Source organism: Nannobrachium achirus (genome assembly GCF_963921795.1).
Source record: "Nannobrachium achirus genome assembly, chromosome: 2".
Taxonomy (NCBI): Eukaryota; Metazoa; Chordata; class Actinopteri; order Myctophiformes; family Myctophidae; genus Nannobrachium; species Nannobrachium achirus.
The window spans coordinates 949110-1021198 of NC_137811.1; the positions used below are offsets into that span (position 1 = coordinate 949110).

Below are 72089 nucleotides of genomic sequence, written 5' to 3' on the forward strand. Positions count from 1 at the left end.
ATCTCATATAACATTGAATGAAAGACGGATAGAACACAGTACTATGCAGTAGATATGGTCAGGAGAAGAAAAAAATAAACAGACAAAAAAGAAGAAAAAGACAGACAGACAGACAGACAGACAGACAGACAGACAGACAGACAGACAGACAGACAGACAGACAGACAGACAGACAGACAGACAGACACACACACACACACACACACACACACACACACACACACACACACACACAGTGGTCCGCGGACCACCGGTTGAAAACCCAAGAATAGCAGCCTTTAACTAGCCTAGGTTTATATAGTATGACCTCAAACTAATTCTAGAACACACACCACAGTAGATAAGTAAGACTAGCGTTAGCACACTATGCTGCTAAGTGTGGGTGTCTTTTTGTGTAAATATCGTCACGACCCAGCAAAAAAGAAGGGAAAAAACGGCTCTCCTCGCACAAGTGAAAACAATTACAAGCCAGCGGAATACAAGAGGAGTTGTACTTTACCTGGAATTCAGGATAAAGTTCAACAATGAACTGGACAGCAGTGCAGCCCTGCTTTACACAGAAGCTCAAATGTGTTTACAGAATTTGCTGCAGCGCCAACGAAGATGAACGAAGGTGGAAAGCTTGTAGAGATGGGACGTTCGCGAACGAATCGAGTCTTTTGAACGGCTCTTTGAAATGAACGATGGGAACCGGTTCGCAGTAGGGAACCGTTCCTTTTTTGTAAATGAACAGTTGTGGAAGAGGTACAAACATTATTTTCTATTTTTCTTAATATGTAATCTCTCGAGACAGCCTCAGAGCGCTACGAGAGACAGACCGATAGGTGTCGCCCTTTCTTCTTTGACGATGGGTTCCCAGATTGCTTAATATGTAAAAGTATCAATAGGCCTACTGCAACGTGGAAATACTCTGCCACAAGTAGAAGTTTGGAATTAAAATGTAGCTATTTGTGTAAAAGTACAAAAGGTATCAAAATGCACTTAAAATACCAATAGTAGAAAATAGTCATTATGCAGAATGTCCCATTTCACAGTTTTTCCAATGTAGAAAATGTAGAAAAATGATTTGAAAATAGCCATAAATACGTCGCGTTGTGACGCATTGTGAGCTTGTAGATCGGCTATTTTCAAATGGCGGAAATTTAGCCTATATATATAGCTGAAATGTATAGGGTTGAAGTGAATTTGTAATTATAATCAAACTCTACAAAGGTAGCTACTAGTAGCCTAGTAACTAGAACTGAGCCAATCTGAACGGCTCTTTGAAAGGAACGGACCCCAGAGATCCGGCTCACTTCAAAGAGCCATAAATCCCAGCACTAAAGCTGAACCGGAAACGGACGTGCAATCTTCGGTTAAGGACTACAGTTGTGTAGTCTTTTAAGGCTACTATGTCTTTCAATGTTAATGAATAATGATAATGAATACCTACTCCTCCCGCGGGGGAAATTCAGATATCACAGCCCAACCCAGCTGCTTTTATTATCAGCTTTGACCCAGCTGAACTCAACCCAGTGATGCCCACAATAGTAGGGGGAATTAAGTGCAAAATCGTTACGCGGCGGATAAAAGCATGAAATTTGATACAGAGGTCCCTTGGGTCATCCAAAAACATCCTAGAAGGGGTGCCCAAAAAATCTCATACAGGAAGTGAGTTATGGACAAAATTCAAAATGGCCACTTAAACTGTTGACCGTTGACTCAAAAGACACCAAAAGAATCTCCAAAAAACATAAGATTTGGCACACATGTCCCTTGGGTCATCCTAAAACATCCTAGAAGGGGTGCCCAAAGAAATCTTAAACAGGAAGTGAGTTATGGACAAAAGTCAAAATGGCCACTTAAACTGTTGACCGTTGACTCAAAAGAGACCAAAAGAATCTCCAAAAAGCATAAAATTTGGCACACATGTCCCTTGGGTCATCCTAAAACATCCTGGAAGGGGTGCCCAAAAATGATTTAAACAGGAAGTGAGTTATGGACAAAATTCAAAATGGACACTTAAACTGTTGACCGTTGACTCAAAAGACACCAAAATAATCTCCAAAAAGCATAAGATTTGGCACACATGTCCCTTGGGTCATCCTAAAACATCCTAGAAGGGGTGCCCAAAGAAATCTTAAACAGGAAGTGAGTTATGGACAAAAGTCAAAATGTCCGCTTAAACTGTTGACCGCTAACTCAAAAGACACGCATACACTTTGGCACATGTATCCCTTGGGTGATCCTAAGACATCCTTGAAGGGGCGCCCAAAGAAATCTGAAACAGGATGTTAGTTATTGCCTAATTTACAGTATTGACAGATGATGTAAAAGACACCTAAATAGTTAAGAATATCATAAAGGCATGAAATGTGGTACAAATGTCCCTTGGGTGATCTTAACGCATCCTACAAGGGGTGCCCAAATATGTTTTAAACAGGAAGAGGGTTTTTGTCGAATTTCAAAGTGGCCACCTAAAGCAGTTGACACAAAAGAAAACATAAAGGGACACTATATAAACATATTATTTGGCATGTAGGCCTTCACCTTATTATATCCTAGAAGGGGTTATTTATTTGTTTGGGAAGGGACCATACTGAAGTAATTCTAAAAGACTGTTTAAACAGTTGACAGCTGCACAGTCTGCATAAACCTGGGGTATTTTTCAGTCTACCTTCTGTGTACATCCCCCTTCTCTGTGTACATCATCTCCCCCTTCTCCACTCCCTCCACTGGCTCCCGTTTGCCGCCCGCACAGAGTAAACAGAGAATGGCACTACCATACCATCAAAACCCGATAGAACCCTACCCTTAATGTACTTAGTCTTTGAACCTTCTTTATTTATCTAACCCTCTGCATGCATATTCATAATTATTTTACTCTGCATCTTATCTTCAGCATATTCTTATTTTACTCTCTGCATTTCTATTTTGCACTCTACATCGTCTTGCTTATTTTGGTCTATCTTCACTATCTTTTCTTCTAGATCATTACTGTTTTTTGTGATTAGTGTTTAGTAACTATTCATGTGTGCCATTTCATAATAACCAGCACATTGACATAATGCTGTGCAAGGTAACCCAGCATCTACACTTTCTCGAACAGAGGGGCTACTGCTCGATTTGAATGTTGTAGCAGTGCAGCCTGTGTGGGAGGAATGGTTTCCATTGAGAGACAATTATGAGCAAACAGGTCCTCCCAGTTTCATAATAGCGACTTTAAGCTTTTGACGGCTACGGCAGATGAAAACGGTAACCGGAAATGATCATCGCTCGATAGATAAACCTGTCGCCGTCGCGACCGTCTCTACAACGCCAGAAGCTCCCTTCCCACGTAGTGGCTGGAACGTCTGCTGCCTGTATGTATTACCATGGGAACCAAAGAGTTCAGTAAAAGAGGTGGGACCCCGTCGCCGATGGCTGTTTGCTTAAAGATTTTGACTGCTACGGCGATTACGTCATAGCAGCCGTTGTCCCGCCTCACGTTGCGGTTGTAGAAACGGGCTGCTTAAACTGCCTAATGTCCGTTGTCTTGTCATACAGAACACAGGTGTATATTTCAAGCACTGTAACACTGTTTGATTCTTGGCTAAGCACTTCAAAAGGATTAACCATACAATAAATAACCCCTTCTGGGATAATAAGCAGTACTCATTATGTACAGTACCAATTTATAGGCTTTTATGAAGTCCCTTTATAATAATGATGATAATGATAGCTCAAATGTATATAGCTATTTTCTAAGTACCCAAAGTCGCTTTACATAGGGAAAGGAAGGAACCAACTTTGTGTTCTTTTGGGTCAACTGCTTTAGGTGGTCATTTTCCATTTTGTTTAGCTGTTTCAGATTATTTTGGGCACCCATTCTAGAATGTCTTAGGATGCTTTTGTATGCTTTTATGAGATTCTTTAGTTGTCTTGAGTCAATCGCCAATACTGTAGGCGGCCATTTTCAATTTTGTCAGTAAGTTCCTGTTTCAGATTTATTTGGGCACCCCTTCTAGGAAGTCTTAGGATGACACAGGGGACACATGTGCCAAAGCGTATGCCTTTATGAGATTCTATAGGTGTTTGAGTCAATAGCCAACACTGTAGTGGCCATTTTCAATATTGTCATTAATTCACTTCCTGTTTAAGATTTCTTTGGGCACCTCTTCTAGGATGTCTTAGGATGACCTAAGGGACATGTGTGCCAACTATTATGCTTTTTGGAGATTATTTTTGTGTCTTTTGAGTCAACGGTCAACAGTTTAGGTGGCCATTTTGACTTTTGTCCATAACTCACTTCCTGTTTAGGATTTTTTGGGCACCCCTTCTAGGATGTTTTAGGATGACCCAAGGGACATGTGTGCCAAATTGTATGCTTTTAGGAGATTATTTTGGTGTATTTTGAGTCAGTCAACAGTTTAAGCGGCCATTTTGACTTTTGTCCATAACTCACTTCCTGTTTATGATTTTTTGGGGCACCCCTTCTAGGATGTTTTAGGATGACCCAAGGGACATGTGTGCAAAATCTTATGCTTTTTGGAGATTCTTTTGATGTCCTTTGAGTCAACAGTCAACAGTTTAGGTGGCCATTTTGAAATTTGTCCATAACTCACTTCCTGTTTAAGATTTTTTGGGCACCCCTTCTAGGATGTTTTAGGATGACCCAAGGGACATGTGTACCAAATTTGGTGCTTTTATCCGCCGCGTAACGATTTGGCCATTTTCTGAGGTTAATTCCCCCTACTACAAGGAGCGCAAGGGGGAAGGGGAGCAGTGGTAGCTGGAGACAAATGTTATATGAGATACATAAAGTGTTGTACCAGTGATTTGTGCTGTCATGAAACTGTACTTTTTTCTATTGCAAACTGCTAATAAACTCTTCAATCAATCAATCAATCAATCAATCAATCAAACCTACAACTAAGCCCCAACCACACCTGCTGATGATCTCAAGTGGCATGGCAGAGGTCACTGCTTGTTGACGTCACAGATATCCTGTCACTTGTAGTCAGGGATAATTAGCAGAATACCTGTCAAATCTGGGAATAAATTCCTTACCAAACAATTTCTTCACCAATGTGTTTGTGAAGGTGTCTAGTAACATATCTAACAAAGATTGAAATTCAACATCCTTAGCAAAATGTTTGACAGCTAGGGTAATTCTGGGTCTCATTCACACTGTACTATAAGGGGAAAAAAATCACTCCCTAAAATATGCTTTAAGTGGGATGTGAGGGGTCTAACTAGGTGTTTTTAATTATTCTGAATCCATTGCAAGCATTTGTTTTGCACGAAAAACATTCCTTGGGCTAAAAATGGACCCCATACACCTTGTGAAAAGTGATGCATCACTAAACCATAGTTATTTTTGTGTCTGATTTTTACCCAATGAATGTTTTTCATGCAAAACAAATGCTTGCAATGGATTCAGAATAATTAAAAACACCTAGTTAGACCCCTAACATGCTACTTATAAAGCATTTTGGGATTGATTTTTTTCCCCTTATAGTACAGTGTATAGTAAGTGAATGAGACCCAGAATTACCTGTCAAATATTTTGCTAGGGATGTTGAATTTCAATCTTTGTTAGATATGTTACGAGACACCTTTACCAACACATTGGTGAAGAAATTGTTTGGAAAGGAATTTATTCCCAGGGTTTTATTAAAATTCCCTAACTATTGCTCCTTAGATTCAGAGTAAATGTAAGCCATTTACCATGAGAGGGAGTGGGTTGTTGGCTAATTTACCACTGTTTCAGAAGCAGTGGTAAATCAGCCAACAACCCACGACCCTCGAATGGTAAATTGCTTTTCTACCACTTCTACCATATAAATGAAAGAAAACACAGTTGTAACTTGCAAGGTTATTTAGTTACAATCAACTGCAACGGGATGGTGTTTTCTGCTGGTGTTTCAGTCCGAGCGTATCAAAGGGTGCGGAAATGCGCACCGGGTGTGTGCTCAGTGTAGTGAGTGAGTTAAACCTAACCCTAATCCTAACCCTAACCTCAGTAAAACTATGCCTAACCCTAACCCTAACCTTAACCTCAGTAAAACTATGCCTAAACCTAACCATAACCCCTAACCCTAACCACACCCGGTGCGCATTTACGAACGCACCCTTTGATGAGCTCGGACTGAATCACCAGCCAGGTCCATGAGCCAGGTCCATGAGCCAACTCAAGGTTGTTGACTGATTTACCACTGTTTTAAGCCAATCAGAATCCAGTATCTGAACATGTGACCACAAAAAGTGGTAGAAACATTCATTATAGCACTGTTTCTCAACTTGGGGTCCGGGGACCACCAGAGGTCCAAATAGACCTTTACGTGTCTGAAACTCTGAGAGTGTACAAACACAACCAATTGAATACACTCAAGAGTTTAAGATAAAAACCCAAGGTTGAGGACCACTGGAATCTCTTATTTCGTCTGAAGTGTTGCTGCTTATTGTTCCTGTCTCCTTGCTGTCATTGTAGTGAAAAAAAGCATTATGAAAATAAAAAAGCATTTCAAACCCATCGGACCGTCTGTCTTGTTGTGAACAGAGCATTGTTGTGGAGTATAGGGCATTCACCAAATAATCGAATATTCGAATATCAAAGTCACTATTCGACGTTGTTGACCGAAGTAGAATATATATATTATATATTTTTTTTTTTATTGTTTTCTCTTTAAAAAATATATAGTTTATAAAGCGTGGCTAGATAGGAAGTCATAAGAATGAGTTGTCAATGCCCCTGGTGGATGAATTTGTTAATGCTCTATACCAGGGGTTCTCAAACCAGGCTGTGACCCCCCAAATAAACATATACAGTATGAACAGGGGACCCTCACCCTGACAAGCACTCGGTTCTGCAGATAAATATTGTGAAAATAGCAGATCTACATGCTCACAACGCCTCGCAACTATTCGTGAATACCCTATTAAATACACTCTCTGAGTTTTAGATAAAAACCCACAGTTGAGAACCACTGGAAATCTCTTATTTTGTCTGAAGTGTTGCTGCTTATTATTCCTGTCTCCTTGCTGTCATTGTAGTGACAATAAAAAAGCATTTCAAACCCATCAGACCGTCTGTCTTGTGGTGAACAGAGCATTGTTGTGGAGGACAAGCAACTGTTATCAAAGAACGAGATAAGGGAAAATTTCAATAGTCTGACGTCCCATTAGTCCGAATTAGGGTTAGGTTCAGGCCAGTGGCGCAGTTCAGCAAAAGCTAGGGTATGGCAAAGATGGGAGTCCTCATGGAAAATAGGCATTACATTTTGGATAACACGGTTCTATTGTGAAAATAGCAGATCTACATGCTCACAACGCCTCGCAGTGAGCATGTAGATCGGCTATTTTCACAATGTCTAAAAAAAAAGAGAAAAAAAAAAGACTTGTCAGTTTTTTACACAGGTTTCTATGGTTTCTTGGGCTGGATATGGCAGCCTGGAATGGTTGTTCAAGTGCAGCTAAAAGCATGTTAGTGAACGTGCCACAATTAACAATAATGAATTGCACCTGTGCAGCTGACCTGTGGAACCTGGGAATATACCATTTTGTCAAGATGGGGAGAATACAAGTGTGGAGAGTATAATTATAATACCTTGTTAAAGTGACCATTATGTTAAATTTTGCATTTGTAGTTATTTTACTGTAATTTAACAACATAATAACCAGCACAGATAGACAAAGAGACATTCATGGATTTATATTTAAAATTAACTTTTATTTCCCCCCCTGGACCCAGGGTATGGCAGCTGCATACCCCTGCCATACCCAATTGACGCCCCTGTTGTGGAGGACAAGCAACTGTTATCAATGAATGAGATAAGGGAAACTCTCGATAGTCTGATGTCCCATTAGTCCGAAATGTGTTAGGTTTAGGCACAGTTTCACTGAGGTCACAATTATTATTACAATATTATTATTATTATTACCTATGGTTTCATCAGTTAGACCAGTGGTTCCCAAACTTTCTTAGCTCAAGACGAGAAATTAGAAGTTTGGCAGATCTACTGCAGATCTAGCTGAGCCACACCATCCAAACACACAACACACAACTGTTACAGAACATGCATTGCTTATTATGTTTGTCTAACTTTATGTTGTTACAGACTATTGTTGGGCTGCTGAATCCATTCCAACCATTAGTATTCAGTTTAAATGACTCCTTGGCCATAAAAAAGGCCTACTTGGCTAAGGCTTAGCCAATCATGTCATTTGAGTTCACCTGTGTCCTGTTAGTCCCTGTTTTAAACCCTGTGTTTGAGTGTTCCTTGTCAGATTGCATCATGTTATTCTGTGTGTCATGATGTGTGCTTACCCACCTGATCTTGAATAGTTTTCATGTACTACTCCAACCTTTTCTTTTTTTATTGACAATATGATATGTCTCATGGACACACACAGGTAGGTGTGGCCTATTTTATGGCCAAAGAGTCATTTTTACTGATAACTAATGGTTGGAATGGATTCAGCAGCCCAAAAACACCCAAATTACACACCTCATACGTTCATATTGGCCAATCTTTTATTTTTCCCTCTTTAATCCCAGGCCCTCTGGTTTGATTGGCTCCCACAAAGTATGTCAAGGGAGTTGGGTTTGACAAAGTTCAGAGGTGATGGCAGACACCTTTATGAACACAATTTGTGAAGAAAGCTAGTGATTTAGATTTAGTTCCCAGATTGGTCTAGCAATAGGCTAACTTTCCCTAACTATTGGCGTTGCGGGTTGCTTCCTTGTCTGCTGAGTGGAGGGCTGGGGTTCGTCTCCCGTAGGAGGCAAACCGCCTCACTCAGTCTGCTAAACGTTACACTAGATGTGCAAATCAAAAAGATGTGCATTTTCTGCATATCACTAAAGCCTTTGCCACAAAGGGCATTGCCCTCCATATAAGTCACACTTTTAACCACAGCCACTGACATAAACTGGAAAGGTAATGAGCTTTTACCTATTATTAGTTGTGTTTTAGATTACCTTAAATACAAGCTCACAGCGCGGCACCGAGTGTCACGCTGTGAGTTTGTAGATCTGCTATTTTTGAAAAATCGTGAAAATGTGTGCACATTTTTCAATATATATTTTTCAAAGCAAACTTTTGTAACTCAAATATCTGCTTCTGGGAGGTCCCTGGAACCAGATATTTTGAGATGGGGGGGGTCTGCTGCCAAATACATGTAATTTTGGGGGTCCTTGACATGAAAACTTTTGAGAACCACTGATTTAGAGGCAGGATTTAGAAGTCGGGTCAAAGCTCACATTTTCACGATTTTTCAAAAAATAGCAGATCTACAAGCTTGCAGCGCGGCACCCTTTGTGGCAAAGGCTTGTATATCTGCTATTTTTCAATAGTTAAAGCATAAAATAATGACTTTGGCGCGTTCCAGGTCTTTGAGAGTTAGATTACTACTGTGACTTTGATAAGGACTTTTACCCTGCATGAGTCTCCACGTGTCTTTTAAAACGACACTTTTTAGAAAAGCCTTTCCCACAGACTGTACAACTAAAGCGTTTTTCCCCAGTATGAGTCATCATGTGATATTTTAGATGAGTTTTAGAAAAGCCTTTCCCACACACTGTACAACTAAAGCGTTTTTCCCCAGTATGAGTCATCATGTGATATTTTAGATGAGTTTTGTCCCTAAAGCCTTGGCCGCAAACTATACACTTTACAAGGGGGCGTTTTGCCCCTGTAATGCCTGTATGAATCATCAAGTGATCGTCTAGTCTACGCTTTTGACTATATCCTTTGCCACAAAATGCACAAGTGAAGGGTTTTTCCCCTGTATGAGTCCTCGCGTGAGCCTCTAGTGTGCGCTTTTGAATAAATCCTTTCCCACAAACTGTACACGTATAGGGTTTTTCCCCTGTATGAATCATCACGTGTCGCTCCAGAAGACCCTTGCTACTACAGCCTCTGCCACAGACTGTACACAAAAAGGGCATTCCCCCCGTATGTATATGCATGTGTGATTTTAGAGCCGACTTATGACCAAAGCCTTTGCCACAAACTGTACAAATAAAGGGCCTTTCCCCGGTATGGGTCCTCATATGGACTATTAGATTATGGCAGCCTTTTCCACAAATTGTACAAGTAAAGGGTTTTTCCCCTGTGTGGGTTCTCATATGTGTTTTTAGATTATGACAGCTTTTGCCACAAATTGTACAAGTAAAGGCCTTTTCCCCATGAGTCATCAGGTGTGATTTTAGATTATTCTTTGTGCTATGGCCTTTGCCACAAAATGTACAGTTAAAGGGTTTCTCCCCCGTATGAGTCCTCATGTGATCTTCTAGTATGGACTTTTGAATAAATCCTTTCCCACAAACTGTACACGTATAGGGTTTTTCCCCTGTATGAATCATCACGTGTCGCTCCAGAAGACCCTTGCTACTACAGCCTCTGCCACAGACTGTACACAAAAAGGGCATTCCCCCCGTATGTATATGCATGTGTGATTTTAGAGCCGACTTATGACCAAAGCCTTTGCCACAAACTGTACAAATAAAGGGCCTTTCCCCGGTATGGGTCCTCATATGGACTATTAGATTATGGCAGCCTTTTCCACAAATTGTACAAGTAAAGGGTTTTTCCCCTGTGTGGGTTCTCATATGTGTTTTTAGATTATGACAGCCTTTGCCACAAATTGTTTCCCCATGAGTCATCAGGTGTGATTTTAGATTATTCTTTGTGCTATGGCCTTTGCCACAAAATGCACAGTTAAATGGTTTTTCCCCCGTATGAGTCCTCATGTGATCTTCTAGTATGGACTTTTGAATAAATCCTTTGCTACAAACTGTACACGTGAAGGGTTTATCCACTTTATGAGACCACTTGTGTTTCTCCAGAACACAGCCTATGTGTGCTTTTAGAGACAACTTATGACTTAAGCCTTTGCCACAAACTTTACACGTAAAGGCCTTTTCCCCGTGATTGGTCATCATGCGTGATGCTGTGCGCGTCATCATGCGTGATGTACAAGTTAAGGGCGCGGGCTTGGCTTCCTGTGATTCCACTGTGTTTAAAGATGACTGAGCTTCCATGGTCTCCCCCCACTCATCACTGTCTTCAGTAACCTTAGATTCAGAACAGTGTGCAACAGAGAGGAGCTGGTCATCACTAGTTGGTTGCGTTGGAACCCAGTGCTCTGTAGAACCTTCCGTTTTCATGTGTGCTGCTGGTAATGTCTGTGTTGACCCATCAGCCTCCTCTGGTCTTTGAAGTAGCTTGAAGTAGCTCTTTTTATTTTGGATGTGCGGGGGCTCCGGTTCCTCCTGGATCTCATGCTGTTCAGGTGAATCCTCTTTACACACAGCGAGGTGCAAGGAGTCTAGGCAAAAAGATAAAAGAGAGAGAAGGCTAAATGCAGGGACGTGCTGGGCCCCTGATTCAGCCCGGGAAAAAGGGTTGGAGAGGCCCTCATTGCGCGCTATAGAGAGAGATCTCTCTCTATAGCGCTGATTTAAACTAGTGAAAACAGACGATTTACAAGCACACAACGCCTCGCACCGCGAGGCGTTGTGTGCTTGTAGATCGGCTGTTTTCACTACTTTTGTGCGACAGCCTTGTATGATGAAGCAGGGCTTTGCTTTGCGAAAAAATTTACACATTTGAAACTTGGGAGATACGAGGTTTCTGCCCGACAGTGACGATTTACTTACGATTTACATTTTATTTTTATTCTTTTCCTAATGGCCGGTCTGGAATGAACCGGCCGTTCGGGAGTTGTCCCGCTTTTCCCAATGGCCAGCACGTCCCTGGCTAAATGTGAAAGAAAATGTACTCATTTATTTACTGCCCCAACCCGAGAATCCTGAGGAAAAGCCGTTGGTCCAGACTGCCGCAGCCCGAGAATTACATTTGATTTCATTTATAAAAACAATCCAATATCGGATCACCGCTCCGCGGTTCCTAAGTACCCTAGAGCAGGGGCTTTCAAAGTGGGTGACGGGGCACCCTGGGGTGCCGTGACGGCAGTCCAGGGGTGCCGCGAGATCATTTGATAATATTTGGAATTTTGGACACTTGAAAAAATATTTAGTATCATTTTAAACTTGAAGTACAACATTATTTTTCAGTCAGTTCTAACCAAAATGGCTGTTATCTCAATGTTTTCCTCACAACATAATCACTAAAATATCGTCACTGTCGGGCAGAAACCTTGTATCTCCAAGTTTCAAATGTGTACGTCTTTTGGTAAAGCAAAGCCCTGCTTCATCAGACAAGACTGTCGCACAAAACTAGTGAAAACAGCCTTGTCGATCGTCTGTTTTCACTAGTTTAGTACATTTTATAGATGATAAATGCAAAAACAAATTGAAAACCCCTGCCCTAGAGGTAGTGCTTCCGGTCTGGGCCGGTAACCGGAACCGGATGAGCATTTTTTTGGGTCGGAAGAACCCATTTCTATGACCACTTCCTTCTGCATTTACTTCCTTTGTAAACAACATTGGTCCTAGCTCAGCAATGGTAGCATGGATAATGATGAGGTCTTGTGCACGCGGACGGTGCACGATACGTGCACCATCATGCACGATGGACACGCACATGCCCACGTTAAAGGGCCAGTTCACCTCTGGGACAACCAGATCTTATTGTATCTTTGTTTGGGACACGATCAACACAATCCTTATTTTTTATCTGTGTTTTTAGATATTTTAGTATTTCAGCATGACTAGTGATGCATTTTGCATCATCAGTGATGCATTTTGCATCATATGTTGATCGTGTCCCAAACAAAAATACAATAAGATCTGGTTGTCCCAGAGGTGAACTGGCCCTTTAAATGTTTGATATTAAAACTTCCCATGCAGAAAATAAAAACACAGCAAAATCTCTTCAGCCTAAAAAGCTGAACTACAAGCTCGTAGATCAGCTATTTTTTAGCAAAAGCGATAAAGCAGTTCAAGTGGTTAAAATGGTCACCTTGACCAGAATGGTAGCCACTCTAATGGATTGATGGAACTATTAACTATTGTAAATGCTTGCACATTGGCACTCCTAGATCCTAACACACCCCTTTTGAACTGCATTAGCTGCAGCTGTGTTGCTGACATTAGAGATCAAATTTCTATTAATAGTCCATGGGCCATACCAGATGTCGGTATCGGAAAGGTGGCAATAAGGTTATCATGCATTTTTGAAAAGCTCTATATCTGTAGATTATATTTTGGTATGATAACCCTTTCTGAGACACAGCTAAATTGGTGTTATCAGCCGCTAGAGTTGGTGTCCCATTAACTTTACATTACAGGGAAAAAAAGCAAAAACAAAAAAAAAGAAAATCTTCTCTAAGTAACATATGAGGGCATTGAGGGGTCAAACTAGGGGTTTTTCATGATTCTGAATCCATTGCAAACATCTGTTTTGCATTAAAAAAAAAAACATTCATTGGACTAAAACAGCCCCCACAAAAGTGTGAAAAGTGATGACTCATCACTTTTCATCACTAAACCATAGTCCATTGTGGGGACGTTTTTTAGCCAAAGGAATGTTTTTTATGCAAAACAGATGCTTGCAATGGATTCAGAATCGTGAAAACCCCCTAGTTTGACCCCTCATATGCTACTTAAAGCAGGTTCATTTTTACCTTTTTTTCCTGTATTGTAAAGTTAATGGGACACCGACTCTAGCGGCTGATAACACCAATTTAGCTGTGTCTCAGAAATGGTTATCATACCAAAATATAATCTACAGATATAGAGCTTTTCAAAAATGCATAATAACCTTTGCCACCTTTCCGATACCGACATCTCGTATGGCCCATGGACTATAAAGGGATATTTCACTTAAAAAAAAAAACTTTTTGTCATTTTATGTTCTAATCAGGCCTTTATGAACACGCTGAACAGTTTTTAATTTTCTGCATTCAGTTTTTAGATATTTGATGTAAATGTTATCAGGTCCTCCCCACACACACCCATTGTAACTTCAAACTCCATTTAACCACGATAGATTAACTCATTAAGAGCCCCTGAAATTAACGGATTATAAAGTCCACGACGCCACCTTCAGGCTGGCATCACCGCCGTTATCTTATTTTGAAGGCCAGAAGTCCACCTCGCAATCACTTCCGGTCTGACGTCATCGGATCGTGCGCCGGAACCGATCCGTGTCCACGTGGAGTTGTGTAATGGCCGACCGGGAGCTTTTATAACTGTGTAACATAAGCGAGCATCTGCCTCCATCCTAGCTTCTAAAGTGTAGTTTTGAGATAATGGACATTAAAGATGAGATCCCCCGTCCACCTCAATGTTATGGATGGGACTATTTTGTGCTCGTGGAGCCGTGATGATGCGAAATCAGCGACGGATTTCGTCTCCGGACCCGCGCCCATTCTTCTCGGTAATGTACTCGCCGTTACAGTAATATATTACTTTTCCCGAGATATCTCGTGAATGGCTCTACATATACTCGAGTACATTTCACGAGACATCTCGGGAATGGCACTAGATGAGTTAATCAAAAACACCCATTATGAAAAACTTTCAAAAACACAGCTTGCTCACATATTAGGAGGGCAGTAGGATCACATTTACATCAAATATCTAAAAACTGAATGAAGCAAAAAAAAAAAAACGTTCAGGTCAGGGTGTTCATAAAAGCCTGATTAGACCATAAAATGAAAAGTTTTGTTTGAAAGTGAAATATCCCTTTATTTTACTTTACGCCACAGTTTTTACCTGCATAATCATTGCCAGAATTGTTTCCTTCAAGGCGGCGTTTGTTAATTTTCTTCATGTTTTCTGACCGCCACTTATTCTTTTTGCGAGGCATCTGAAAAACACAAATACATCAGTCTAATAAAAAAAGTGCTACCAAATACTTTATAATAACAATTACATAACTGTGTCTCCAAATGAGTCATTTCACTTGAATGTGTACGTATGGTGTATGGTCAAAACAGCCTGTTTTCTATGGACCATAGCTTACACACAGATATAGTTAGGGAACGTTAGCCAGGTATTTGACCAAACTGGGAACTAAATGCTTAGCAATAGCATACTTCACCAATGTGTTCATAAAAGGTGTCTACATACAAGGTGTCTGAACTTTGTCAAACCATTTCCCTTTTACATTTTTATCCCACGATTTTGTAACACATTTTTCACTTGGTGCCAATTGCCTAAACTGTAATCCTGGGCGTAGCACTTCCTCTACCAAGCTGGGGAGTGCCCCGGACTAGGGATGGCCAACGGCTAACCGTTACCGTTAAACCGATAAGAAATTGGTTACCGGTAAGCACTAACGGTCAATTTTGACCGATAAGAAAGAAAAGAAAAAGGAAATCAACCCATGTGTCACACCAAAAGCCCCGTACACCAATATATACGCAACATCAAGTCATCAACCATGCAACTATATACGCGCTGTAGCCTGTAGTCACACATTTCTGGGACACCGATGTCTGTGTAACATCCATTCACGCAACTGCGAGGCTGCGACGCTGCTTGATTTTGGAGTCGTACACGCTGACTTATTCAACAAATGCTCTGTCGTCGATTGGATTTTACAAAACAGACCCCCGTCACATTGAATCCCGTTAAGAAGAGCTTAAAACACAACGTTCTAATGTTACATGTTGACGACGTGAGGAACGCTAAAGTCGTCTTGGTTACAGAGTAGGATATGCGAAAATAACACGGCTCAGAGTCGCAAATTCAATGATCGCTGCATCAGCACACACAAAACACGGCCGAGAGAGAAGAAAATGAATGAAATTGACATCACGTTTAGCCGATTCAAACATTCCAAAAGCCATACGATTGAAAGTTATTGCTCTACATGCGAGCATCTCGCTGCGGATGTTTTGTTAGGCGATAGCCAGGGAGTGCAGTCAGTGCACAGAATGTTAGAGAGGCATGGGCTGAAGGGCCTTTTGGTGGACAATTCTGTTGATAAAAGTTAAGGGCTCCAGCCCCCTTTGCTGTATGTGCGCACGTCACTGCCTGGCGAAAGCGCATCACATTACAGATTGATCATTTCAATCCCACGGTTTCTTTGAAAAAACACATTTCTCTTAGAAAACATTTGTAGGCCTATTCTTGTTTCTCCTAGTTTTATTGTTTGTAATGTGTAAATAAGGCACTTTATTATGGGGAAAAACGGGTGTATTTTCCCTTTTTAAATCGCAAAAATAGCGCATTTTTGAACACATTTCCTTAACGGTTAACGGTTAATTAACTGATAAGGCCTTTCGGTTATCGGTTAAGAAAAAATCTCCATTTGGCCATCCCTACCCCGGACTGAGCTCATGCTTCCTTCAGTGCATTAGGAGTGTGTAGGCCGCATCTTATCACCTGACAGGGGGAGCTTCCCGATTGGACGTAGCGCGTGGAAGGAACATGTTAGGGTCGATTCACACTCTTATAGTGAGCCTAACTAATTTCGGTTCGGCACTGGCCAGACCCAAATATGGGTTTCCCCTCCCGGTTCGGGGGGGGGGGGGGGGGGGGGGGGGGGGGGGGGGCGTCAACCGACTAAACTCGGCTCCACAGTGCTGGCGAAATGTTGTGACCTCCCGACTTAATTTCGGTACTCAGCGGTGTCTTCTCATTCATTCATCCCGGCTCCAAGTTCATATGCTCGGCTGTGAAGCCAATGAAACAGCGGTCGTTTGGGAGGGAGGCACGCCGACTTCCAATGCTTGTCTGGCCGTGTATTGATCGTCGCAGAGCCGATACATTGTCAGCTGGTTCTCGCTGGGAGGCGCGCGCGACACACACACACACACACACACACACACACACACACACACACACACACACACACACACACACACACACACACACAGCTTTGCTGCGTGTAACGCGTCGCCGACTGTTTTAAAGACAAAAGAAGAGCTTAAACACAACTTTGCTAATTGCTAGTGTTCCGTGTTGATAGGTTTTCCACGACGAGTTGTGACTGTGTGATGACATGCATGCAGCAAGAGAGGTGGCACGTCTATAATGTGAGCTTGTAGATTAAATGTTTTTGACAGAGCTCGATCGAGCGTTTGTGAGTGTGAGTGAGTGAGTGAGAGAGAGAGAGAGAGGAGACCCCGCTGGTGCTGCTGCCTGCTGGAGCTGCGCCTGCTACTCACTGGACCTCCAGTCATTCAGCGTGCAGCGCGATCAGGGCAAGTCAAATATGTATCCGCCCTGCAATGCTCATTCATCGGCCACAAACGTTGTCATGCCACGGACCTCCAATATTTACAAGCGACTTCGGCACTATTGTAGATAAATATTAATGTTCAAAAAGGATGAAGGATTTGAAGAGTTGACAAAGGTTTATTCATCAAAGAGGCAAAAGTTGAACAGAGTGTCAGCATACACAAAAGACAGAGCTCTGACCTCCATGGCCAGAGCTTGGGCCCCGTGGGGCAGAAGCCTCCCCTGTACCATTATCCTACAGTTCTTATAGTCCCTTCTGACACAGATGCTATTCTAAACATGTTCTTATAAGGATTGTGTACTAAAGATAAAGACAACATACAAATAGCTACACAGGGTGCAGATTTGCTGACAGAGTGAGAGAGCAAGCATACATGTAGATGGGGGAGAGAACTCAGCTGTTAGGTTGACAGTTGAGTTGAATTGGCATGTGCACTTTGAAGGCTGGTTGACCGTTCATTCAATGAGATTGAATGGAAGGAAAACAAGTACACACATTAGTTACTCTATAAATATTACTACCACATTCCATCCTTTTTTTTTTGTGAATGAATTTTTATTCATTTACATACAGGATATTTATAGAGTGCCAAATCAATAGACATTTCAGACAATTATATGTTGAGCTATACCTTACAGAATAGTAGATCTGCTTGTTTGGGTTTGAGAGGTTTCTCTCGTTCTTAAGGGTTGTAAACATAACATCACGTGGAATTGCAATAGTACAATTCGCTACATGGAATCTTGAAACATGGAATTTAGTCCTCACGTACAAGTGTTTTCAACAGAAACATTTCTAGAATTTAACAGTCCTACATTCAGTCAAACTTGACTTGTTCTTGGTATCTTATGTCATGTTTTATAACATTACCAACTGGCTTGCTTGTTTACACTGAAATATAAGAGAGCTAGAATTTAGTAAATGTGAATCCATATTTGTTTGTACTTTGAAATTCTGTTTTCCAAAATCAAGAGCCCGCATGTCCACTCTCATCTGACTCAGTCATTCCTTGACCCTTAGTCACCATGCAGAGCTGCGACAACTCTTATGTTGGAATATCAGAATGTAGACCATACAAACAAATATTCTCACATTAGTGGCAAATGCCTTGTTGACTCATATTTTAGATATCAACTTTTAGCTAATATTATCCCTATATAAATTACTCAGCTTAATATCAAACACATAGCTGTTGTAGTCTTCATGGCGTCTCTCCGTTCCTCCCATCTTCATTTGGCTTATGGCATGTGGCGGTTCGTGTCTCTGCTTCAGTGATCTCCACTGGGCTGGTGGGGCCCAGTTCAGTGGCTCTCTGATGTGCCACACCGCATGTGTCTCCTTGGCTTGGTCTCCTCCTACTGTGGCAAAAGTCTGTTGGTGTTCGACGTGGTGTTGATTTCGTCACCTCCGCTGTCAATCTGTGTGATTTGGTGGCAGGCTTGCTTTCCTTGTAAATGAACAGCAAGCTTCTCTCTGTCCAAGATGTCATCACAGGCTGCAGTCATCACAAGATTATTGTTAATCTGTGAGGTCTCGACCTTGTAGATCTGCTTGAAAGTCAGTTCTTGTTGAGTTTGCATAGCTTGCAAGTTTCTTCTGTAGTGGTCTCCTCTTTGTTCTCCATGGTGGTGGACCTGCTTTAGGTCTGCTTTCAAAAATCTCCTTTCCCAAAAATTCCTTCATCCCAAGGTTCTTTTGACCAAGTATCCATCTATGGTAAAGATGAAATATTGGTCCCATCTGGGGTGCCAAATATTGTAGATAAATATTAATGTTCAAAAAGGATGAAGGATTTGAAGAGTTGACAAAGGTTTATTCATCAAAGAGGCAAAAGTTGAACAGAGTGTCAGCATACACAAAAGACAGAGCTCTGACCTCCATGGCCAGAGCTTGGGCCCCGTGGGGCAGAAGCCTCCCCTGTACCATTATCCTACAGTTCTTATAGTCCCTTCTGACACAGATGCTATTCTAAACATGTTCTTATAAGGATTGTGTACTAAAGATAAAGACAACATACAAATAGCTACACAGGGTGCAGATTTGCTGACAGAGTGAGAGAGCAAGCATACATGTAGATGGGGGAGAGAACTCAGCTGTTAGGTTGACAGTTGAGTTGAATTGGCATGTGCACTTTGAAGGCTGGTTGACCGTTCATTCAATGAGATTGAATGGAAGGAAAACAAGTACACACATTAGTTACTCTATAAATATTACTACCACATTAAAAATGCAATGGAAGTTTTTGAAGTTAACTATAACTGTACTATAAGTAAGTTAAACAAATCAGGAAGGTGCAGGACTGCATTGTCAGGATTCAGACTTCATACTTTATTGTAGATCTCATCACAGCAGAGAGAGAGAGAGAGACTTGCGTCTCCCTTCAGAGCTTCCCCCATCAGCCCCAAACATCCATGTCCCACACACATTTATACATAGACAGAAGATGTACAGAAAGGTAACAACAGATGGTCACTCCTTACATGGTCTCTATTCTATAGTTACACACACACACAGTCGGCATATCTGAAATAGGATTGTGTGAGTCGGCTGTTTGTAAGGGGTTTGTCAGGGAGGAACAGGGAATGATGTCAACCCTGCAGAGGGTTTAAATAGGCTCTATGCATATACATTTAATAAATTAATACCACAATGATTGTTATATGGATTTTTCCACCACATTCGGCCCCTTAGGGCATAAAAATTAAAATATTTATGCCCTATTAAAATAGAGAAAATTCATAGAATGGCAGCACATTTTACTTCAAAATAAATTAGATACATGTACAACTTGACAACAAAACTTGTATTGTTCAATACATACTGAATAGTTAAAAGATAAAAGCATCAATAATTACTTTCCCCACATAGACTCCACTCCTAAGATTTCTTTTTAAACACTGGACCTTTTGGCATACCTTTGCTATGCTCTGTTGACAGTTCTGTCATTCTTCTTTTTTTTTAATGTTATAGGCATTTTCTGATCTGCAGCTTGTAGGTCTGCCATTTTTGAATAAGATAAGATTATTATTTACACACATTGCTTTTAAATACTATTATGGTGGTGTAGTTCCATACTACAAACCTCATAACTTTCTTGTATTACCTACAGCTAGTTAAAATAGAATTAAATTGAATACAATAAAATAGTATTCCTCAATGAAACAGTATTTCTCAATGAATTGAAATGTCATATTGCTCAAATGTACCCCTCAGGCAGACTATTGATCCTTCGAAAAATAGAACTCTTGACCTGTCACGGGTCTCTGTTTTAGACTCACATACAGTAAGCTAGTCTTGTTGACATAATTCTTCAATCGTAAATTAATTGAAAATCTGAAATAAAAAACAATGTTCCCTTAAATCTGAAATAAAAAACAATGTTCCCTTATCCCCCCTAGTTTGTGAGTAACTTTCACAGAATAATGGATAGGATAATGGTCCTGCAGAAACCATCACCCATACCCATGATTTGGAAAGCTGCAAACAAACTTTTGAAAACATATTATACTCAACAGTGGTGATGTTTGTATTAATACTATCTGCATCAGTCACTAAATTATTTCTGTACTATTGCTTGATAACCCCTCAAGTTCTAGCCTACGGATTACTATTTTATCTAACATCACGTGGAATTCAACTGAATGGATTTTTCATCAGTATGGCATTATCATCACAACATGGAATTTTCACCACTCAGGAATTCGCTACATGGAAAAATATAATTTCTTGCCACATGGAATTTTTACCTCACGTGCAAGTGTGTTTTATTTTAATCCGAGACATACTTAACGTCTATTTAACAAGAGCAGAATAAATGGACATGAGACAATAAAAAATCTGCTCTAACTTCACTTATAATGTGTTACCTAATATTGGACATCAAACCTTGTAAAAAGGCCCTCATTAATTACCAATTTCACATTATTGATTGAGCACCTTGAAACTCTACATTTTAAATACTTACTTTGATACATACCATTACTAACTTATTTGTAAAACCCCAAATGTATTCCTGTTTCAGTATTATGATCTCAATCACACACACACACGCGACCCCTCTGCACCTGCCCCCCTTCCATCCCCCCTGCCAGCTATTCTGGGGAGAGAAGAAGTAGGGGATAATAGACAGATTAATCTTTTCATATTGGATATACTTAGTTTATGTGTGCGGAAACAGATTCCATTACAGATTTACTCAAATCTTGTCCTATTTTAGGCATTTGTTAACCTACCATTAAACAATATTTTTTCCTTACATTACTTAGTAGAATATCATTCTCAAATTTGGATTGGATTTTACTGTGACTTTTAAGAACGTTATCTCAAATAAGTTCATAGTTCACTATTACACTATTTTTAGTATGACAATGAATAACATCCAAAGCAAATCAAACAATTAAGGATATAACTCAGCCCGCTCTGCATGTTGTGATTTGGTGCCTGTTAATATTACCACCTGGTCCACACTGTGGATGAGGACCTGGTGCAGGTCCATCCCTCCAGGGGCCTTGGGGTCCATAGCCATCGTTCCATGCCCCAGGGGGTGCCGGCCATGAAGGGAAGACTGCAGAGGGGGGTAGAGATTGTTCACCCCTCTGTGGATAGGTGGCTGGCTGAACAACTGACCCCCAACTCCACGGAGCAGGCCCAGTCCCATATTGTCCATGGTCCTTGTCTGGGTGCTGCCGGTGCAGCCATGCCCTGTCCTTGGTAGGACACTCCGTCTCCATGTGGTCATCTGGGGCACAGTCACTGTTTCCTTCTCTTCTTTGTTTCCATTTACGGCTCCTTATGGTCCTATGTGAGTGTGGATTTTGTTGTTTCCTCTGTTGTTCTCTCCTTGGTGGCTGCTGGTAGTTCTCATAGAACATCAGTTGTGCTGTCTCCAATGTCTTCTTCTTCACATCCACTTGTGAGAGTACATGCCTTTCAGCATGCTGTGCATGTCCCCACACCACAGTCAAGGGCAGGGTTTCCCAGCCAATACATGAAGTCATAACACGGTTATGGATGGACGGGACCAAGCCATTGATCACTGCAGTTTTTAACAAGTCATTGTAAGCCGGGTTCTCTTGGGCCACACCACAGTACTTCTGAAAACATTCCTCCATTCTATTCCTGTATGTGTCACAGGTTTCATCCAACAGCTGCTTTGTGTTGTGAATTCGAGGCCAATCAATGCGCACAGGGAATGCTGCTTTCACCCTGTCAAAAAGACCATCTCGGTTCTGCAACTGTCCAGTGATAATGTCATTAGTTGCTCCATTCACATCAAAGTTACCTCTGAGACGTACCCAACTCAATCCAAAGATTTTGCGAAAGATAGATTCCAGTTCTCTTGCAGATGGTGTATACATCGCGATCAAATCCAAGACAGCCGCACACCAGCGCACAACGTCGACTCTGGGGTCTGGAAGGTCGTTCACAATGTCATTCAATTCATCAGGTGTCCAGTTCCGCTGAACATGTACTGTTGGAGAGTATGCATCTATGTCCGCTTGCTGTGCTCCAGCCCCTGGACGGGGATGAGGGTTTGGATATGGAATTAATGGGAATAATTCTCTTTTACAGAGTGTCGTCGTGACATCTGCTCCCCCCTGTCTTTCATTGTTCATGACGGGCTCAGGCTTCTCTTCTCCCCTGACAACATCATGGCTCTCCTTTAGTTCTCCACCAATGTCATCATGGTCGTTGCTGTTGTCTGCGGGGTGTTCCTTGGGTGTAGCAACAGCCAACTGTGTGTCTTTGCAGCGGTTTGGCTCTTTCTGCCTCACATTGTTGGAGTCATCAGGACTAGTGTTGGCTTGTAGATCTGCTAATTTCCCCATCACTCTGTCAAGTTGTTTTCGCATAAGTGTCACTTCTTTACGAAGCTCAGCCTGTTCCATGGCCTTCTGTAGATCGTTCAGTTGTTGTTGCACTTTCTTCTTCCTGCTCTGTTTCGCTCCCATTTTCTAAGATTCAAAATGGAGTGTTTGCTATAATCAGCAAAGCATCCATTGTCAGGATTCAGACTTCATACTTTATTGTAGATCTCATCACAGCAGAGAGAGAGAGAGAGACTTGCGTCTCCCTTCAGAGCTTCCCCCATCAGCCCCAAACATCCATGTCCCACACACATTTATACATAGACAGAAGATGTACAGAAAGGTAACAACAGATGGTCACTCCTTACATGGTCTCTATTCTATAGTTACACACACATACAGTCGGCATATCTGAAATAGGATTGTGTGAGTCGGCTGTTTGTAAGGGGTTTGTCAGGGAGGAACAGGGAATGATGTCAACCCTGCAGAGGGTTTAAATAGGCTCTATGCATATACATTTAATAAATTAATACCACAATGATTGTTATATGGATTTTTCCACCACAGCACTAGCCGTTAAGAAAGTATGGATGAACTCCCCCCGAACCTAAATAATTTCGGGTCGGGGAGCCCTCCCGAACCGAAATTAGTTAGGTTCCTTATTAGAGTGTGAAACGACCCTTATTCCAACCAGTTCCCCTATCCCCTCCATCAGGCTGGCCAGGGGGATGCAGTATAGAGAGATGTGTTTTGTGAGGGTACCTATCCTAGGGGACACGGGGAGAACATGCAAACTCCACACAGAAAGGCCCTTTTAGGCCTAGCAAAATAAAACTTTGGGTTCCGGTTGGCTGTAATTTTAGGGCTGAGTAGGTAGGGAATTTATTTTATTTTATTTTTTTTGTGGGCATGATGGGTAGCAAGGAATTTTATTTTATTTCCTCATGGGAAGGATGGGTAGGTAGTTTTTTTTTTCTTTTTTTTTTTTTTTTCCCTATGGCAATGATCGATTATGCTTCTTTTTAACTCAACTGCTGCCATTTAACAATACCTTTGTACTCTTTAACTGCCATTCGTCTCCATAGACTTCCATGTAATTCATAGTGCACGGATCATGCACACCCATGCCTAGATCATGCACCACGTGTGTCCACATTGCTCACAGCTTTCAAACAAAAAAATCCGAATGGAAATCCGTTCAGGCATTCAAGAGATAACAGCCATTATGTTTTCCTAAAATGTAAACAAAGATGGCTGCCATGTTTGAAAGATGGGGTTGCTATGGGGGTTAAACATGCAATTTCGCGACTGCTATCATGCCTACTACATTTTTTGGGGTAAAAAAAAAATTTGAAAAAAAAATGTTTTTTGATTTTTTTTTCTTTTTCTCAAAAACAGGAAATTTACGGGTTTCACGGGCGTGGCAGGGTGGTACAACGGGATTTTTACGGAATTTACGGCCATAGCAGCATATGAGTTAATATATTATGTTTTCCTGAGTTACCAATTTCTAAATCATTAAATGGTTCATATTTACACATTAAAAACAATAAAACTGGGAGAAACAAGAATACAAATGTTTTCTAACGCACATACAGCAAAAGGGGCTTGAGCCCTTAATTTTTATCAGTCTGAAAAGGCCCTTTTAGAAATGTCAGCCCATGCCTCTCCAAAATTCTGTGCACTCCCCTGGATAGGCACAGAATTGTGCAGCAGACGGCGGAGATGCACGCATGTAGCCGCATGTTAGGGCCACAGCTCGGCCCCAGGGGGTCCGCGAGGGACGGGGCCGGCTCCCAGGGGGTCCCCGGAGGGTCCCCCACGCTCGGGGACCCCCGCGGACCCCCTCCGTGCCCGAAAAATCCCGGCCGAAACGCCCAAAAGCGGCCCGTCCACCGCATCTATAGCAGATACCCAAGCTAAGTAGAGCAATAACTTCCAATCGTTACGCTGCAGATGAAAACTGACATCGGCACTGTTTCACCTCCTTAATTATGTCTGCAAACGTTTTAGTAGTCAATCGAATCATTTTAGGAGGTGGTTTGCACGGGCAGACGATGGCTGGAGGAGGACATGCATGTGCATTATGTTGTGCGATGTGCGCCGCCGTCTCGTCTCCTCGCGATGAAGGCAATGACGCATGAATAGTAAAACAAAACATTTGCGCACATGATACTTTAGACGAAAGAAAACTTTGATTAAACTTTGCGAATGTGGTCGCACCAAATATATTTTTTGTAAGACGTTTTTGATCGACTCGGTCGGATTTTGACTTAATTTTATTTATTTTTTTATTTTCACTCCAAATGCCAATAAAATCATCTGGGTCGCACGTATTTAATAGGGTCGGTCGCCTACCCGAACCCAGAATATTCTTTTGTTAGGCCTTACCAACCCCACCTAGGGTGTCGGCGCTGATGACGCGGAGGAGAGAACATGCCTCCAGCGCCCACATCGTCCCTTGGCGGGACGATCTGGCATCTTGTTTCATCGAAGCAATAGTGTGGATAGCTCCAATGTAAAGATTACTGATGTTTTTGATTTTATTGAATAGGTCCTTGGTTTACCTACGTTTTACTACTTCTATGAATTTTATGCATTACCTTGTGCCGTTCTTGCTTACTGTAAACTATGCCTAAACCTAACCCTAACCAAATTAGGACTAATGAGATGTAGGACTAATGGGATGTAGGATTTATGGGCATTACCCGTATTTTGAAAGAGGCAGAAGTCCTACATATTTATTTCTTATATTATATATAGCCTATTGCAATTTATGTTACAGACTAATTGTGGTTGTTGCAACGTTTTGAATTGAATAAAGCAATAGTTATTGAGTTGAACACATGGTTTTGATCATTTGACTGTAAGATGTTTATTTCTGACTTTGGGAAAAGAAAATTATGGCATTTACTAGATCAGATGAAATACAATTAAAGTTGAGATCAAAATAAATGAAACAAAAGTGTCTATCAGATCCCCGGTTCAAACCTAAGCTTATCCATATAATTTAAATGTCCACACAAAAAAACACCTTATTCCACGTGACATGTCCACTTTTTAAAGGCAGCATTAAATGTAGTAAATGTAATCTCTCCCATAATTTCCTAAGTATCCATTTAGGCTACACGGTCTATTGAAATAAAATATACCAATAAAACGAGTATTTGACCCATGACAACAACATGGCAACATATCTCATATTTTAGGCCTAAAAGGCAGTGCCTATTTTTCATTTCATGACTTCATAAAAACTCTCCACAAATTGGGTATCATACACTGAGAATGTAGAATTGTCAAACAATATGTACACAATTATCAATAAAGTTACCCGAACACAGACCACAAATATGACAGAAACAACACCATAAGGATCTGATAAGGAGCCGATAAGGTCAGGAATATTCATAGCCGCAAATTGCAACAATAGATTTTTTTTATAATCGGATGAATCGGGTTATAATAGGTTTAGAATAGGGTTGCAATACCTCCCATAGGCAGCCAATGCATCAAAACAGCTTTTTGCTATCTGATTGTATTAAACGACGTCAAACTCACCAATATTGCGGCTCTATGGAAAGCTTGGAATTTACTCTTTCTATCTGCAAAGTCAGACAGACAGACAGACAGACAGACAGACAGACAGACAGAGACACACACACACACACACACACACACACACACACACACACACACACACACACACACAGTGGTCCGCGGACCACCGGTTGAAAACCCATGAATAGTTAGCCTCGTAATTCGAACAGAAGATGGGAGGAGTCAGTTTACTAGGCTAATGAATAGTAGCCTTTACTAGCCTAGGTTTTGACCTCAAACTAATTCTAGAACACACACCACAGTAGATAAGTAAGACTAGCGTTAGCACACTATGCTGCTAAGTGTGGGTGTCTTTTTGTGTTGTTAAATATCGTCGCAACCCAGCAAAACATAAAAAATAAAAAATAACGTCTCTCCTCGCCCAAGTGAAAACAATTACAAGCCAGCGGAATACAAGAGGAGTTGTACTTTACCTGGAATTCAGGATAAAGTTCAACAATGAACTGGACAGCAGTGCAGCCCTGCTTTACACATAAGCTCAAATGTGTTTACAGAATTTGCTGCTGTGGGAAACTGAACCGGAACCGGAAATAGACGTGCAATCTTCGGTTAAGGACTACAGTTGTGTAGTCTTTTAAGGCTAGAAACCTGTCACATAACTCTCTGTTTAAAAAACGGTGTTGTGAAACAACATGAAGCTGATTAAGACATTATTCTGCCATACTTATAATTATGGCAGATTGAATTAATACAGTCCTAATGTCGTAAGTTATGCAGCATAACTAAAAAAGGGTTTTTTCCTGCCTTTATTTGATGGTATGCTTTTCTGCTTTTGTAATTGATGTTATACTAGATAAAGTAGCCTACTATGTTCTATCCGTCTGTCTTCCAATGTTATATGAGATACTTAAAGTGTGATTCCTGTGGAAATAAGCCTCGGCTTTCAAGGATCTCCTTTTAGTTGACCTTGTACCAGTGATTTGCTGCAGTGATTTGTACTGTCATGAAACAATACTTTTTTCTACTGCAAACTTCTAATACATTCTTCAATCGATCAATCAATCAATCAATCAATCAATCAATTAATTGTCCCAGACTCCCATTGAATTCAGTGTGCTCTGTTAATGAAGTGTTTTTTTGTCGTTAAAATGTTTGGCCGCTAGATGGCGAACTAAGACCACATAGAGACCCGTTCACTCCGTGAACCCCAGTGGAGTGGATGCAGACTAGTGGATGTGCTTGCATGCAGCATCGCTAGCTTGTTGGTCGGTGTGAGTTTGTTGTTGAATCTTTCTCCAGATTTCACTCATTTCAGGTAAAAATCCTCTTGTATTCTGCTTGCTGTTGTTTCCAATTGTTACTCTGGCACATAATCGTGCACACCGTGGATGCGTTGCGGATATTATGCATATTTAACGACCGACGCAAGATAAAAAACAGTTAGGGCATTGGCTGCTAACGCTCGTGCAGCTAAACAGAACAAACAATGTGTGATCGTGTATTGTTGGCAGTGGTGGAAACAAGTACTAAATTGTTTTAATTAAGTAAAAGTGTCAATACTAATACTGCAATATAGAAGCCCTCTGTTACAAGTAGAAGTACGTAATAAAAAAAAATACTTGAGTAAAAGTATAAAAGTGTTGGCATCAATACGTACTTAAAGTACCAAAAGTAAAAGTAAAAAATGTTTGAAAATAGCAGATGTACAAGTTTCAAACAGCTATGTAGGCTATAACATAGGGCTAAAGTGGTTTGTGTATGTTTCATAATATTATAATTTATATCTGCAAAGTAACTAGCAACACATATATTCAAATAATTGTAGTGGATTAAAAGTATAATATTATGATCCAAGATGTAGTGCAACGGAAGTAAAAGTATCGATTATAGGACAGGCATTGACACTATGACTTGCCCATTGCCCACCTGCCCCCGGCAGGTAAATAAAACCTGATTACTGGGAAGTTGGCTTTCAGGTTGCCCGACTGGGCAAGTGCTCATTTGAGAGGGGACACAACCGTCTATAAACACAACACGAGATATGTCTAAACACCTGAACCTGGCCAGAGTGCTCTGTCTTCTGGTCTGCGGAATGTAAAATAAGAGCACCGTTTACCTAGAATGTGCTGTTGCTACACTTAAAAATATAAAATAAGTGTGAAGCCATATTCAATCATAGCTATGTAGGTATTTGGGATTTGGAGGTATTGAGGTATGACATTTTATCGCACAGCCACAGAAAGTAAAGAAATAAATGTTAAATTGAGCGGTAATTAAAATCTTACCTCAATCATCTTATGGACTATTTACTTTTTAGGCAAGTGCAGGGCATGACCTTTGGGCAAGTAGAACATGACCTGTGCTTGCCCGGCGGGCAAGTGCCTCTGAGGCCTTAGTGCCAACCCGACATTTCATTGGCACTTTGGGGATATAAGTATGTACATTGTTCTTCACTGTTCACGCCATAGACTGTACGGCTTAGACCAGTTGATGATGAATTTATTTTGGGGGTCCCCTGATGATTAGTTTAATGTGCAACATTGTTTTCTCCCTCAACAGTAAACAAACCAGTGTATTACAGGGTTCTCCCTCAACAGTAAACAAACCAGTGTATTACAGGGTATGCACATTTCTAAAGTGGCAATTAAAAGACTTTGAGCAATGGAACAGTTGAGAACCACTGGGATAGCTTAGCTCTGGTCCATAGCGTTAGAAGAATTACTCCTTAACGCTATGTCAGTAATGATCATCTCGTCTGTTGTCAAAATAAAAAAAATACAGTTTCTCTCACTGCAGGGATTGACATTAAGGCTTAACAAATCTTTCCGGACGAGTTCATTAAAAAGTTACTTGTCCCTTCGACAAGTTTCTCTTGGTTTCACTTTTACTGTGATGCTCCCAGCAGCTAGCCTGGCTGCCAGCCTGTTCACTCCGTTCCGTGATTTGTTTTGTCTCTCCGCATCACAATCTGGAAAGCCTAATATCTCCAAGGGGAGGTGGGACATAAAAGTGGGATTCACAAATCCGTGGCTTCCGATTGGTCTGTGGCGCGGGGCGGGACAAACACCTTTGTGTATTTGCTGGCTGATGATTTCACAGAGTGAAACGTATAGGAGCAGTTTGCACAGCTAAAAAATGAAAAAAAAAAAAAAAAGGAAATGACTGTGAAATGTCAAATTTTTATCTGGACAAGTGACTTTTGTATCTGGACAAGTGAATGGGAAATGTACTTTTCCGAAGGACAAGTGCCTCAAAAAGTCAATTTCAATCCCTGCAAGTCACCAAAACAAAGAAGGCTTTTGGGAGTTGAAAGCCTACTTTCCTTGGTGGGAGCACTCAGAGCCCCCCACCTCACATCTAAAATTGTGAGTAGTAAAATTGACCTCCGTGAAGTTGGCACCCCATATGATTAAACATACAAATGGTGTAATTATTTAGTGCTGGATTTGTGCTGAATTGTGCCGTAAATTTTATAATTTGTACTGGTATCATTTTTGACATTTTGAGTTATAGTTTTGCTGAGGCTTGCACCCCCAATTTTTTGGCTCCAAATCGGGGAAAAAAGGGTCTCATTCTTTAGTGCTGGATGTGCTCTAATTTGTGCCGTTGAAATTATCAATTGTGTTTTTATATATATTTGTATATATATAAATATTGATATGGTTATGAATTAGCAGAATTTAGCAGCAGTACAGTCTAGTGACCTACAGAGGGCAGTGTAGAACAGCAGTACTTAAAGGGATATTCCACTTAAAAAAAAAAACATTTGGTCAATTTATTGTCTAATCAGGCTTTTGGGAACAACCAGGACAGTTTTTGAATTTCTTCATTCAGTATTTAGATATTTGATATTCATTTCCCCCATTTTACCCCCTTCCAGGACCTTCCTATACAAACCCATTATAACTTCAAACTCCATTTTAACCATGATAGATTCAATGAAAACAACTGTCCTTTTTCTGGTGACTCCTAACACCCTCCGAATACGTGAGCAGGCCGTGTTTTTTCGATAACCTTTTTCATTTATTTTTTTTATAATCTTTTATTGTATTTAATAATTTTCATTTCCCCCAAAAATGTATAGAAATCAATGAAAAATGTTATAAAAAAAACACGGCCTGCTCACATATTCAGAGGGTGTCAGGAGTCACCAGAAAAAAGTACAGGTGTTTTAATTGAATCTATCATGGTTAAAATGGATTTTGAAGTTATAATGAGTTTGTATAGAAAGGTCCTGGAAGGGGGCAAAAATACTGAATGAAGAAATTCAAAAACTGTCCTGGGTGTTCCCAAAAGCCTGATTAGAAGATAAAATTACAAAAAGTTTTTTTGAAAGTGGAATATCCCTTTAATAGTAGAACATAGCAGCAGAACAGTGGTGGTGTGTAGAATATCTCAAAAATGATACCAGCACAAATTATAAAATGTACGGCACAATTCAGCACAAATTCAGCACTATCCACAACTTTCCAACATCCCATCATGCATTGCGCAGAAGGTGTGCGGCAGCTTCCGGCGCCGCAGCCGAGTGTGATCTACAAGCTCAACGGTTGCATCTGCGACGCGACGTGAGCTTGTATGTCTGCTGTTAACCGGAAGTGTCCCAAAGATAATGGTACAGTAGATAGAATGACACAATTTTTTTAAGTTGGGGTGCCAACTTCACGGAGGTGTGAATGCAGTATAGAGTTAGATGTTTACATCTAGATCTAGACGTCTAAATGCAGTATAGTTAAACGTCTAAATAATGGCTATTCTAATTATTTTAGTCCAATATTTGGAGATCAGTGATGCAACTTAGTTTTTTTAATCAATATTTATTGAGTAATGGATTAACATTAACACGTTTAGATTACGTCAAAAAAAATCTAGGCTAATTTCTGACTGTCAGGGCCTTTAAAGCTTGGGAATGTAATTTCAGGTCACCACTCACCAGTAGCCAATCTTTGAAAAAAAACACAACTTCATCTACAACTAGTGGTATTAAATATAGTAACATTTTTCTGCCTTGCCAATTTTAAATCTTTGAATCGTATCGTATTGTATCTCCATGGATGAACCAATATTGTCCATGTATCGTATCGTCAACCATGTATCCTGATGCGTATCGTATCGCTGTTAAAATGTATCGTTACACCCCTATCTAGGCGTGGGCGATATGGAAAAATACAATATTGCGATATTTTCCCAAGCTGTATCACAATACACAATTTTATCACAATTCTTTTTCACGTTGGTTTTTATGGTTATTTTTCAAGTTACTTGACAAAAACTAGACTCTCTGCGTTCCTTTTTGGAGGTCTATTTTGAACGTTTAAGTATGCAACTCTGACAGTATACAAATGAAACCAAATGGACCCTTGGTTTCATTTGTATACTGTCAGAGTTAAGTGAAGACCTTGACATTTTGAGAAGTACCTATTTAGACCAAAATGCAGGTTTAAATTGGATTCCGCAATGAATCTCTGTATTAACGATTAAACAGGATTTTTTACAAGGCTCCCTCAATTGTATCACGATATATACGATACCTCTGAAAAGGCATATCGTGGAGACATTGTATCGTCTCAACGATATTTATCACCATATCGCCCACCCCTACCCCTATCTACAACCCATATTACATCAAAGTCCTTAATCTCTTTCTTCATTCCAGACCAGTGTGTGGAGAATCCAGCCTGCAGGTGAAGATGAGCTTTCCAGAACCAGCGTGGACTGTTCCCGTTAAACAGGAACCTGAAGACCTCCTGGCCACCGGGACGGTTTCTGTTAAACCTGAACCTGAAGACACTGGGACTGTTTCCATTAAACCTGAACCTGAAGACACTGGGACTGTTTCCATTAAACCGGAACCTGAAGACACTGGGACTGTTTCCATTAAACCGGAACCTGAAGACACCGGGACTGTTTCCATTAAACCGGAACCTGAAGACACCGGGACTGTTTCCGTTAAACCGGAACCTGCAGACGAAACGGTTTCTGTTAAACCTGAAGACGTCCCGGGCACCGGTAAGTTTCATGCTCTGGCTTTGTTTCTTCTCTTCTGTTGAGGGATATGAAAGTTTCATATCACGATTATTGTGACCAAAGAAATCGCGATTTACGATACTATCGCGATAATCAAAATCCATTATCCTGTGGCGGAACATCTTACAATAAATGCGAGAAATATCTGTGAGTATGTATGTATGTGCCCCGCGTATCTCGAAAACCGTTCGTCCCACCGGCTTCAGATTCGGCGGTTTTCCCGAACCGGCGTTCGGAATCTCCGTATGCGGAGATGATTGTTGACATCAGGCTGTTTCTGAGGAAACCGGCACAAGCGCTGACTCGTTGTGGCATCACATCATAAAAGGCTCTGACATCACGAACGCCACATGAGTCAACAAAAAATGCCATGGTGGTTACGTTTTGAATGTCTTCAGTATGACGTGTTCTGATCATATGTGGGCATAAATGGACACAGGCAAACTTATTATGGTCAAAACGGCTCTTATGACAACAGGTATAATGTGGTTTGCATTAAAGTGTAGGGCATTCACAGAGATCTCCATATATGGGCATAAAATGGATGCCCGTATGCGGAGCTGATGTCTGACATCAGAGTTTGTGGGGCATTCATTCCTTATTTCAAATTCGGCATGCGCGTTCCCCGCCACAGCAGGTAGTGCAGTGCCCGGCCTTGACCCGACACGCATTTTCTGGAACCAGCACGAAAGGTTCGGATTCTGTCTGACATCAGGGTTTTCCGGAACTGGCACTGTGTCTGCATAGATGTCTGGGCATCTATGCAGACCATGGGCATAAAATGGATGCAGACAGACAGATACAGATATCTCCATATATGGGCATAAATGTACACAGGCAAACAGATGGTCAAAGATTTCCATAAATGGGCATAAACTGGATCGGCTATTTTTTGGCTGAGTGAAAAAGAAAAAGACTATCGAGTACATATATTATAAATACCCTTTACCAATTATAGAGGGTTTAACTGGTATGCAGCTCGGCAAATAAAAGGTGAATTGATCCCAGTGCATGACGGAGTACGATATCACCATAAATTAAATAGTGTCTTTTATCATGTTAACTCATTGCATGCCGATAGTCCCGAGATTATTTCAATTTTTTCAAAAAAAAATTTGGACCCCAAAAAATGTAGTAGGCATGATAGCAATCGCGAAATTGCATGTTTAACCCCCATAGCAACCCCATCTTTCAAACATGGCAGCCATCTTTGGATTTTTTTGTTTGAAAGCTGTGAGCAATGTGGACACACATGGTGCATTATCTAAGCATGGGTGTGCATGATCCGTGCACTATGAATTACATGGAAGTCTATGGAGACAGGGGCAGGGGAGAGTACAAAGGTATTGTTAAATGGCGGGGAATGTGTTAAACGATAATATCACTTAACGTCCCATCCCTATTATGTTGTAGGTAGGAATGTCTTCTTATCAACATGTCAGTATATGAAAGAATGTCTCGCTCTCATGGGGGAATAAGGCAGTTGTTTGAGTATATTTTAAGCTAAGTGTTTAATCAACCAGTGTCTTATAGGGATGGGAGGATAATCGTTTATTGTCATAAAAAAAACACTCACAATAATCGTATCACAGATTTTAATATATGGTGAAATTGTTCTCCTTCATACGCTAGAATCAATTCACCTTTGATCCACTTAAACCCTCTACAATTGGTAAAAACACACCTGTAGACATACTTGATGCTGTCTTCTTTGCACTCTACCAAATCTCTTTGCCAATAAATTGCCGATCTACAAGCTCGCGACGCATTGTGAGCTTGTAGATCTGCTTTTTTTTTTTTTTGCAAATGTTCTGCCCCAGAATATGAATGCAGGGGTTCAGGTGGTTGATAAAAGTGGCATTTTAAGAGTAGATTATTTTGGTCACAATAATCGTGTCATGGCATTTTTTTATCGTCCCATCCCTAGTGTCTTAACATATTATTTCTGGTATAATGGGCCCGATTCACTCATCTGGCCGGAAGAGAACGTGTAAATAAACAGACTAAATCCAGAGTATATTATGTAAGTAACAACTGACGTGCAATTCAGGCAGTGTGGAAGTCCCGTTTTGTGCGGATCACGGATGTACTGTATGTCATGATGAATCTGGTTGGCTGCCATTCGTAAAATAACAAGTGCGTTCCGTTCGAGTTCATTTGCATTGTTCCACGCCCAAGCTCGCGAAACATGAAAAGGCGCTAAGCCTGATGCGGCACTTTCTCGTGTGTTAGGAATCGGCAACACGGTGAGAGCAAGAAGAAAAGGAGGGAGAGGAAAACAGAAGAATTACAGCGAGAACGAGATCAAGGACGAGGTGCTCCTAAACGGAGCGGAGAGAAAAAAGAAGAACAGTTACAGCGAGAACGAGATCGAAGTGTTCCTAAACGGATCGGAGAGAAAAAAGAAGAAAAGTTACAGCGAGAACGAGATCGAGGTGCTCCTTCGCGGAGCGGAGAGAAAAAAGAAGAAAAATTACAGCGAGAACGAGATCCAGGTGCTCCTAAACGGAGTGGAGAGAAAAAAGAGTATTATATTTGAAAGGGTGGCGTCCGGAGTTCACAACTTGGACAAAGCAAGTGCATGGAAAGAAATCACCAACAACGTCAATGCCGTTAGTGCTACGCAGAGGTGAATATAGCCCACTCAATTCACGTAAGCCCTTAGGGCTTTTTTTTTGTTATCCTTTCAGCAAGATTGTATAATCGTACCACTTGTACTATTTGCAAACTGTTAAAGTATTCAATCCATCAAAGGTCTGTGATGGAAGTGAAGAAGAAATGGTCCGACTTGAAGATGGACGTGAAGAAGCGTATGGAAAGGCGGCGAAGCTGTCGGACTGCCGTGGGGGAGGGGCAGGACTCGGGACTAGGAACGCCGTCACCCATGGACGAACGGATATGTGGCATTATTGGTATGTAGAGTGGTCTTATTTTTATGTAGATCCTTACCGTTAACATTTGTCCCATGATTTCACCCGAAACGCCTGGACATGGTAGTCCAGGCGTTTCGGGCACTATTTTGATGGAATCGTGCACTTTATGATAAAAGAATGAAATTTGGCACACAGTTAGAACATGCCATATGGAAAAAATTTTGGCTATAGGGCCATCGCAGATTTGTCTTGGGTAACTTTTTGGGAGCCAATAAAAGTTGGTCTCTCATAGACTTTACTATACTGTAAAATAATACAAAAAATAAATCTGCTTTAAGTAGCATGTGAGGGGTCAAACTAGGTGTTTTTCATGATTCTGAATCCAATGCAAGCATTTGTTTTGCAGGAAAAACATTCCTTGGGCTAAAAAACGGCCCCCATAAAACTATGGTTTAGTGATGAGTCATCACTTTTCACAGTTTTGTCAGGGCCGTTTTTCAGAAAGGAATGTTTTTTGTGCAAAACAAATGCTTGCATTGGATTCAGAATCCTGAAAAACACCTGGTTTGACCCCTCACATGCTACTTAAAGCAGATTTATTTTTTGTATTTTTTATTTTATGAGAGCCCAACTTTTATTGGCTCCCAAAAGTTTCCCAAGACAAATCTGCGATGGCCCTATAGCCAAAAATGTTCCATATGGCATGTTCTAACTGTGTGCCAAATGTCATGCTAATATCATAAAATGCACGATTTTTGCCCGAAATGCTCGGACTAATGCAACTATTCTCCTAATAGGAAAGGTGGCTATCTCTGGGGTTCCATCAGCAGAGGAGTTGGACACAGATGCCATGCAGGCGGAAACTTCATCAGATGGTACGTAAACAACTATAAATCAATCTTGATAACTGTACTGCTTTTTATTTTGCTGATGAACGTAACACTAGGCATTCCCTCCAAGCAGCCTCGCTTGCGAGCACTTAGCGTTATTCCGACATCCGATAGTCCAACGTCCCATTAGTCCGACGCTGGTGAATGCTTTCCTGGTGAAATGCTAACCTGCCGACACTGGTGAATGCTAACCTGGTGAATGCTACTATGCCTTAAATCTAAACCTAAACCTAACCTCAGTAACACTATGCCTAAACCTAACCCTAAAACCTAAACCTTCGTTGGACTAATTAGTCCATGGGCCATACGAGATGTCGCTCTCGGAAAGGTGGCAAAGGTTACTATGCATTTTGAAAAGCTCTATATCTGCAGATTATACTTTGGTATGATAACCCTTTCTGAGACAGCTAAATTGGTGTTATCAGCCGCTAGAGTTGGTGTCCCATTAACTTTACATTATAGGGGAAAAAAGCATATTTTTAAGTAGCATATGAGGTGTCAAACTAGGGTTTTTTCATGATTCTGAATCCATTGCAAGCATTTGTTTTGCACGAAAAACATTCACAAGACTATGGTTTAGTGATGAAAAGTGATGAGTCATCACTTTTTCACACTTTTGTTGGGGCCGTTTTAGCCCAATGAATGTTTTTTCGTGCAAAACAAATGCTTGCAATGGATTCAGAATCATGAAAAACCCCTAGTTTGACCCCTCATATGCTACTTAAAGCAGATTAATGTTTTGCTTTTTTTCTCCCCTGTATTCACGATATTCCTGGCCCCGCCCCCGGCTTCCTGTTCATATCCTGAAAGAAAATAAAAAACATCATTTGGTTTCCTGTGTCCTTGCATTAAAGTGTCAGTAGAGGCGCTCTGGGCTCTTGGCTCTGAATGAACCGGTGTTGCCATGTCTGCTTATAATAAGCAATTGGTGTCGTTGTTTATTGGGCTTACTTTCTAAAATTTTTTAAACCAGTGGTTCCCAAATCTTTTCATATCAAGGACCCCAGATTAACAGATTTGTCCACAGTCGCAGACCCCCATCTGAAAATATGTGGTGGGACCGCCACACAGATTTGTGTTGTTAAAATGTTTCAAAAATATTCAAATTATTTTCGTTTTTTCTTTCCTCTATATTTTTTAAATAGCAAATATACAAGCTCACAATGTGTCACAATGTGACACATTGTGAGCTTGCTGATCTGCTATTTTCAAATGTAAATTTAAAGTAGTAAAACTGAACCTAGTTAATTCTATTGGGCTTATTATTCATAGACCTGGCCGCTTGTCTCTGGCAATATCTGGCAACAGACAATTCCCTGTCACTTCCTTGGGATCTCTTTGTTCTTCGACTTGGGAGGAAGTGAAAAGATGTTTAAAAATGCTCCAGCGCCCTCTGTAAAAGGAAAATGGCAGCCTCCATAGAATGGCCAGGAATATCGTGAATAGTAAAGTTAATGGGACACCAACTCTAGCGGCTGATAACACCAATTTAGCTGTGTCTCAAAAATGCATGGTAACCTTTGCAACCTTTCCGAGAGCGACATCTCCTATGGCCCATGGACTAAATGGGGCGTAGAAATATCGATGTCCCCCTCGTTTGCTGCATGACTAAATGTAAATAAATAACTAATCAAACTGGATACAAGTAAAAAAAAAAAAAGAGGTAATCAAATAATTGTGAACAATTTTCAATAGGTGAAGAAGTGGATGATTCGGCATCCGGGGTATCCGTTCCCACTTCCCAAAAGTCGGCGTCCTCGCAGTACTCCACGGGGTCTGCTTCCTCCTTTGTTCCTCCTCATCCTCCTCGAGGACCACGGGTGGTCGATGATGGCGAGATGCCATCAACAGTAACACCTTCATCTGCCACCCACCCAGGAGCTGGCACGCGCATACTGTGCACAGCTACATCCGCCGCGTCCGCTCCTCCTCGACCACGGACGGTCGACGGTGACGAGACGCCATCCACGTTTTCATCCGCCCCCGCTGCCGCACGCAGCAGAGCTCCGGCTGGCGCGTCTGCACCGGACCGGGTGGAGGTGGTCTCGGCGGCGGTGCTCCACAACCAGGAGCAGCTGCTGAGGGCGGTGGAGAGAATGGAGCAGGGGATTGGGAGGATTGCCACTGCTGTGGAGGCGATAGCAAGGGCTCTCTGCAACCGGAACCAACAATAGATACATATATACTTTTATTTTTATTTTAAAGAACTGGTTTAAAAGAAAAAAAATAATTTAGAACGGGTACACATTATTGTGTATCATTGTTTTATGTTTTAACTATTGAAAAATAGCAGATATACAAGCTCGCAGCGCGGCACCGAGTGCCGCCGCTGCGAGCTTGTAGATCTGCTATGTTTTTGAAAAAATAGTGAAAATTAGAATTTTGACCCGATTCTATAATCCTTATAAGGTTTTCTTGAAAAACCTATGTTTCTATGTCAGCAATCTGACCAGCCATCGTCAAAGAAAAGGTCCTTTTCATTTAACTGGAGTTCAGTTAGTCTGTTCTTGAGAGACTACTATGCCAGTGGTTCTCAAACCTTTTCATGTGAAGGACCCCCAAAATGATATGTATTTGGCCACGGACCCGCATCTCAAAATATTTAGTTCCAGGGACCCCCCCCAGAAGCAACATTTGAGTTACAAACGTTTGCTTAAAAAAATAGAATATATTCAAAGATGTGCACACATTTTCACGACTTTTTCAAAAATAGCAGATCTACAAGCTCGCACTGTGAGCTTGTATATCTGCTATTTTTCACTGGTTAAAGCATTCAATAATTCTAGGCCTAAGGTAGTACGGAAAACCGCTAGTCTGTACGACCCTCAGGTTTATTAGTTTATTTTTTATACTAAATTTGTAACCCATATTTCACCCAGTGACAATTGCCTAAGCTGTAATCCTGGGTTCTGCTCTCCCTCTGCCAACCTGGGGAGAGCCCCGAACTGAGCTCACGCATCCTTCAGTGCATGAGGAGTGAGCAGGCCGCTTCTTATCACATGACAGGGGGGAGCTTCCCTGGTTGGACGTTAGCGCGTGGATGGAAAACGTTATTGCAACCAGTTCCTTTCCCCTCCATCAGGCGCCCCGGCTGGCCAGGGGGAGGCATTATAGAGACTGCATGCTTTTCGTGAGGGTACCTACCCTATGGGGACATGGGGAGAACATGCAAACTCCACACAGAAAGGCCTTTTGGCCAACCCCACCTAGGGTGTGGGCACTGATGATGCGGAGGAGAGAACAAGCCCACAGCGTCCCCGGCGGGAATCGAACCCAGGACCTTCTAGCTGTGAGCAGACATCACTACTGACAGCCACTGACAGCGCCACCATGCCCCTCAGTACTGCAGTAATGTGTGTTTCAACTTGCCGAGTGCCACTGTAGAGTTAATCTAACCTAACGCGGCACATTCTATGCTGCCCGGCGAGATTTCGCCGGGTCCTCCGGCGTCTCGAAATGACACTCCTGCTGCTGTCCGCTTTGAGTAAATGAGGAAGTGATCCGCGGTGGAAAACGAGTGATAAATCATAGCGATTTTATAATTATAATGGATAAGCCTAAAAAAAACAGTTCACATGAACAAATCTGACTTTATTTATACAATTAAAATGTCATGTTTTCATGGACTTGAAAACGTATGCCTTGGACATTACTTTTCTTATTTTTATTTTTATTTTATTTACTTTTATGTGATTGTGCCTTAGTTATAGGGGGGCTTGCCCCAGGCTTATTTTTCTTCCGATCGCCAAAATAAGCCTGGGTTTCCGAGGCTACTGTGGAGTGGGCTAGCCGATGATATTCCAAAACACTAACATCAATCGATTCAGAGGGAAAGGTAAAAATGTATTCTTTGACATTTACAAACAGGAAGAGATAGTCGGGGGACTTAAGGATATCTCGCGCTAATCAGTCTAAAAGCGCGACATTTTGCACAGATGTAGCTCAGGGCATGCTCTAATGATTTAGCTAAGGCACCCGAGTCGGCGACCTTCGGGGTCGCCACAGCGGCCAAATCAAGTTGGGCTCCCATTGACCTTCTATACAGGAGGAAAATACCCAGAAAAAACTTTTTTTTTCTGGGTATTTAAGTAGGATCTGAGGGGTCTAACTAGGGGTTTGTCATCATGCTGAATCCATTGCAAGCATTTGTTTTGCACAGAAAAACATTCCTTGGGCAAAAAATGGCCCCAGAAAACGCCCACAAAACTGTTTTTAGTGATCACTTTTCATCATAAAACCATCGTTTTCTGGGGCCATTTTTAGCCCAAGAAATGTTTTTTGTGCAGAACAAATGCTTGCAATGGATCATGACAAACCCCTAGTTAGACCCCCCACATCCTACTTACTGTAAATACCCAGAAAAATGGGAGCCCAACTTGATTTGGCCGCTGTGGCGACCCCGATGGTCACAAACTCGGGTGCCCTAGCTAAATCATTGGAGCATGCCCTGGGCTACATCTGTGCAAAATTTGGCGCTTTAAGACAAATTTGCTCGAAATTAGCATTTGCTCCCCTTAAAGCCCTGCACTATAAGCATTATGCTTATCCATGTCCCCTTTTCCAGCATCTTGGACACTTTACTATGTCAAATGGATTCCTTTTCTTTTTCTTTTTTTACTTTCATGTGATTGTGCCGTTGTATATACCTGTACGTATTTTGTTGTCCAAAAGAGCTGGAAATAAACTGAACTGAACTTCAAAAACGAGTGAATAGTGCTGGCCTGTTGTCCTCAGTGCCAATAGGTGTGTCCAGTGGCATGTTGATGGGTGCGGGCAATGCTGCTGGAAGGGGCATGCCATGGAAATTGGCCATGACTTTTGGTAGATGGGAGCAGATTTATAGACTGTTGGAGCATATAGGACTATGCGCGAGATAAGTTTAGACTAGGGGTCTAAACTTTATTTTAAACCATTTTCAATGGAATATATCGTCGGACAGAGTAGAATGGCTAGCTGGCTAGCGGCTAGCGAGCCGGGACCACCCACGTTGCTCCAAGCAGCTCGGGGTAAGTAAAATAGCAAATAAAAAATTGTTTTTGATCCCGAATATCCCGAACTAGTTCGGGATAGGCACTCAAAGAGTTAATACCTTATCAGGCTTATGTGGCCTGTAGCCTGTGGCCTTTCTGCACGGCGATGGTGCGCTCCTCAATTGACCTTGTGTGGAAATGGCTTTCATTGTAGGCTTTCATGCTGTTGGGTCTTGTGGGTGTACAATGGTGTCATCAGCTAGGTTGATATCACCTAGGGTTCCCCAATTAGTTTTCCCCAAGGGCCGAATCATGTCTAGGGTACCAAGCCGAGGGCCACAGGATTGCAGGGGACGACGGTGGCGTGCCCGCTACTCCAGCGACAGTTCAGATATCGTCGTCGTCGTGTGAACATCTTGTATGTCCAAAACCATTCGTTTTGCATTTATCATTTTAAAAATGATTTAAACTAGTGAAAACAGCCGATCTACAAGCATGCAACGTGCGAGGCGTTGCGTGCTTGTAGATCTGTTTTCACTACTTTTGTGAGACAGCCTTGAATGAAGCAGGGCTTTACTTTGCAAAAGAACGTACACATTTTGAGATACAAGGTTTCCACCTGACGACGTCGATATACTAGTGTTGTTGCTGCTCTTATACCACCATTATTACTGGGGTTGGTGGGGGCCTGACCGTAGCCCGGCCCGCGGGCCGCCTTTTGGGGAACCCTGACCTATGGTAAGGATATACTAATAGTTAGCCAAAGCCTTACAATCCTGTGAATTGAATTTCCATAGCCAAGTGAAGGAGGAGAGAAAAAAAGGCGATACACTCACCAATGAGCCATGCGTCCCTAGCAGCACCCTGTTTAAGACCGTGATCCGCGGTGGAAAACGAGTGATAAATTATAGCGATTTTATAATTATAATGGATAAGCCTAAAAAACCAGTTCACATGAATAATACTGACTTTATTTATACAATTAAAATTTCATGTTTTCATGGACTTGAAAACGTATGCCTTGGACATTACTTTTCTTCTTTTTTTTTTTTACTTTTACTTTTATGTGATTGTGCCTTAGTTATAGGGGGGCTTGCCCAGGCTTATTTTTCTTCCGATCGCCAAAATAAGCCTGGGTTTCCGAGGCTACTGTGGAGTGGGCTAGCCGATGATATTCCAAAACACTAACATCAATCGATTCAGAGGGAAAGGTAAAAATGTATTCTTTGACATTTACAAACAGGAAGAGATAGTCGGGGGACTTAAGGATATCTCGCGCTAATCAGTCTAAAAGCGCGAAATTTTGCACAGATGTAGCTCAGGGCATGCTCTAATGATTTAGCTAGGGTGCCCGAGTCGGCGACCTTCGGGGTCGCCACAGCGGCCAAATCAAGTTGGGCTCCCATTGACCTTCTATACAGGAGGAAAATACCCAGAAAAACCTTTTTTTTTCTGGGTATTTAAGTAGGATCTGAGGGGTCTAACTAGGGGTTTGTCATCATGCTGAATCCATTGCAAGCTTTTGTTTTGCACAAAAAACATTCCTTGGGCTAGAAATGGCATCAGAAAACGCCCATAAAACTGTGATTTGTGATCACTTTTCATCACAAAACCATCGTTTCCTGGGACCATTCTTAGCCCAAGGAATGTTTTTTGTGCAAAACAAATGCTTGCAATGGATCATGACAAACCCCTAGTTAGACCCCTCACATCCTACTTAAATACCCAGAAAAGAAAAAAAAAACGTTTTTCTGGGTATTTTCCTTCTCGATGGGAGCCCAACTTGATTTGGCCGCTGTGGCGACCCCGAAGGTCACAAACTCGGGTGCCCTAGCTAAATCATTGGAGCATGCCCTGGGCTACATCTGTGCAAAATTTGGCGCTTTAAGACAAATTTGCTCGAAATTAGCATTTGCTCCCCTTAAAGCCCTGCACTATAAGCATTATGCTTATCCATGTCCCCTGGACACTTTACTATGTCAAATGGATTCCTTTTCTTTTTCTTTTTTTACTTTCATGTGATTGTGCCGTTGTATATACCTGTACGTATTTTGTTGTCCAAAAGAGCTGGAAATAAACTGAACTGAACTTCAAAAACGAGTGAATAGTTCTGGCCTGTTGTCCTCAGTGCCAATAGGTGTGTCCAGTGGCATGTTGATGGGTGCGGGCAATGCTGCTGGAAGGGGCATGCCATGGAAATTGGCCATGACTTTTGGTAGATGGGAGCAGATTTATAGACTGTTGGAGCATATAGGACTACTGTTATCAGGTCATGATTGTCTAATACACTGGTTCCCAAACAGTGGGTCGGGACCCTTTATGGGTCCCTTCATTTCTTTCGTCTCCTATATTTTGTCTATTTCAATTTACCAAAGAATCTTAAGATTTTCATGAATATGCTATGATTTTTTTTTCTAAGTAATTTCACGAATAAATAAAAGAAAAATCAAAGAAATTCCATGAATTAGAAAACAAATGTTTAAGAAGTAGTGAAAATAGCCGATCTACAAACTCTATTCTAATCTTTTGGGCGATTTCGCCGTAAATAAACCTCGCGCCGCTTCCCTAAAGACACAATCCAGAGATATAAGCCTTCAAAGATGCGGTCTTTCATTGGATTAGGCGGAGATTGGCGATTTCGTTCGCAAATAACGTCCGGCCGGGACGTTGCTAGCTTTCGGCTAGTAGCTACAAAAATCAGGCCAGGCTTCAGAAGGCCTCTTATCATTTTTATTCATTTCATTAAATATCCCGGACTAGTTCGGGATAGGCACCCTGGAATACGTCGCGCCGCCTACAGTGAACATTGGGTGAACATTGGGGGGGTCTAAACTTTATTTTAAACCATTTTCAATGGAATATATCGTCGGACAGAGTAGAATGGCTAGCTGGCTAGCGGCTAGCGAGCCGGGACCACCCACGTTGCTCCAAGCAGCTCGGGGTAAGTAAAATAGCAAATAAAAAATTGTTTTTGATCCCGAATATCCCGAACTAGTTCGGGATAGGCACTCAAAGAGTTAATACCTTATCAGGCTTATGTGGCCTGTAGCCTGTGGCCTTTCTGCACGGCGATGGTGCGCTCCTCAATTGACCTTGTGTGGAAATGGCTTTCATTGTAGGCTTCATGCTGTTGGGTCTTGTGGGTGTACAATGGTGTCATCAGCTAGGTTGATATCACCTAGGGTTCCCCAATTAGTTTTCCCCAAGGGCCGAATCATGTCTAGGGTACCAAGCCGAGGGCCACAGGATTGCAGGGGACGACGGTGGCGTGCCCGCTACTCCAGCGACAGTTCAGATATCGTCGTCGTCGTGTGAACATCTTGTATGTCCAAAACCATTCGTTTTGCATTTATCATTTTAAAAATGATTTAAACTAGTGAAAACAGCCGATCTACAAGCATGCAACGTGCGAGGCGTTGCGTGCTTGTAGATCTGTTTTCACTACTTTTGTGAGACAGCCTTGAATGAAGCAGGGCTTTACTTTGCAAAAGAACGTACACATTTTGAGATACAAGGTTTCCACCTGACGACGTCGATATACTAGTGTTGTTGCTGCTCTTATACCACCATTATTGGTGGGGGCCTGACCGTAGCCCGGCCCGCGGGCCGCCTTTTGGGGAACCCTGACCTATGGTAAGGATATACTAATAGTTAGCCAAAGCCTTACAATCCTGTGAATTGAATTTCCATAGCCAAGTGAAGGAGGAGAGAAAAAAAGGCGATACACTCACCAATGAGCCATGCGTCCCTAGCAGCACCCTGTTTAAGACACATGCCCACACTGCTGTTCTTGAGGATAACTCCTAGGGATCGACCGATTATCGGAACGGGCGATAATCGAAGTCGATATTCATAACCTTTATTAATATCGCAAAATATCAATATAAAAAGAAAGTTGAAAAAAATGTGATATTTATTTATTTATTTTTAGCATCTTGGTTACTGATTTTCACCGATTTCCTGCTGCGGACTGATATGATATGATATAGTACTTTATTGTCAGTCTTGCGACACAGCCGCCATGTATGCGACACATAACATATATACAAACATTTAACACAGGAAACAAAAACAAGACAGGTTTACATACATAAGGATAATATGGACAAGAGCAGTGTCCAACCACCAAGCCTACCTATGGCCGAACTCCTGATTAAGCCTTAAAGTCGACTGATGGACAAAGGACCTTTTTAGTCTGACCTTATTGTATGCTGGAACACTGTATCTCCTTCCTGAAGGCAGCAACCTATATTCTCTATGCAACACATGGCTACTATTAGAGGTAATATTTCTTGCCAACCTTAGAATGCTGTTATCATACGTAGTCGTATATAGCCTCTGAAGTGGTTGTCCAACTATCTTTGAACAAATGTTCAGTTGTTGCAGCAGTTGTGACTTAACACATGGGCTGCTAAGGTTTATAACATTTATAGCTGTTGCTGCTGCCACCATTGACTTACGCTTTGTGCGTGTGCACGTGCGTGTCCAGAGAAGATTGAGGAGGATAATCCATTTGTTTACAAACGCTCGCGAAACTAAAATCCAAAAATCGCGGTAAAATCGCGGTAAAGTGTCGCCGTGAAAACAATCAGCTCTCTGCTTCCATGGGGCTGTTTTCATGTCATTCTTAGATAAAGCCGTTCTTATGTTTCAAAGTAGAATCTAAAGCAGAATCTTCCGTGATGTCTTGCCCAGAGGGGCTGCCTACACTGACTGGGTGACGTAATGCACTCAGGTCATTCAAAGGGCAGCTGCAGGCTCAAAAAGTTAACAGTTTGTTGCCACGTCTGTGAACGAGATAACTTCCTGTGGCAGGGGGACACCTAGTGGCCATAACTCTACCCTGAACGAGTTTGGCTCCCCAATTGTTAAGGGCTGCAGACAAGCATCCATACCAGGTGGTACTACAGTACTGAAGAACACTCACGCTGGGTAGCATATGATGCAAACCCTCTATTCAAAGAGCTTTACACAGGACATCAAGCAATTGCTGTATACAGTGATTTGGTAAAGTTCCTCCATTACTACAGTTTTAAAGGACAACTTTGTTTTTTTACAACAAGGATTCATATTTTAGATAGTCATTAGAAAAAAGAAAAGATGAGTGTTAAAATGTTTTCATTTACTGCTTTCTATCGTTTTAGAGATTTTACTATTTTGATTTCAGTGGTAAATAGGTATTTTTAGACACAATAAGCCGGCAATTTCTTTATTACTATTTACACCAGCCCCCATAAGTCACATCTGACCATGAAAGATTGCAGTGCATCTTGGGAATGGGCTTATTGTGTCTAAAAAGCTAAAAAGACTTATTTAGCCACAAAAGTCACAAAAACGATAGAAAGAAGTAATTGAAAACATTTTAACACTCATCTTTTCTTTTCTCTAATGACTATCTAAAATATGAACCCTTGTTGTAAAAAAACTAAAGTTGTCCTTTAACCAGAGGAAACACTGCATGTAAAGTATAAGGTTGAAACCCTCAACGTTAGGGCTGTCACGATTATGGCATTTTACACAACGATTAATTTTCTCTCAAATAATTGCGATTAACGATTTAATTGTGTTTTTGTTGTTGACAATTACATTTCTGTTTGGCTTTTAGGCTTTGAATTACACATGGCAGATATGACACATAAGCTAAATATACAAAGAAATTACTGACATATACTTTATACTTAAAAAAGAACATTGATAGTGGAAATAGCCGATCTACAAGCTCACAATCGCGACGCGTTGTGAGCTTGTAGATCTGCTATTTCCACTATTTTTGACATGGACACGATTATGACGATTATGAAAAATAATCACGATTATGTCAAATAATCACGATTAGACGATTATGTAATAATTGTGACAGCCCTACTCAACGTTGTCTCTTGTTTTATCTTTTGCCTAGATGCCCTCCATGTGTGTAAAGAGGAAGTGTCCCCACAACAGCAGGAGAGGAGCCCCGGTCTGGTCCAGACTGAATCTAGCGTCACTGAAGACAGTGATGAGTGGATGGAGACCAGGGAAGGTCAGTCAGCTTTAAACACACTGAAATCACACAAAATGTGAAAGGACAAAGATTGTCTTTGAGCAAAGGTTGACCCAGGACCCAAAATACACAAAACAAACTCACTCCATGAGAAGTCACGCAGTGGAAAAGGCCTTAGGACTCATATAGGGGTAAAGGCCTTTGCATGTACGGTTTGTGGCAAAGGCTTTAGTCAGGAGGGTCATCTAAAACCTCACATGAAGACTCATGCAGGAGAAAAGCCCTTTACGTGGACAGTATGTGGCAAGGCTTTTTGACGGAAGGCAGTAATAAAAATACACGCGAGGACTCATACTGGCCCACCAAAAAAAACAAACATCATAGCATAGTTTTTTATTTTTTTATTTTGTCACTGAATAACGGTAGTCGACAAATAATATCCGTCAGTTTTAGTCGACGAAATCAACACTGGGTCACCCTAATTATAACATACTACTGCAGCTTCAGCACCACATGACACTACACAGCACCACATGAAAATATCTACATTTTCCAGGAGAGTGTTTTCTGCTGGTGATTCAGTCCGAGTGTATCAAAGGGTGCGTTCGGAAATGCACACCGGGTGTGTGCTCAGTGTAGCGAGTGCCTAAACCTAACCCTAATCCTAACCCTAACCTCAGTAAAACTATGCCTAAACCTAACCCTAACCTTAACCTCAGTAAAACTATGCCTAACCCTAACCCCTAACCCTAACCACACCCGGTGCACATTTCCGAACGCACCCTTTGATACACTCGGACTGAATCACCTGCAGAAAACACTCGCTCACATTTTCCATTACACAAGAGCGCACCCCTATCGGTAAGAAACAAATTGACCCTGATTATAATACAATATAAATTTGTATTACAACTATCCTACTATATTATAATGAATTATAAATGTGAATATAATACACTATAAAGTATTAATATAATGATAATTATAATACACCATAATAGATTATAACAGTGATTATAACACAATAGAATCTATTATCATGTATCACAACTATATCCTGGTGGTCTAAATGAAAAGTCAGTGAGTGATCAGTCATTATAAGTGTTTGGCCCTGTTTGGCCTAGCTCAGACCTACTCTGGATTGGATACTTTTTAGTACCACATTTAGTACCACTTTTTCACACCACTCTACCCAGGTCCTTTTACTGGAAAACCTGGCACAAGTGGGCGGTGTGGAGTGGTGTGGTGTTGGGCCATGTCAGTGGAAAAGGGGCTTTAGAACCAACAAATGTCTTGTCTTGTCTTGTCTTGTCTTGTCTTGTTTTGTTTATCTTATATTCATTTCTGATGCCAGCATGCACAAAACATGGAATGTGAAAGTCAAACACTCCACACTCCAACACTCCTTTTTCCATATGGGTCCTTATTCAATTCATAAACATGACATGAAAAATAACAATTCAATATCATCACAAGATATAAACCACTCTACAAACTACACATTTTCAGATCCTGAGTCCGAAGCCTCGGACGAGGAGGAGGAGATGGAGATCGAGTCCAGTGATGCAGGTATAGTGACCAGTTAGACTCCCTTTTCGGGAGATAAGTGACCGTCAGGTCGCAGCGTGATTTTAGGCCAAAATGTGTAGGAGCAGTTTCCAAAAATGTGTTTGAAAAAATCGGCCTGATGGTGGCGCTATATGAGACAGATCCATGTTGATGAGATGAGTGTAGACATACTCTGTACCAATTTGCGTGATTTTAGGGCAAAATCTGTAGGAGCAGTGTCCAAAAATGTGTTTGAAAAAATCGGCCTGATGGTGGCGCTATATGGGACAGATCCATGTTGATGACATGAGTGTAGACATACTGTGTAGCGATTTGCGTGATTTTAGGGCAAAATCTGTATGAGTAGTGTCCAAAAATGTGTTTTAAAAAATCGGCCTGAAGGTGGCGCTAAATGGAACAGATCCATGTTGATGACATGAGTGTAGAGCAAGTGTGTACCGATTTGTGTGATTTTAGGGCAAAATTTGTAGGAGCAGTGTCCAAAAATGTGTTTGAAAAAATCGTCCTGATGGTGGCGCTATATGGGACAGATCCATGTTGATGAGATGAGTGTAGACATACTGTGTACCGATTTGCGTGATTTTAGGGCAAAATCTGTAGGAGTAGTGTCCAAAAATGTGTTTTAAAAATCGGCCTGAAGGTGGCGCTATATGGGACAGATCCATGTTGATGACATGAGTGTAGACATACTGTGTAGCGATTTGCGTGATTTTAGGGCAAAATCTGTAGGAGTAGTGTCCAAAAATGTGTTTTAAAAAATCGGCCTGAAGGTGGCGCTAAATGGAACAGATCCATGTTGATGACATGAGTGTAGAGCAAGTGTGTACCGATTTGTGTGATTTTAGGGCAAAATTTGTAGGAGCAGTGTCCAAAAATGTGTTTGAAAAAATCGTCCTGATGGTGGCGCTATATGGGACAGATCCATGTTGAAGAGATGAGTGTAGACATACTGTGTACCAATTTGCGTGATTTTAGGGCAAAAATTGTAGGAGCAGTGTCCAAAAATGTGTTTTGCAAGAATCGGCCTCATGGTGGCGCTAGAAGAGGGGCATGTGAGAGTTTGGCAGGCAAGGAGTGTATGCAAAATTTGGCATGGATTGGGGCAACGGTTGCGGGGATATGAGCAGGGTAAAAGTGTGACGTGTGACAGACTGACTGACAGACTGACTGACTGACGGACAACTGGTCGAGGTTTTGACCGTAACTGCGACCTGACAGTCCCAATAAAATACAACAGAAGCCAGCTTGCATTGTACTAGATCAGGGTTCCCCAATTAGTTTTCCCCAAGGGCCGAATTATGTCTAAGGTACCAAGCCGAGGGCCACAACATTGCAGGGGGGCGACGGTGGCGTTCCCGCTACTCCAGCGACAGTTTTCGTCGTTGTTGGGTGAAAATCTTGTATGTCCGAAACCGTTCGTTTTGAATTTATCATTTTAAAATCTAGATCTGCTGTTTTCACTACTTTTGTGCAACGGCCTTGTATGATTTGCAAAAGAACGTACAAATTTGGAGATACGAGATTTCCACCCGACAATGACGATATACTAGTCTTGTTGCTGCTCTTATACCACCATTATTACTGGGGTTGGTGTGGGCCAGACAGTAGCCCCCCGCGGGGCCCGCGAGCCACCTATTGGGGAACCCTGTACTAGATAAAAAAAAACAAAAAAACATTTCTGTTGTTCAGATGCGTGTATAATTTACAAAGTCATGGACAAGACTGCAATGCTGCGGTTGAAAATTTTTGATTAGATTTTGTGCATTTTCCTAAATTATTTCTAGAGATGGGATTTATGGCTCTTTGAAGTGAGCCAGATCTATGGGATCCGTTCCTTTCAAGAGCCGTTCAAAAGACTGGCTCATTCTACTAGTTACTTTGTAAATTTTGATTATAATTACAAATAAATTAAACCCTATGTACATTTATTTCGGACATATATTGGTATAAACCTGCCATTTGAAAATAGCCGATCTACAAGCTCACAAGCATTATTTTCAAATTATTTTTCTACATTTTACTCATTGGTAAGGAACGGCTCCCTACTGTGAACCGAATCCTATCGTTCATTTCAAAAGACTCGATTCGTGGGGGCACGGTGGCGCAGTGGTTAGCGCTTCGCCTCACAGCTAGAATTTCCTTGTTCGATTCCCGCCGGGGGGAACCCTAGGTGGGGTCGTCGATAGGGCCTTTCTGTGTGGAGTTTGCATGTTCTCCCCATGTCTCCTAGGGTTGATACCCTCACAAAAACATGCTGTAATCCTGGTCTCAATAATGCCTCCCCCTGGCCAGCCGGGGCACTTGATGGAGTGGAAAGGAACTGGTTGGAATAACGTGTTCCTTCCACGCGCTACGTCCATCCCGGGGAAATCCCCCCTGTCAGGTGAAAAGAAACAACTTGGACTACTCATGCATTGAAGGAAGCATGAGGTCAGTCCGTTGTCTCCCCAGGCGCGGTAGAGGGAGAGCAGAGCCCAGGATTACATAGGCAATTGGCACTGGGTGAAAATGGGTTGCAAAATCTTGGGATAAATTATATAAAAAAAAAAAAAGACGTCCCACCTCTAATTATTTCCCTTTGTTATCCCCGAAATGTTGTGACCATAGAGGACGAGGCCGTTGGGCCAACGGATCCTCCGGAGTGGCGTGACAAGAGGAGCTGGAACCCCAAGGACATTCCGTTCAGTGGAGATCCGGGTCCTCGCGGCAGCGCCGCGGCTCTGCAGTCAGACAACCCCGTTGACTACGCAGAGCTGTTCCTGTGCGACGAGCTGCTACAGCACATCGTGGACCACACCAACCTGTACTTTTCGAATGACTGGAGACCCCTCACGCTGGTGGAGCTGAAGAACTTCCTTGGCTTGATGTTCCTTACTGGCCTCGTGTGGAAGCCAAGCCTGAAGGATTACTGGACCCAGGAAGAAGCCACGTCGACACCGTACTTCAGTAGGACCATGGCACGAGACCGATACCAGCTAATTTGGAGCTCTCTGCATTTCAACGACAATCCACAAATTGATGCCAGTGACCAACTCCACAAGGTCCGCCCTGTCTTGGACCTGTTGCTGGCGAAGTTCAAAGAAATGTATCAACCTGCTGAAAATGTGAGCATCGACGAGGGAATGCTCTTTTGGAGTGGGCGCTTGGGGTTCAGAGTCTACAACCCGGCCAAAGAGCTACTACTCGGCCTCAAGAGCTACATCCTGACGGAGTCAGCAACAGGCTACTGTTACGCCATGAAGCCCTACATTGGCCCCAACTGTCACCTGCAGGACACAGTGGAGTCCTTGATCGACGGCTTGAAAGGATATGGCTATCGTCTGTGGATGGACAACTTTTATACCAGTGTGGAGATGTGTAGGCTCCTCCTCGGTCACCAAATGCACTGTTGCGGTACACTTCGGGTGCACAGAGGGGAACCGCCAGCCATCAGAGATGTCTCGGTGTCTGACCTGGCCGTAGGGGAAACCGTGTCTCGTCACAATGGCGACGTGATGGTGTTGGCATGGCGGGACAAACGCATCGTCCGGATGATCACAACCCTCCACAAGGATGAGATGAAGAGAGTCGAGGTCAAACGGAAAGGGCACAGTGGCAGAGTCCCCCAACACAAGCCCGTCTGCGTGCTCGCATATAATCTCTATATGAATGGCGCGGATCGCCTGGACCAAAAGATCGCCTACTTCCCCTGGATTGGGAAGAACGAGAAATGGTCTTTCAAGTTCGTGGCCTACATGTTCCAGATTGCCCTCGCCAACGCCTTCATTGTGTACAGGTAGGGGTGGGCGATATGTCAAAATACAATATCACGATGTTTCCCGAGCTGTATCACGATACACGATTTTATCACGATTCTTTTTCGCGTTGGTTTTTATGGTTATTTTTTAAGTTACTTGACATAAACAAGACTCTCTGGGTCCCTTTTTTGAGGTCTAAAGTGAACTTTACAAATATATAACTCTGACAGTATACAAATGAAACCAAATGGACCTGTTGTATACTGTCAGAGTTAAGTGGAGACCTTGACATTTTAAAGTTTGAGAACTGATGATTTTGACCAAAATGCAGGTTTAATTGAATTCTGCAATCTCTGTATTAACGATTAAACAGGATTTTTTTTACAAGGCTCCCTCAATTGTATCACGATATATACGATACCTCTGAAAAGGCATATCGTGGAGACATTGTATCGTCTCAACGATAATTATCACCATATCGCCCACCCCTGTGTACAGGGCAAAGAACCGAGGGGGCCGCCCGAAGACCCTGAAGAGGTTCATCCTGGCGCTGGTGAAATCCTGGACCAGACTGAGACCTGCCGGGGTTGACGAAGCGAACGGTCCAAACCCACCTGATGCCCCACCTGTCCCTGAGCCTCCTGTCCCACCCAGCAACCGAGACCCTGAGGAGAGGCTGGATGTGAACTTTGCAGGTAGGGATGGGACGATATGAACATTTCATGTCACTAGGGCATTCACCAAATATTCGAATATTCAAATATCAAAGTCACTATTTGACGTTGTTCACCGAAGTCGAATATATATATATTTTTGTCTTTAAAACATATATAGTTTATAAAACTTGGCTAGATAGGAAGTCATAAGAATGAGTTGTCAATGCCCCTGGTGGATGAATTTGTTAATGCTCTATACCAGGGGTTCTCAAACCTTTTTAGGCCACGACCCCCAAGATAAACATATTTGAACTGGGGACCCCCACCCTGACAAGCACTTGGAATTGTAGGTATTACATTTAATGTGACTCGGTTCCGCAGATAAATATTGTGAAAATAGCAGATCTACATGCTCACAACGCCTCGCAACGCGAGGCGTTGTGAGCCTCTAGATTGGCTATTTTCACAATGTTCGCCTCTTGCTTACTTAATATTTGACAGTTTGGCCAGTCCTGTCGAATATTCGACTATTCGAATACTTTGAGGTCGAATAATTCTAAAAATCACTATTCGTGAATGCCCTACTTGTCACGATTATTGTGACCCAAGAAATTTACGATTTACAATATAATCGCGATAATCAAAATGTCCCCAACATCCATTATCCTGGGGTGGAACAGTTGCCCATAAATAGGAGATGTACAAGCTCACAACACGTTGCAACGTGACTCGTGAGCTTGTAGATCGTCTCTTTTGGCAAATGGCAAAGAGATTTGCTAGAGGGTGAAAAAAGACTGCATGAAGTACGTTATTTCCAGGTCCCATTTTACCAATTATAGTGCATCTATTTCTATTTGCAGGTCACGTGATGGTGCCAGTCCAGCCCGCTGGCAAGCAGACAAAGCCCCTCCGGATGTGCAAGCATTGCTCGAACCAGAATATCCAAAAGGAGACACAGTATGTCTGCACAGGCTGCGACAATGTGGCGTTATGTGTATACCCCTGCTTCTTCCAGTACCACTCCAGATGAGGAGCATAATGCTCCTTTGTGTGCTCACTCACTCTTCACTCACTCAAGGTTCAAGGTTGTTTTTACAGGTACATAAGAGTAAAACATATTTTAGTTTTGGCTTCTTGCAGTGGTATATATAAAATAAGCAAAAAAAAAATAAGATTAAAAACAATTATCTAATTAATCAGAGGCTTTGTAATTAATTAATCAAAATTAATCACATGTTTAATTGCATATAAATATTTGACCTAAGAAGCATTTTTTTTCAAGTAAAACACATTTTGTTGTACGAGTGAATCATGAGTGAGTTTTTTAAATTTCGCATCCACTGGGCCAAGCAAAGCGCTCTGATCGGCTACTTCTCCCTTTGCGTTTGTTGTCTCTTTTTGGTTGGTGCATCGCTATGATCGGTATGCCCGCAACTGAAGGTTCTGTGGTGCAAAAACTAAGTGCGATTAAAATGCGTACATTTTTTTAATCGCATTAAATTTCTGTAATTAATTAATCGCAATTAATCAGTTAAAGTCCCAGCCTTAAAAATAATAAGTAATAATGACGTAGGAAGGAAAGAGTGCAAAAGGCAAAGAGCAAAGCATGAAAAAAAAAGCATCCTCAGCTGTACATTTGCATAAAGTTTTGTGTATTTTATACACCAATGGCATTATTTCCCCGTAGTAGCTACTGTACTTTAACTTTTTGTAAACAACTTCACAGTGTGCTCTATGTACAACAGGTTGGTATAATTAAAAACTTCCCAGTATATATTTATGTACAGTAGGTGCAGTTCAGCATCACAGTATCTTTGTATATGTACAGTAGGTGAGGCTCAAGCATAATAGTGCAGGGAAGGGAGGATCGTTTTCGTCTTTGACCCATTTAGGCCTAGAATTATTGAATGCTTTAACCAGTGAAAAATAGCAGATATACAAGCTCGCGCTGTGAGCTTGTAGATCTCCTATTTTTGAAAAAAGTCATGAAAATGTGTGCAAATCTTTGAATATTATATGTATTTTCAAAGAGAACGTTTGTAACTCAAATTTTGCTTCTGGGTGGTCCCTGGAACTAGATATTTTGAGATGGGGGTCCGTGGCCAAATAAATATCATTTTGGGGGTCCTTCACATGAAAAGGTTGGAGAAACACTGACATAGTAGTCTCTCAAGAACAGACTAACTGAGCTCCAGTTAAGTGAAAAGGACCTTTTCTTTGACGATGGCTGGCCAGATTGCTGACAGAAACATAGCTTTTTTCCAAAAATCTTAGAAGGATTCAAAAGACACTTATAGAATCAGGTCAAAATTCGAATTTTCACGATTTTTCAAAAATAGCAGATCTACAAGCTCGCAGCGCGGCACTCTGTGCCGCGCTGTGAGCTTGTATATCTGCTATTTTTTTATATTTAAAGCATAAAATATTGCGTCATAATGTGTTCAGGCCTAAATGGGTTAACAGTTTGTTCATGTGCCTCATTGTTTGTGGAAAGAAGCTTCTTTGCAGTCTGTTGCTATTAGCTTTGAGACCGTGTAGTAGTAGTCACTCGCTACACACAATGTCCTTTTGTGTAAAAAATGTGTTTATCTATGAAATGCATTTCTGTGAAACAAAACACCACAGGACATGTTGTACTCAGACTACAGTATGTGAACACGAAATATCTCAAAAGGAAGCGTAGGGTGTCTAGTTTAATTAGAAGGAAAACAACGTTGGTCTGCTGGCAAAGACTACATCAGGGTTCCCCAATAGGCGGCCCACGGGCCATTTGCGGCCCGGGGGGTGCTACTGTCTGGCCCCCACCAACCCCAGTAATAATGGTGGTATAAGAGCAGCAACAACACTAGTATATCGTCATTGTCGGGTGGAAAACCTGTATCTCAAAGTGTGTACGTTCTTTCGCAAGGTAAAGCTCTGCTTCATCGAACAAGGCCGTCGCACAAAAGTAGTGAAAACAGCAGATCTACCGCGGTGCGAGGCGTTGTGTGCTTGTAGAACGTCTGTTTTCTCTAGTTTAAATCATTTTTAAAATGATAATGCAAAACGAACGGTTTTGGACATTCAAGATTTTCACCGACAACAACGATATCCGAACTGTCACAGGAGTAGCGGGAACGCCACCGTCGCCCCCTGCAATGTTGTGGCCCTCAGCTTGGTACCCTAGACATAATTTGGCCCTTGGGGAAAACTAATTGGGGAACCCTGGACTACATCCTCAATTGGAAAAAAAGACCTTGGCAGTCAAAGTGTTATATGTTTGCCATAAGATTTGTGTAGTTCACTGTTCATGTGTTATTTGAACTGTCAAAATATCATAGCATACTGTATATTCAGAACATTCCAGAGAGACAGATGACATCACATAAATTGATTAATTGAGATGAGAAATTGTTTTGTTGTGGGAAAGCTATGCTTATCTAAAAATAAAGGTTTCACACATAAAGCTTTCACTGTTACATCCTTTATGCGTGCTGTATAATTACAGAAATGGTATAAAAATGTGTGGTCCATCTCTTTTAAACCGATGGAAATATTGTACCCCATAACTACTGTTCATTCTAAAGCCTACATACCTTGCGCAATTACAATAGAGGGTATGCGCGTGACATCACTGTTGCTGGAAGTTGTGTGGGAATGCCTACTGAGTGGCAAAAAAACCTAATGTCTGCCATTGACAGCCCATACATCCAAACAGAAAAGTCCTATCTGATTGTATTAACCCTTTGCCGTCCGAAATAGAATGGTTGTTGGTAGATTAGCCGTGAAATTTCTATTATTATATTATGATCTGAACCGCATTCATTTTACCAGACATCCAGCGCTATATCACGTGGTCTTCATCCCCCATTACCATTCCGCGATCCCCGTTGTTTTACTCACCCCAGATCCCACTGAAATTCTCAATCTGCATTGGCTTAGAGTGGGAGATTCGGCTGACGCATCATGTCCCCGTGCGTTTCGCGTGCGCGATCCGTTCACGTAAATGTCCCCTCAAATAATCCATGTGTGACTCAAGAGTAGAACTGAAAAGTATCGCTAGCATAGCCACCAGCACGGCTGCAGTAGAAGCACTCGTGTACAGACAGTAACCGAATGGGGGAAGGTGCCTTGGAGAAGGAAAGGGCCATGACATCACTTCTGCTTCATGTCAGACCAGCCATGAGCTATCAATGCACGAGTGGTGACTAGGGAAGGTTAGACGATCGCCGATTTTCGGATGAAAATCATTTATTTCGGTAAATACGGGAAAGTACGGGAAAAGACGAGCGGCTGCCCCTCCCCCCCTAGGAAGTCCGATATAGTACGATTTTAATATTAAGTGGCTCCACGTGGCTGTGAAACTGTTAAACAAAAGTTAATTCACCAACATTGCAGCTGTACTGAAAGCTTGAATTATCCTCTTTCTATCTGCAAAGTTTTTGTTTCATAAAAATCCACCATAGACATGTTATGAGCTACTTTCTGTTAACATTCTGTGCAGGTTTTTATTTTTCCAGGTGTCAGAGTTTGGAAGCACTCGTTTTCAACAACACAACATCCTGCTGCATCCTGTGTAATTGGTGCAATTAGAAACAGGTGGTATGCAGGGCCGTTGAGTGATTTGCAACTAGCACTTCCAAACTCCAATGCTCCATGCTGCTCAATGTTTTGCCACTCAGTCTAGTTTAGGGGGGCGGGTCCCAGTGGACGTGCATACCCTCTATAGTAAAAGCGAGCTGGTACTTAAGACAATCAAAATAACCCTGGGTGTGATGATTCCAGAGAATTCTACCAGTCACAATCAAAATGAATTGATAACAATATTACAGGGTGGAGCGGGTGGTGGTGGGAGGGTGTGGTGAATTGGAAAACGAGTGCTTCTTTTTCAATTGTGTCAGGTTCTCAAACCTACCGTAACACACATACACACACCTTCGCCTCTCCTCCTCCCCTTCCTCTCCATCTCCTTCAAAAGGCCATCGCACAAAAGTAGTGAAAACAGATCTACAAGCACAACGCCTCGCGGTGCGAGGCGTTGTGTGCTTGTAGATCGGTTTGACTCATTTTTAAATGATGAATAGAAAACAAACGGTTTTGGACATACCAGGTTTCCACCCGACAACGATGATATACTAGTCCTTTGCCCGGGGGTGTGCACAGTATATGAGGGCTTGAATCTAGGTGTCTCAGAAGTAATGTTGGAGAACCCAGAGCGGTCCCGTTGGGAAGGATAGTCACCATTGATGTCCAGTTGTGCAATACCCGTTGTATCCGTCTGTATGTCTGGCTCTGTTTTATGCCCATATATGGTGTCCCATGTCCAGGCCAGTCTGTGATCTCCAAATATGGGCATTGTGGTAATGTCATTGATGTCAGTTGGGCATTTTTTTTCGTCCGTCTGTCTGGTTCCCTCTTGGTGTTCGGTGTCCAGGCCAGTCTGTGATGTCATCTCCAAATTTGGGCACTGTGGTAATATCAGTCAGTGATGTCAGTTGGGCATTGTTTCAACATGATGTCAGGTTGGTTGTTTATGTTGGACAAAATGTGGCCGTATTTCCCCACATATGGAGATGTCTGACATAGATGTCAAGTTCTAGTTTGTCTGTTCTTGAGAGACTACAGTGGTTCTCAAACCTTTTCATGTGAAGGACCCCCAAAATGATATTTATTTGACCACGGACCCCCATCTCAAAATATCTAGTTCCAGGGACCTCCCAGAAGCAAAATTTGAGTTATAAATGTTCGCTTTGAAAATACATAAAAGATTTGCACACATTTTCACGACTTTTTCAAAAATAGCAGATATTGTAGATCTGCTATTTTTCACTGGTTAAAGCATTCAATAATTCTAGGCCGAATGACAGACTTCAACATGACAGTACCAGCAGTTGGCAAGATTAGCACAAAGTGGTGTAGTCTAGGCTCTCATGAAAAGGTACTTTTTTCGATCCTGCAGTAATGAATAGAGAAAGACACAGCCCAAGGGTATCTAATAACAGCCTAAACCACAGGGAGTCTTGTGTGCTCGCAGCAGTGATCTTTTTGTCAGGGGCGTCACAAGGGGCGTCATACTTTAGCTATTGGCTGTGAGCTTGTAGATCTGCTATTTTTGAAAAGTCGTGAAAATGTGTGCGAATCCTGGAATATATGTATTTTTTTAGGTGAACAATTGTAACTCAAATTTTGCTTCTGGGGGGTCCCTGGAACTCAATATTTTGAGATGAGGGTCCGTGGCCAAATACATTGACATGAAAACATACCTTGACATGAAAACATGTGAGCACCACTGACATATTAAGATGTTTTTCAAAGACTTTTTCAGGATTTTTCAAAAATAGCAGATCTACAAGCTTGCAGCGCGGCATTTGGCGCCGCGCTGTGAGCTTGTATATCTGCTATTTTCAATAGTTAAAGCAATAACTAACGTGTAATAATGCGTTCCCAGTCTAAATGGGTTAATCTCCATCCCCCTATGAAGAACATGGGGGGCCCGCAGTGAATCCTTGTACCCAGGGCCTAGAATTTGGTGCGACACCCCTGGATTGTGTTGACTAAATCCGCATTACACACACTCCATACATTGACCTTGATTATGAATATTTATTAGGAGATATTGTTAACTCATATAGTGCCAATCCCGAGAAGACTCGTGAAAAGTACTCAGAGTACCCGGAGTGCCAATCCCGAGTATACTCGTGAAAAGTAATATATTACTGTAACGGCGGATACATTACCAAGTACAATGGCCGGAGGTCCGGAGACGAAATCCGTCGCTGATTTCGCATCATCACGGCTCCACGAGCACAAAATAGTCCCATCCATAACATTGAGGTGGACGGGGGATCTCATCTTTAATGTCCATTATCTCAAAAGTACACTTTAGAAGCGCAGATGGCAATAGATGCTCGCTTATGTTACACAGTTATAAAAGCTCCGGTCCGCCATTACACAACTCCACGTGGACAAGGATCGGTTCCGGCGCAGGACGCGATGACATCAGACCGGAAGTGTTTGCGCTGTGGACTTCTGGCCTTCAAAATAAGATAACGGGGGTGATGCCAACCTGAGACTGGCATCGTGGACTTTATAATCCGTTAATTTCATGGGCACTAAATGAGTTAACAACAGAGTGAATCACGCTGATTTTGCTAGAGAAAGATGTTTCGGCATTTATACGTAGAAGCATACAGTTTATAATCTTTATAATCTCCTCCAGGGCCTTCGTCCAAAGACCAGAGATCGTTTTTCACTGCCGTCCGTCTGTGTGTCTGTCCATACTAGTGTCTGCCAGGGACGTGCTGGCCATTGGGAAAATCGGGACAACTCCCGAACGGCCGGTTAATTCCCGGCCGGTCCAGGCCGGCCATTAGGAAAAAAATAAAATGTTGGCCTTCATTCCATTTTGGGGGCTTGGCGGCCAACAAAGTAAATCGTAACTGTCGGACAGAAACCTCGTATCTCCAAGTTTCAAATGTTTCAAATGTATACATTTTTTCGCAAAGCAAATCCCTGTTTCATCATACAAGGGCGTTGCACAAAAGTAGTGAAAACAGCAGATCTACAAGCACAACGCCGTTGTGTGCTTGTAGATTGGCTGTTTTCACTAGTTTCAATAGTTTAAGTCTTTTTAAAAATGATAAATACAAAACAAACGGAATACAACTCATTGGCCCACTGGCTTGTCACTTTGTCACAAATCTGTGAGTAGCAGCAGCGCTATAGAGAGAGATCTCTCTCTATAGCGCGCAATGAGGGCCTCTCCAACTCTTTTTTCCCAGGCTGAATCAGGGGCCCAGCACGTCCCTGATGTCTGCCACAGACACTCACAAATGAGTGAGTGTCTGGACATAATGGACAGGGGTCACCACCTTGATAACTTATGGTGGACATTTTCTGAAAATCAGATTTTTTGCCCAGCACATCCAAAATATATGTTCAATAATTTTACCAGAAACAATACACAGAGGATAGGGAACGGTGTTATTTGACCAACTATAGGTTATTTATTTTAATGACTAGGGAAAACAACCTACAGTAATTATGTACTGTAAGTGGTTCTCAACCTTTTAACACTGAGTATCACCTCCAGAAATATTGTCTCTCCAAAGGGGGGGAATTTGTGTTTTGTTCAGAAATCCACTTGTTTAAAACCCATTTAGGCCTAGAATTATTGAATGCTTCAACCAGTGAAAAATAGCAGATTTACAAGCTTGGTGCCGCGCTGCGAACTTGTAGATCTGCTATTTTTGAAAAAGTTGTGAAAATTGTGCAAATCTTTGAATATAATGTATTTTTAAAGCGAACATTTGTAACTTAAATGTTGCTTCTGGGGGGTCCCTGGAACTAAATATTTTGAGATGTGGGTCCGTGGCCAAATACATATCATTTTGGGGGTCCTTCACATGAAAAGGTTTGAGAACCACTGACATAGTAGTCTCTCAAGAACAGTCTAACAGAGCTCCAGTTAAGTGAAAAGGACCTTTTCTTTGACGGTGGCTGGCCAGATTGCTGACATAGAAACATAGGTTTTTCAAAAAACCTTAGAAGGATTCAAAAGACACTTATAGAATCGGGTCAAAATTCAAATTTTCACGATTTAAAAAAAATAGCAGATCTACAAGCTCACAGCGCGGCACTCGGTGCGATAAATACAAAACAAACGGTTTTGGACATACAAGGTTTCCACCCGACAACGACGAAATATAACTCTTGTAATTGGCCCACTGGCTTGTCACTTTGTCACAAATCTTTGAGTAGCAGCAGTGCTATAGAGAGAGATCTCTCTCTATAGCGCGCAATGAGGGCCTCTCCAACTCTTTTTCCCGGGCTGAATCAGGGGCCCAGCACGTCCCTGTGTCGCACCAAATCCAAATCCTACGACGGGCCTGGGGGGAGGGGATTTAACTCATTTAGACTGGTAACGCATTATTACACGTTATTTTGTGCTTTAACTATTGAAAAATAGCAGATATACAACATGCAAGCTTGTAGATCTGCTATTTTTGAAAAATCGTGAACATTTGTGAATATTTAAATCTTTTTTGAAAAACCTATGCTTCTATGTCAGTGGTGCTCACACTTTTTCATGTGAAGGACCCCCAAAATGATTTGTACTTGGCCAAATTTGAGTTTCAAATGTTCGCTTAAAAATACACATTTAAAGATTTGCACACATTTTCACGACTTTTCAAAAATAGCAGGTCTACAAGCTCACAGGGTGGCACTCGGTGCCGCGCTGTGAAGCTTGCATATCTGCTATTTTTCAATGGCTAAAGTTTAAAATAATTAGGGCCCCTCCACCTTGGGCCCTAGTAATTCAGTCCCACTCTCCCCCCCCCCTGTGACGCCCCTGAAGACAGGCTGTAATAGAATTCTTCAAACATCATACTATACTAATATAATAAATTGAATTTCCATAGGGTGGAGTGATAATGAGTACAATATTTATTCAACAACAAAACCAAGAGCTCTGAGACAACACGCATGCAAGTGTCGCTCCCGTTCCCTGGGCAGCGTCACATCAAGCATCTATACTGGAGCAATTGGTGGCAAACCTAAACCAGAATGTTTAGCTACATATTCTCACAAACACCTCTCACAAACATAGCCACCACGTCGAACAAACGTGAAAATTTACAACTGTCCACATTTTAAACATGCCACTCTTTGAACCGCATTTATTTCAATTTAACAACATCTCGCCTCACGCAGAGCAGCCAGTCCTGACATAGTATTCTAAACATTCTGGCCAGTGCTGAAACGTCAAAATGATCATCAGGGTATCAAGTTACAGAGGGAGGGAGGGGGGAGGGAGGGGGGAGAGGAGCTGAGCAGAGTAGAGTATCGAATTACAACAGAGCGGGGTGGGTGTGTGTGTGTGTGTGTGTGTGTGTGTGTGTGTGTGCGTGTGTGCGTGCGTGCGTGCGTGCGTGCGCGTGTGTGTGCGCAAGCGTTTTTTTTTCCCCACATTTTTTTTTTTTCACAAATTTTTTTTTTCAAATTTCTTTTTTTTCAAATTTCTTTTTTTTTCAAAAAACTTTTTTTTTCTCAAAAAACTTTTTTTTTCTCACAAAACTTTTTTTTCTCAAAAAACTTTTTTTTCTCAAAAACATTTTTTTTCTCAAAAAAAGAATTACCCATATTTGGCCATTACACACACCACACCTTCTAGTTTATATAGAACAGGATTACAGGAATAGCAGAAAGGGCCAGTTCAGAGACATCCATATAAGGCTTCAGTCAGGAACAATTAAATGACAGGACACGACATTCTGGTGACAGGTGAGGGAGTGACTCACTCCACAGTTGGTCTAAAACTTTAGAATACTAGTAAGACACCTGAGGGTGGAATGCGACCTCAGGGTGACATGCAACCTCGCCCTAAAGGGCGAGGTCGCGCCAATTCTTGACCATCTGGCCAACCACAGCGTTTCTCTGACGATTCTAGTTGTTGTCATTCTGGGGGGAGTTTGTTCATGTTTTTGTGAGGGTATCAACCCTAGGAGACACGGGGAGAACATGCAAACTCCACACAGAAAGGCCCTATCGCTCACACCCTAGGTTGGGTTGGCGATAGGGCCTTTCTGTGTGGAGTTTGCCTAAACATGGAGATGTGGTACAGAAGGACTCATATATGGGCATAAAAATGTGACATCACTTCCTGTACAGACAGTCAGACAGACAGCCATTGACTCCGACCTAACAATGGCTACTGTCTATGACGGTAGTTCCATATGACATATTGGACTAGACTATCTCCATATATAGTGTTATCCACATCTCCATGTTAGGACTCATATATGGGCATAAAAAGTATGTCATGTGACATCACTTCCTGTACAGACAGTCAGCCATTGACTCCGGATTAACAATGGCTACTGTCTATGACGGTAGTCCCATGACATATTGGACTAGACTATCTCCATATATAGTGTTATCCACATCTCCATGTTTAGGCCAAACAGATTCGCTCCATGTCTCCATGTATAGGTCCAAATGTATTAGGCCTATACATGGAGATATGGAGCGAACCTGTTTGGCCTAACATGGAGATGTGGAGAACACTATATATGGAGATAGTCCATTCCATCATGTCATATGGGACTACCGTCATAGACAGTAGCCAGTTGTTAGGCCGGAGTTGTTAGGCCGGAGTTGTTGGCAACCAGGTATGAACGGCATACGTGTCAGACTGACATCACCAATATGATGTCAGATGAATGTATATAGACCGGCTTCCCACCGAGATTGGGTCAGATTCCAGAGACGCGACTCCAGTTGAACACAGGAAGAAGCCCTGAGCCAGGCATAGCAATAACTAAGCTAAGCACATAAGCACAGCACTCCAGATAGAGCTATTAGAGTAACATACCAAAGGGTAGAACGGGCTAGGCATTGAAGAGTCTTAACAGACCTCCGTCAGAGGTTCTGCCGGTGAGGAACGAACTTGCGTCAGAGCCAAGGCAGAGCTCTATATTATGGTGTCACAGTAAGGGATCGCAGAGCTATCTGAGGACACAATGCCTAAATCCAGCAGTAAGACCAAGCACCCGAGTAGAGGCTCCAGACCCTCAGCTGCGACGGTCAGCCTCTCGGATGAAGCACCTACCATTGACACAATGAAATCAGCAGTGGATAACCTTGTTGTGGGTATGGAGGTGTCGCTGGACCCGGGAGCGGAGAAGACAGTCAAGGCGGTGATGGATGAGAAAGACAGAAGGAGGAAGGAGGAAGTTGAGACGTGGCGATGAGTGCGAGGTGCAAAGTTGCGCAACTTTTGGAGTACGTTTTGCGCCTCAAAAATGTGATTCTTTATCGGGAAGAATAATAATCTTTACAATTACAATAGGTCCTCACTGTGCAGTGCTCGGACCCTAATAAACATTGCGATTACAATAGGGCTTCGCACTACTGTGCAGTGCTCAGGCCCTAAATATGAACCCTTGTTGTAAAAAACTAAGTTGTCCTTTGAGGGCATCTTCTCGAATTTCAACAAATAAACTTAAATTATACAACCAACCAGCTTTTACAGTGATGCCCAATGCTCATTGATATTTGTATGTCTCTCCTCAGCTCTCCAGGCTGAACCAACAGGTAAAGATTTTTTTTTTCTGTCTTTCAGTCTGTCTGCATGTACTGTACTGTATGTGCAGAATGTGTTGTTAAAATACAGTAGATCCCCCCAACACACACACACACACACACACACACACACACATATATGTTTATAATCACATTTAATCTTGTTCTACATTCAAGTATAATCATGAAATCTCTCAAATCTATCTTGAATTGCTTACTCTCTTATCTCTGTACAGATGTCAGGTTGGTGGGAGGAACCAGTCACTGTAATGGTAGACTGGAGATGAGACACCAAGGAGACTGGAGACCAGTGTATGTTCGGCACAGAGAGTGGTACCTGACCTCAGCATCTGTAGTTTGTAGGCAGCTGGACTGCGGCTCTGCTGTTTCAACATATAACAATTATGAGTGCCCTGGACAACCTATATGGTGGATTACATCACCCTGTGTTGGATCCGAGTCTTCGCTTAAGGACTGTGGAACAACAGTGACTGCTTATGATTATGTAACACTCGAGGTGATCTGTTCAGGTAACAAAAACATAAAACAATGACTTTGGTCTGGTGTGTTTGTGTGTGTGCGTGTGCATGTGCGTGTGCGTGTGCGTGTGCGTGTGTGTGTGTGTGTGTGTGTTTGTGTTTTCCGTACTGGTGGAATGTGCTCTTAAAGCCCCTTTTCGACTGCAGTTTTAGCACCACACCACACCGCACCACATAAAAACATCTACATTTTCCATTACACAAAGTACCCCTATCGGTAAGAAACAAATTGACCCTTTTAACACAATAACTGCTGCTTACTATGAAGGGTTAACTTTTCTTTGACGCCACGCAGATCCTCCCATTGGCACACGCTATTATTGTGAAAGGCCTGGCTGGAATGTGTGTACACACACGGAATGGTGAATGACATCAACGATTACGTCATCTAGTCACATGACATGTGTCATGTGACAGTGTGTCATGGCGGCCGCCAGCCGAGCCTTGTTAGTGCTGTTTAGGGATGTGCTTTGGGATTAAAAGTATTTTTTGGAGTAAATGAAGTCTCTTTATGGGCCTCTCCATTGACTTAACATGGAGGAGCTTCACTTCGCGTGCACGCCCAACGTGCGTCATGTAGTCACCGATTTGAATGACGGTGAGGACTGTCAAGGGCAGCAGAACAGTTAACTGTGATTATAATACAATATCAATTTGTATTACAAATTATAATGCACTATAATGGATTATAACTGTGATTATAATACATTATAAAGTATTAATGTACTACCATGATAATTATAATACACTAGATTATAATAGTGGTTATAACACAATAGAATCTATTATCATGTATTACAACTATATCATGGTAGTCTAAATGAAAAGTCAGTGAGTGATCAGTCATTATGAAGTGTTTGGCCCTATGTGGCCTAGCTCAGACCTACTCTAGAGTGGATACTTTTTAGTACCCCGTTTAGTACCACTTTCACACCACTCTACCCAGGTCCTTGTAGTGGAAAACCTGGCACAAGTGGGCGGTGTTGTGTGGAGTGGTGTGGAGTTGGGCCCGTGGAAAAGGGGCTTTACAGTGCTTTATGTAGGATGGGGTGGAGGAGCATTGGTTCTTCTATTTGTGATTTTCTCAAAATGTTCTGTTATGTTTCAATTGTCCCTCTTGAACTGTATGCCTTCCTTAATTCATGAATTGTGCTGTTATTTGTCTAAAAGAGCAGTTCACCCAAAAAAACTAAATCTACTTGCGGAGTCTCCATTGAATCTCCTACCGGTCATCAATTATTGGGGAAAAAAAGGCCATGAATTCAAGGCTTTGTGGGGTGTGTACTTGATAGATAAAAAGTAGAGCAGGGGTCTTCAACGGGGGGTCCGGGACCCCTAGGGGGTCCTCAGAGTTACTACAGGGGGTCCTCAAAATCTTCCAATCCTTTTTATATTAACAACTTGAACCCTAGTGTCCATATTCTGGGAACTGTTGCCGAAAATAGCAGATCTACAAGCTCACAATTGTGAGCTTGTAGATCTGCTATTTTCGGCAAAGAGGTTTGGTGTAGAGGGGGAAAAGAGCAGACTAAGTATAGAGTGAAAGGTCAAGTTTATTAAGTATTGACGGTTCAACTGGTTAAATATCTGAAAACACAAATTGACATGAATCCGAAATAGACTGATGATTGTGCTGTCAAAAGATGAAAATATGGAATCTACGAACAGGTTGTGGGGGTCCCTGCTTCATCTCTCTCAACTAAGGGGTCCTTGCACTGAAAACGTTGAAGACCACTGAAGTAGAGAATTATATTTCAACATTTTTGTTGAAGGAACCAAAAGTAGTTTTGAAGGAACTGAAACGTCAGTGATTAAAGATTGAGTTTATTTATGATGTATATTGTTTCATGGTTTTATGTTTATTCAATGTCACGTCTTCTTTTTTTTTTTTTTATCTCACGAATTTGTAACCCATTGTTCAGCCAGGGCCAATTGCCTAAACTGTAATCCTGGGCTCTCCCTCTGCCAACCTGGGGAGAGCCCTGAACTGAGCTCTTGCAGGCTGCTGTGATTAGGACTCCTACAACAGCATCTGATTTTTCTTTTTTTTTTAATTTTTTGGCCAGTAGAAATTAATTCAGGTCTTGCAGGGTTAATCAGCTGACAGGGGGTAGTTGAATATTTATATATTTATTTGTTTGTTGTATTTATGTTTCCATATGCATCCATCTTATGTTTCCTTTTTAGTGATTTAATTACATCTCTCTCTCTCTCTCTCTCTCTCTCTCTCTCTCTCTCTCTCCAGACTCTGTGAGGTTGGTGAATGGGACTAGTGTGTGTTCAGGCAGAGTGGAGGTGAAGTCCGATCAGTCGTGGCTCTCAGTGTGTGAAGATGACTTTGACCAGCAGGATGCAGAGGTGGTCTGTAGGGAGCTTGGCTGTGGGCGTCCTTCAGTCCTCCAGGGGGCGCTCTATGGAGAAGTGAAGACTCCGATGTGGACCAAAGAGTTCCTGTGTGAAGGCAGTGAGTCTAATCTGCTGGACTGTAGATCCTCAGACTCAACTAGAAACACCTGCTCACCTGACAAGACTGTTGGACTCACCTGCTCAGGTAAAACACACATTACGCTTATTTTATTTTAAGAAAGAAAGAAAGAAAGAAAGAAAGAAAGAAAGAAAGAAAGTCAGACAATTACTACAGTCTGGTTTCCCTGTTAGGGCAACCACACTAACAAGTCCCCAGGACATGTTTGTGTTATCCTTTTAGCCTATGTTTTACTGTACCTTCATGCTGTTTACATTTCTTTGACTAATAAAGTATTCAATCAATCATTCAATCATCAAAGCATGGTTACTTTTATTCAGCCTTCATTTATGCAAGGGACAATGAATGGTGAACAGGTCATTGTTGAGAAATAAACCCAACCCATAAGAAGAGTATTTCTATAAACAATGCCCTGATCACCATTTATTATCCTGCTTATTACACAGTAAAACAATAAAGCAGCCTATACATTAACTCATTCTGTGCCAGATGCCAAAATGGCTCGCCAAAATGGCTCCAAGGTAGCTGTGCCGAGATTTTGTATGTTTTTCTTTACTATGCAATGAAAAAAAATGTTTTTTTTTTTATAATTTTTTTCCCCAGTGATTCAGTGGCAAAAAGAATTTTGTCAATCGGACAAATGGTTCCAGAGATAGAGCTGTTTGAATGAAAAAAAGTGTCCATCCACTAGAATGGACACACATGAACACACATTTTCTCAATCAGCTAAACGAGGGAGCGAACACACAAACAGAGAAAAGCATCTCTCTGATCTCAGGTCATTTTGACATCTTTAAAAAAAAATAAAAAATGATTTTTTTATTTTTATTTTTTCTATGTAAAAAACACAAAAACCGTCATAAGCCGTCATTGGCACACAGGGCTATTGGAAAAAAAAACGTCATAAGCAGTCATTGGCACAGAATGAGTTAACACAATATGTAATACAAATGTGGAATAGTATTAAAATCCTTACGGTAATTAAAGATATAGTCCATTAGATTATACCAAGTACTTCCAGGGTGACAGGTCAGCTCAGGAAGGAAATGTTGATCAAATACTGTATGAATCATGAATCATTATGTCACTGCATATTGCCTATTTCTCTCCTTTTTTTTTCTTCTTTTTTTTTAAAAACCAAGCCCCACGGACTGATGAATTAATTTGATTCGGGTCTGTTATTGCTTCATCTTTTGTCTCTGTACAGATGTCAGGTTGGTGGGAGGAACCAGTCACTGTACTGGTATAGTGGAGATGAGACACCAAGGAGAATGGAGACCAGTGACCGTTCCTTATTTTTATTGGAACCTGGAGTTGGCATCTGTAGTGTGTAGACAGCTAGACTGTGGCTCTACTGTTTCAACAGAGAAGAGATATGGTTCTAGATATCAACCTGTATGGGATGTTTATAGTTTTTCGTGTGTTGGATCTGAGTCTTCATGGAGGGACTGTGCAAAGATTTGGGCTGACGACTCAACTGAGAGACAGGAGGTGATCTGTTCAGGTAACGCAATGACTGTATAGGCTCTTAACTCTTTTTCTGCCTAATTAAGGATGTTCATAGTCTGTTCCCTGCCATCAAAGTACCATACCTTTGCGATTTTATAGAAAACATATCCATCCATTATTTCCAATCGCGATCTTGTGTAAAAGACGGCAATAAAGTTGCGTTTCCATAAAGCTTATTCGAAAATAGGAAGCGGATTATCACTCATTTGCAAAAAGACAAAGCGAATTTAGCCTGTTTCCATTAAACTGATGAAATGCGATCTTAGGAATGCTACAAATACAAAATAATATTATTAGTCTCCATGGCATGAATAATCAATAGACAAAAAGTATTTTTTCTGGGTGAACTGCTCCTTTAATAATCTCTCTCTCTCTCTCTCTCTCTCTCTCTCTCTCTCTCTCTCTCTCTCTCTCTCTCTCTCTCTCTCCAGAGTCAGTGAGGTTGGTGAATGGGACTAGTGAGTGTTCAGGCAGAGTGGAGGTGAAGTCTGATCAGTCGTGGCTCTCAGTGTGTGAAGATGACTTTGACCAGCAGGATGCAGAGGTGGTCTGTAGGCAGCTTGGCTGTGGGCCTCCTTCAGTCCTCCAGGGGGCGCTCTATGGAGAAGCGAAGACTCCGATTTAGCCAAAGAGTTCCAGTGTGAAGGCAGTGAGTCTGCTCTCCTGGACTGTAGAACCTCAGACTCAACTAGAAACACCTGCTCACCTGACAAGACTGTTGGACTCACCTGCTTAGGTAAAACACACACTACACTTATTTTATTTTAAGAAAGAAAGAAAGAAAGAAAGAAAGAAGAAAGAAAGAAAGTCAGACAATTACTATAGTCTGGTTTCCCTGTTAGGGCAACCACACTAAAAGTCCTCAGGACGTTTTTGTGTTATCCTTTTAGCCCATGTTTTACTGTACCTTCATGCTGTTTACATATCTTTGACTAATAAAGTATTCAATCAGAATAAGAAGAGGTCTATTTCTAAACAATGCCCTGATCACCCTTCATTATCCTGCTTATTACACAGCAAAACAATAAAGCAGCCTATACATTGACACAATATGTAATACAATGTGTAATAGTATTAAAATCCTTACAGTAATTAAAGATATAGTCCATTAGATTATACCAAGTACTTCCAGGGTGACAGGTCAGCTCAGGAAGGAAATGTTGATCAAATACTGTATGAATCATGAATCATTATGTCACTGCATATTGCCTATTTCTCTCCCCCTCATTTTTTTTTGTTTTTATTTTATTATTTTTTTAAACCAAGCACCACGGACTGATGAATTAATTTGATTCGGGTCTGTTATTGCGTCATCTTTTGTCTCTGTACAGATGTCAGGTTGGTGGGAGGAACCAGTCACTGTAATGGTATAGTGGAGATGAGACACCAAGGAGAATGGAGACCAGTGACCGTTCATTATTCTGATTCTTACCTGAAGTTGGCATCTGTAATGTGTAGACAGCTAGACTGTGGCTCTGCTGTTTCAGCAGAGGAGCGATATGGTTCTAGATATCAACCTGTATGGCGTATTTATTAAGGGTGCCGGAAAAAATCGATATGAATCGATTATCGGTTTCAACACTAGCGATACGGCCGCATCGATGCGCGTTTACCCGGATCGGTCCAAATCGCGGCCGTATCGGTCGATGTATCGGTCCTAAAGTAATTAATCGGATTAATCGGATTTTAGCATTAAATAATTAACCTGCTGTGAAATTCTGAACTTACTTACTCATCGTTTACTGTTACAAATCATTACTTCAAAAGTGAGCGCTCTGCTAGCACAGTCAGTGCTGCAGTGCAACGGAAAGAAAAAAAAGAAAAAGCTGCCTGCTGCTCTGTCCTCCAAATAGAGCTGGGTTTCTGCGTACTGCAGTCACTGTCCTGCGGGAAGCCGCAGATCTACAAGCCCACAGGGTGTTGCATGTGGATGGGTTGTAAACTTATAGATCTGCTACTTCCGACGCAGCGTGTATGACGCTCGCATGTGCGACACACAGCGACTTGTAAACAAACCAACAACGTGGTTCCATCACTATGGATTCATTATTCCAGTGGAGAAACGCAAGTTTGGATTTTATAAGAATGCGACAGTAATGGATTGGATAACACTTTTCCCAGTAGAACCATCAGAAGTCCCTGCGCTTGTCGACAGCAAAGGTAATAATCACAGCATCAGCTTCAAAGGGCTACTATAGAGTATTGGTTTTCAAAGTGGGGTCCGGGGACCCCCAAGGGTCCTTGAGGGAGTTCTAGGGGGTCCTCGGCGAAATGATAGGAACCAAATGGACCCTTGGGTATGTGTA

The 72089-nt window shown here is 41.8% G+C and overlaps 1 protein-coding gene across 1 annotated transcript; it reads left to right on the forward strand.

The window, feature by feature from the left end:
- The first annotated feature begins 27736 nt into the window (after window positions 1-27736).
- On the forward strand, window positions 27737-55478 carry LOC308302223 (piggyBac transposable element-derived protein 4-like). Its single transcript, XM_080746481.1, has 7 exons — window positions 27737-27800; window positions 32142-32494; window positions 47145-47264; window positions 48735-48794; window positions 51402-52569; window positions 53030-53226; window positions 54048-55478. The coding sequence occupies exons 2-7, from the start codon at window positions 32176-32178 to the stop codon at window positions 54215-54217; spliced, it is 2034 nt and encodes a 677-aa protein (XP_080602607.1). The 5' UTR covers window positions 27737-27800; window positions 32142-32175; the 3' UTR covers window positions 54218-55478.
- The last annotated feature ends 16611 nt before the right edge of the window (window positions 55479-72089 follow it).

Excerpts from the sequence above, each read along its gene's own strand:
- LOC308302223 (XM_080746481.1), top strand. The coding sequence starts at position 32,176 with ATGAGCTTTCCAGAACCAGCGTGGACTGTTCCCGTTAAACAGGAACCT. Across the intron at positions 32,495-47,144 it reads TGAAGACGTCCCGGGCACCG|ATGCCCTCCATGTGTGTAAA; the intron begins GTAAGTTTCATG and ends TCTTTTGCCTAG. Across the intron at positions 53,227-54,047 it reads GCTGGATGTGAACTTTGCAG|GTCACGTGATGGTGCCAGTC; the intron begins GTAGGGATGGGA and ends TTCTATTTGCAG.